Raw genomic sequence first — 72,089 nt, forward strand, 5'->3', positions numbered from 1 at the left:
GTTCTTCCTGGCTAGTGGGGACGGATGCTTGCGATGGTCCTGTGGGGGAGTAAAGGAAAGAGTCAGAGATGTAATCTAAGGATACATGCACATTGCATATTGCAGATGCTCATAAGTCCATCTGTTAGAGCTTCAAAATCATTATCAGCAACTCATGCAATGCCAATGAGAGAGATGGGAAACTTTTCTGTCACCAGCTTGCTGTGTTGCACCTATCTGTCCGTCCCCCACTTGCGCATCCTCCTCTACTCCCACGATTTCCAGGACTGCCTCCTCCCAGGGAGTCAGGTGGGCTAATGAAGCTGTCCCTCCTCCTGTCCTCGCTCGCTCTCTTTTATTGTGAGCTCTCTTTTCCTGCAATGAGGGAGACAAGTGGAGGTTGAGTGAGAATGAAGGTGTGAGTGTAGAGGTTCCATAGCATCGATACTTAGAAGGAAACAAAGATGGAGTGAGGTGGCAAGACCAAGGGCCCTCCCTGTGCGTTGTTAGTTGTTTGCATAGCATCACAGTGATAGGGAGTGTGAGGGCTGCATAGTCGAATAGTTATGTGAATGTGAGCATAGAGAGGGAATGGGTAAGGGTGCATGGATGTCAGTGTCAAGTGGGATGTGGAGGAAGAGATTGCTGAAGATGAGTGCTGGTGAGGAATGGCAATGGGGATCAGATTGAGGGTGATGGGAAAATCATACTCACTTTTCCAGTGCGGAGAAGGTCATGAAATCTCTTGCGGCACTGTATCCAGGTTCTGCGGGTGACTCCCAAGGAGTTGATCTCCTCAGCCACCTGCATCCACACTGCCTTGGTCTGCTTGGGAGGCCTCTTCCTCCCTGTAGAAGGGAAGAGCACCTCCCTGTTGGCTGCAGTCCCATCTACTAATGCCTGCAGGGCCACCTCGTCAAAACGAGGAGCTGATCTGGGTCTCCCGCTAGTCATCTTTCCTGCAGGTCTCTCACACTCCACAGGCAAAAAGCTTGGCAGTCTGCAGAAGAAGCAAGGCTAGCGGTTGACCTTAAATGCAGCAGCAATGATGACATCATCGGAGGCGACTTTCAGTCAGGAGAAACCCATTTGCCAAGGGTTCCCACACGTTGGAAATCAATTGGACAATTAAGTTAAAATTGCATCAATCTCCCGCATCCATTTAGATTCGGGTGGATAACACGAAATGCGGATAACACGACACCATCCCGCACCCGAGTTAAAATCCAGCCCATTATGTCCTTCTCACAACTTGCTAACCCACCTATCTTTGTATCATCAGCAAATTTGGCTACAGTACACTCGGTCCCTTCATCCAAGTCATTAATATAGATTGTAAATAGGAGATGGAGACCACTGGATCGACTTTTGTTACTTTTGGTCTGTCACTTACAAGAGCAGGAGCTAAGAGTGATTTTAGTCCCCAAAACAGCCTGAGTTCACAAAAATAAGAAGTGATGAGGGAGGCCATTCAGCCCTTCTAACACATCCTTCTGTAGAAATCTATAGAAATCCACCTTTCGAATGAGACGTTAAACCAAGGCCTCATCTGCTCTCTCAGGTGGACAGAAAAGATTCCATGGTGCAATTTCGAAGAAGTTGGGGAGTTCTCCCCGGTGTCCTGGCCAATATTTATCCCTCAATCAACATTGCTAAAACAGATTATCTGGTCATTATCACATTGCTGTTTGTTGGAGTTTGCTGTGTGCAAATTGGCTGCCATGTTTCCTACATTACAACAGTGACTACACTTCAAAAAGTACTTGATTGGCTGTAAAGCACTTTGGGACGTCCTGGGGTCATGAAAGGCGCTATAGAAATGCAAGTCTTTCTTTTTCTTTATGGTTCCCTACACCCCCCATTACAACATCGAAAGGTGCATTTACACTGCAAGCTTATTATCAGCATCTCTCTCTCTCTTAGGCAGTCCTTCAGAACTGAGGATGACTTGCTTCCACATTAAAAATGAGTCCTCAGGTGACTGATGAGTCCAATGCGGGACCTACAGTCTCTGTCACAGGTGGGGCAGATGGTGGTTGAGCAGTACAGCGTTCCGGTCTGTCGCTGTTGGGTTTTGTCCATGAGGGTCCTTACGTTCCAGGTCCCGAACTTCATTTTAAATGGTGGAAGATGCCTGTGCGTGAATTCTTTTAACGTGGGGTGGCCGTTGCACACCAGCTATCACACGGGCTTGACAGAGCAAGGTCTTGGTCCAATGGCAAGGGGATCCAAGATGGCATAGTGGTTAGCACTGTTGCCTCACAGCACCAGGGACCCGGGTTCGAATCCGGCCTCGGGTGACTGTCTGTGTGGAGTTTGCACATTCTCCCCGTGTTTGTGTGGGTTTCCTCCGGGTGCTCCGGTTTCCTCCCACAGTCCAAAGATGTGCGGGTTAGGTTGATTGGCTATGATAAATTGACCCTTAGTGTTAGGGGGATTAAATACGTGGGGTTACGGGGATAGGGTGGGATATGTGTTGGTGTAGGGGTTACGGGGATCGGGTGGGATATGTGTCGGTGCAGGCTCGATGGGCCGAAATGGCCTCTATCTGCACCGTGGGGTTTCTGTGATTCTGTGATTCTGTGATTGGAGACCAGGCTCTGCTACACCGGCCGAGCACACACACACAACCATAATGCTACTGTCCATGGGAAGGATGTGACTACCTCTGGTAAAGAACTCAGTTTGTCTTTCTCACTTGTGCCCATGTGCACGGATCTAAATGATCAGTGTGAAGAGTTGTTGGCTGTGTAGTGTAGCTCAAGTGGTAAGGCCCGAACTGACCTCCCCAGGAGGTCTCACCCCGCTTCGCTCCGATGTCAGGTCCTGACTTTTGAGCCTGGTTAAATTAGCACCATAGTTGTCGCATCAATGCAAAGCCAAACCAATTTGCACCAACACTGCAGTTAGAGTGTAAATGCACCCTGACTCCAGTGTTTTTCCATTTGTTACTCTATGTGGAAGGCCATTTCAGCTATTAATCACTCTTTATATGAAGGTATTAATCCTGAACTTACCTTTATCCACTTTTTGCTGATGTCTTCTTGTCCCAAAATCAAGGTTCAAATGAAAATAGCCGTTGGAATCAAATTTTTCTACTTTACTTGGCCCAGAAATTCGTGTCGGGGGCTTCCCGCGGGTGCAAGCCCCCGACCTGCACTTAACTTGCGCGCCGGCCGTTGAGCTGTGGGCCCCCGTGAAATTCTGATCCTGGGCCTGCTCCAGCTGCCGGCGCGCAGTGCTTGCGTATCCCAGGGGCGCAGTTCGTTCGATGCGTCCCCTGGGATCACGTGGGCCATGGAGAGCCAATCGGAGCAGGGAATGCTCCATTCATAAGATTGACAGGATGAGCTGTCAAAACTTATAAATACTATGGCTCCAAAACAGCACTAACTCTTCAAATAAATTTTAAAAAACATCCCATTTTTTAAATAAACTATAAATTACATGAAATAACTATTTTAAACAATAATGGGCCAGAAATTCCGGTCCAAATGCGTGAGTACGGTCTGGGTACTCACGCATCTGGCCGGTGGAAATGCCGGCGTTCAGCATGCACAGCGCATGCGGGGAACGCCGGCATTTCCAGTCCTCTGAACGAAGGGGTTCAGAGGCACAGCGCGTGCGACTGCACAGGCAGCGCTTGCGCAGTGAACTTCGTCGATTTCATTCATGGATTCAGTGAGGGTAAGTCCTTACAAGTTACACTTGAAAAAAGCATGTGTAAAGAAGCATGTGTAAAGTTGTTCCAAGGCTGCGGAGGAGGTATATTTTATCGTGGAGCTTCTGAAAGGCAATATTTTTGTTTGGGAAAGGGAGGGAAGTTATTTTAAGAAATTTTAAGTAAGTTTTAAAGTTAAAATTTTTTTTTTTAAACGGGTTTTCAGAACGGTAGGTAGAAGGAGCAATTGTGGCTGTGTGAATGGAATGTGAAAATGAGTGTTCTAAAATGAGTAATGTAACATTTCCAGCACTTTTAAGAAAGAAACATTTCATCAGTAATAAGTAATTATGCATGTATGTCCGCATATATTCCTTTACGTATATGTATGTATGTTTTATATTCCTTTACTTATGTGTATGAATGTACGTTTTTAATTATGATTTTCCAATAAGTTACTTTCTCTGAAAGTCATAATTAAATAATACAGTCATACACATAAGTAAAGGAATATATACATAACACGCAAAGGAATATATACAGACATACATACTTCAGAAGCTCCACGATAAGAAATATCTTCCTCCGCAGCCTCTGGAGCAACTGTACCCATGCTTTTTTCATGTGTAAGTTGTAAGGACTTGACCTCACTGAAAGCATGAATGAAAGCGACGAATTTTACTGCGCACGCGCTGCCTGTGCAGTCGCACGCGTTCTGCCTCTGAACCCCTTCGTTCAGAGGACAGGAAATGCCGGTTTTCCCCACATGCACTGTGCATGCTGAAAACCGGCATTTCATCCGGCCAGATGCGTAAGTACCCCGACCGTACTAGCGCATTTGGAAGGGAATTACTGGGCCAACATTTTACATGTCAATAAAATAAAAAATTTAACAATTGCACGACTTGCCCCCTCGCATCTGCGACTGAGGGTCCAAGGAGGTGCATTGCGCAAGAGGTCATCATCGTACGTATCCTCACACTGTTCCCTTTGGGGAACTGTATGAAGTGGTGGAAGGATTTATGGCCGTGATTAACGCTCATTCCGTGACCGTAACCATCTTTGAACCAGCCATTAGGGTGGTTAGTCCTATGGCGGGAGGGTTTTACGGGCTCCCACAACCCATCTGAGGGGGGGGGGCCACCAACACCCACGGACGCAAGTATCCCGCTGGATGTCCACCCAGAATTTAAAGTTGGAGCTCCGACTCCACTTGCCGGGACTGTCTGGAGTGGGGTTCAAAACCCTACTCCTTCTGGCCCAGCGGCGGGGATGCTTACTGCTACGCAAAAGGCCCACTCCGCACAAAAGGTGACACCCATACGTTTCCTGCGCCTTTTCCCTCCCCATGACTGGAGCCCTATGCTGCCACTTGAAAGACCAAGCTATCATCTGCCCTTTTTGCGGCGCCTTTGACTTCTCATTAACAATGATGAGCAGGCGCTGCGCCTCCACCTCCTTGAGGAGATTGCTGAGGTCATCATCAGTTCAATTGTGAGTTCTTTTAATGCCGTGAATTGTGCTCATTCCAGCCATTTCACTTTGCTAATCGGATTGGGCCTTTGGCATAGCGGTAGGATCCCCGCCGCTGGGCCAGATCAGAGTAGGGTTTCAAACCCCACTCCAGACAGTCCCGGCAAGTGGAGTCGGAGCTCCGGCTCTAAATTCTGGGTTGACATCCAGTGGGATATTTGCGTCCGTGGGTGTGGGTGGCCCCCCCTCCTTGTATAGCTTGTGGGAGCCCGTAAAACCCTCCCGCCATAGGACTAACCGCCCTAATGGCTGGTTCAAAGATGGTTACGGTCACGGAATGAGCGTTAATCATGGCCATAAATCCTTCCACCACTTCATACAGTTCCCCAAAGGGAACAGTGTGAAGACACGTATGACGACGACATTGCTAAATAAATAAATGGAATTAAAAAAATTCTTTTAGGGCTTTTAAAAGTCTTTAAATTGCTTTAATTCTGTTTAAAACTACTTCAGATTCTTCAAAATAATGTAAACGTTTTTAAAAGTTTATAAAAGTTACCAAAATCTTCAAAAAACTTCCAAAAACCTATTTAAACTGCTGCTTTGCATGTAAAAATGTTTAGCAGCTTGGCAGAAACATTGGGGGCGTGTCCTGTTAAACTGAGACCTCAAGGGGCTGCACTCCTGGGCGGCGTGACGTCATACGCTGCCTGGGATTCTTCTTTTTCAAAATCGAATTCCAGGCGTCCCTGGAGGTCAACGGCCAGCGCGTCGGGTAAGTGCATATCAGGGGCTTGCACGCGCGGCAAGCCCCCGATCTGAATTTCTGGCCCAATTTAAATTTTTGAAAAAAATAATTTTATTTTCTAATGGGGCTAAAAATAAACTTACCTTGCTTTAAAGTATTAAAAAATAATAAACCTGTGGAAAAAATGTTTTAATTTTAATTAATTCACCACTTAGCTTGTAAAAAGCAGGCCTTACGCCTGCTTTTTACATGTCTAACTTCTGCAGACTTACCCTCCCGGGAAAACCTGCAAAAAAAACCTAAGTTCGCTGCGCACGCGCAGCCTCTCCCGTGCACGCGTTCGACCTCTGAACCCCTTCGTTCAGGGGAACGGAAGTGCCGGTTTCCTGCGCATGCGCAGTGCATGCAGGAAACCGGCACTTCCATTGGGCCTACGGGTGAGTACCCCATGCGTACTCACCCGTGGAGACCCGAATTTCTGGGCCATTATCTCCTATACCTTGAGGAGGTCCCCTGTCCCTCACCTCCTTTCAAGGATGAAGCTTCCAAGTATTTCCTGCCTATCCTCCTCACTTCTTCGGCAGCACCTCCCAAACCTGCAATCTCTACCCCGTAGAAGGACAAGGGCAGCAGGCGCATGGGAGCACCACCACCTCCAAGTTCCCCTCCAAGTCATACGCCATCCTGACTTGGAAATATATCGGCCGTTTCTTCATCGTCGCTGGGTCAAAATCCTGGAACTCCCTCCCTAACAGCACTCTAGGAGTACCTTCACCGCACGGACTGCAGCGGTTCAAGAAGGCGGCTCACCACCATCTTTTCGCGGTCAATTAGGGATGGGAAATAAATGCTGGCCTTGCCAGTGACGCACACATAATAAAAAAACAACATATTTCTCTGACACTAGGCAGGCAGAGAACTTCAAGGCAAAATGTTTTTGAGAAAGTGTTCGAAGATGCAGGGGCATGGTGACTGAAGGATTGTCCTACCATAATGGGGCAGAGGGAGCACCAAACGGGTAATAATCCAGAGTTGGAGGAGTGGAGGATAGGGACTAGGAGGTGCAGCTGTTGAACATCACCCAGATAAAGCAGAACTAGACCATGGGGGGGAAACAAAAACAAGGGCAATGACCTTACAGTCGATACGCTAAGAGGCAAGATATAAGTGGAGCTTGGCACAGATGGCATGGCGGCTGTACCAAGTGGTAATTTGCTGTGGATTAACAGGAAGTATTAGTTATTAGGTAGCTTTATGCAAATAAAGGATATGTATAATGTGGATAAATGCGAGGTTATCCACTTTGGTGGCAAAAACAGGAAGGCAGATTATTATCTGAATGGCAATAGATTGGGAGAAGGGGAAGTGCAACGAGACCTGCGTGTCCTTGCGCACCAGTCGCTGAAGGTAAGCATGCAGGTGCAGCAGGCGGTTAAGAAGGCAAATGGTATGTTGGCCTTTGTAGCGAGAGGATTCGCGTACAGGAGCAAGGATGTCTTGCTGCAGTTTTACAGGGCCTTGGTGAGACCACACCTTGAGTATTGTGTGCGGTTTTGGTCGCCTTACCTGAGGAAGGACGTTTTTGCCATGGAGGGAGTGCAGCGAAGATTCACCAGACTGATACCTGGGATGGCAGGAATGACGTATGAGGAGAGATTGGGTCGATTGGGCTTATACTCGCTGGAGTTTAGAAGAATGAGAGGGGATCTCATTGAAACTTATAAAATTCTAACAGGACTAGACAGACTAGATGCAGGAAGGATGTTCCCGATGGCGGGGGAGTCCAGAACCAGGGGTCACAGTCTAAGGATAGGGGGTAAGCCATTTAGGACTGAGATGAGGAGGAATTTCTTCACCCAGAGAGTGGGGAACCTGTGGAATTCTCTACAACAGAAGGCAGTTGAGGCCAATTCATTGAATGTATTCAAGAGGGAGTTAGATATATATCTTAAGGCTAAAGGGATCAAGGGATATGGGGAGAAGGCAGGGACAGGTTATTGAATTTGGATGATCAGCCATGATCTCATTAAATGGCGGAACAGGCTCGAGGGGCTGAATGGCCTACTCCTGCTCCTATCTTCTATGTTTCTATGTACAGATAATGTAAAATATTGTACAATTAAAAAACATCCACGCTTCCTGGCTATTACAATGGCAAACCAATCAGATCAACGGAGAAAACTGCCTACACTGCAATGAAGAATCAAGTCTAGGGATTGGCTTGTCACGTTTTGGGACTTTTTAGCTCTTTTTCTACCGAAAGGAATGAGGAAAGTGTTATTTTTAAATATTGGGCTTTTAAAGTAAAGTGTATTCACACAAGGTTAGGGGGAAAAAACATTTAGACAAAAGGTGGTTATTATGCTAATGAAAATTATTTCCTCCACAGATTATAAATAATAAGCAATTTGTGAACCGGTCTCATTAATTGGTGAACGCCTCACACCCATTCTGTTGGGAAATCTCTGGTGCCGGGCACTCAACAGGGTTGTCTAGCAATCCTAACCTTGTGGCTGTGAACACAGTGGCCTAGAAATTCAGCTGTTTGCGCCAGCCGTTAGCGCCAGATTTCCGGCGCTATCCACTTAGCGCCCGGGCACCGCCGGATCTGCGCCTACGCCGAAATTCAGCTGGGCTTCAGCGCCGGCGCAAAGTGTTAGCGCCCGCTCAGCTGCGCGCGCATCTTATGACGTCATTCCGTCGTGCAACGCCGTTTGTGCGCCCCAAACCGGAAATTCAGTGGCGCCCGGCCGATGTGGGCATGGCGCTGCTAAGAACTGTGAAATGGAACTCAACAGAGGCCCTGTGGGATTCGGGGAGCGCTAATTAAAGGGCACATCCACTCACCCATAAAAGCCAGCCATTTCGCTGCAATGACTTGACTGCTTTGGATTTCTGCACAGAGAGCAAGGCACAGAGATTACTGATTTCGGACACCATAGGAGAGGTATTTTTGGCTTCTAGCCAGTGCTTTGACATTTGCATCCTTGTGATTTTGCTGTTTGGAACTTTGTAATGGGGGCTGCATGGGGGGCCAACCCTCAGTTGCTACATTTTGTGCGAAGGGCTCGCAGACGCTTTGAGAGAGGGCCAGGCATGCCTAGACGCAGAGGGGCCATTAGGTGTCGCCAACGTAGGCCTTACCCAGTCAGGCAATACCGGGAGCAGGTCTCATATCTCACCATGACTGCGGCGCATTGTGTTAAGAGGCTGCGCTTCAGAAGGGAGGTGGTTGGAGAGATCTGCCAGCTGCTTCACGCAGATTTGCAGCCACAGCTCATGTCCAGGGCATCTCTCTCAGTGGAAGTGAAGGTCACGGTGGCTCTCAGCTTTTATGCAAGCGGCTCCTTCCAAGCCGCTGCTGGGGACATTGCGAACATCCCCCAGTTCGCCGCGCATCGCTGCATCCGACAGGTCACCGAACCACTTTTCGCGAGGAGGCACCAATTCATCTCCTTCCCCATGACCCAACACAAGCAGGAGCAGCGTGCAGTCGGATTTGCCAGGATCGCGGGCTTCCCCATGGTGCAGGGCGCCATTGACTGCACGCATGTGGCTATGCGGGCACCTATCCACAATGCCGAGCAATACCGCAACCGGAAGGGCTACCATTCCCTAAATGTGCAGCTGGTGTGTGACCACAGGCAGCGCATCCTAGCTGTCAATGCCCGCTTCCCAGGAAGCAGCCACGATGCCTTTATCCTGCGCCAGACTACTGTGGCTGACATGTTCCAGGCACAGCCTCCACCAAGGGGATGGCTTATCGGGGACAAGGGCTACCCTTTGTGCACATGGCTCATGACCCCGCTCCGCGTGCCCAGGACCCCAGCGGAGCTGGCATACAACGAAAGCCATCAAGCCACAAGGAACCTAATAGAGCAAACGATAGGCGTCCTCAAGCAACGGTTCCGTTGCCTGGATCGTTCGGGCGGGTCTCTTCAGTATTCGCCGGATAGAGTCTCCCAGTTCGTCGTGGTGTGCTGCATGCTCCACAACCTGGCTATCCGCAGGACTCAGGCACTGCCACCTGACATTGCCCCACCACCTCAGGAGGACGAGCAGGAGGACCCTGAGGAGGAGGAGCACCAGGCCAGGAGGGAGCGACAAGGTCCAAGGGCCGTCCGCCGGGGGCTTATTGCTCGACACTTCTAGGCCCCCTGTCAGGGAATGGCCTGGGCCACTGAACGCAGCTGAAGGCAGCCGCTCCGCAAGCCCTCAGCCGGTTAACCCAACAACCACTTGAAACATGACACCTGCACATGGTGAATAAATAAACATCTTTATTTCAAAAACTCAGGGCCCTTCCCACATGGAAGAGCAAAACAGAGAAGACCCCCAAAAAACAGTCACAAACTTCTGTCACTCCCAAAACCTGGGGAGGACTAACAAAACATCACCATCCAAATGGCCTTCCTCACTGGCCTAACAAAAACAAGCCCCCCCCACAACACAAACACCCCCATAAAACCAAACAACATAATGCCCCCCAGAACAGAAGCCCCCGCATCACCCAAACCCTCGCTCAACACACTTTATTCGGTGTGGCGAGAGGGCGAGTCCGTCGACAGCTGTCTTTTGCCCCGGCCCGTCCTGCTGCTGCGCCTCAAGCTGGGCCGTGAGGCTGTGGCGAGGCTGGGGGAAGGATCTTCAGGGCGACAAGGCGTCTCGCCAGATGCCCTTGGGGGTCGGCCTACACGAGGGCGGGCCTGGGAGGGGCCGGCTGGTGGCTGCTGCAGCTGTGGGTGGCCCTCTTCACTGCCTGCAGCAGCTCCTTGCACCCTGGCTGGGGGAGTGGCAGGCTCGCCTGCACCAATGGAGACAAGGTGGGTGATGCCAGGCGCGCGCTGCTCGCCAGACACACGTGCACTCGGGCGGCCTGGCCGGGGAGCAAGCGCGCCAAACTGTTGGTCGCCAGACCGGTGTGCGGCAGCAGGGCGGCGGCTGGCCTGGCGACGCCTCCGCGCCAGTGCGAGGGTGGCAGAAGTCAGTGCCCCAACTGCGCCGGCATGTGCCCGCATCTGCAGTGCCATTGTCTGCCCAGCACCTCTCAGCTGGCGACTGGCGTGCTGCGCTGCCTCGAGTTGTTGCACCCCCCTCTCATGCGCTGCCACAAGGAGCTCCACATCCCTGGCGTGCGCTGCTGCGATTTGCTCCAGGCCCCTGGCCTGGGATTGGCCGAAAGCCACCACACTTTGTGCGAGGCTTTCGATGGCGTGAGGCATCTGTGCCACCACCTCCATGAATTCGACGTGCCGCCGCTCCGACGCCGCCGACATCTCATCCAGGAGGCGCACCTCCTGGGCGACGTCCGAGTCCGGACTGGAGGGCGCCTCCACCCTCTGGCCAGAAGGCTGGCGTGCCGCCGGAGCCTTGCCGCGTGCGGCCACGCCACTGGGACCAGGTTCTGCCCTCCCCTCCACCGCCTCCCCCCTCTGGGCAGAAGGCTGGCGTGCCGCCGGAGCCTTGCCGCGTGCGTCCATGCCACTGGGACCAGGTTCGGGGCTCCCCTCCCCCGCCTCCCCCTGGCTCTCCGGCACGCCTGACGTCTCCCCTTCATTGCCATCTCCTGGAGCGGAGGAGGGTTCCCCCGAGGTGGCGCCTTCCTGCTGCTCCTCGACGTCCTCCTCCTCCGAGGGCCTGGCTGTCTGGGCTTCAGGGAGCACCTCCTCCTCACCAGCTGAAAGCAGGAAGGCACAAGTGTAGCTTTAGAGTGAGGACAGGCCGACAGCGAGGGAGGCCGCACTGGTGCATTATGCGCATTTTTCGGCCAGTGGGGAAGGATGTAGATCTGATGCGCGAGGGCAAGGAGAGAGGTGCACCCGGTCCTGTCCTTACCAGTGGGTTCCAGTATAGGGTCGGCGTTGCCGAGCGCCACAGGCCCAATCACCGGGTGATGCAGGAGTCGGGCCACCCTCTCTTCCAGAACCGTTAGCTCCTGGTAATCGCGAGGGCCTCCACCAGTGACACGCAGGCTCCTGGCGTTCCTCGCCAGCTTGCCCTGCAAGAGAAAGGAGGGCGTCTAAGTACAGTGTGGTGCCCCGTTGTTGTGTGTGAGTCCTCCCATGGTGGAATAGCTTGGACAGTGTGGTGCCCTGTAGCTGTGTGTGAGGCCTCCCATGGTGGAATAGCTTGGACAGTGTGGTGCCCTGTAGCTGTGTGTGAGGCCTCCCATGGTGGAATAGCTTGGACAGTGTGGTGCCCTGTTGCTGTGTGTGAGGCCTCCCATGGTGGAATAGCTTGGACAGTGTGATAAGTGCAGAAAGAGCTATTGATTAACATGCAAGTGCCATTGCAGCGGCAGGAGGGCTGGGCATTAGACCTTTGATGTCCCTTTGGCCCTAATGGGAGGTGCACATGCAAGGATGAGGGGGACACTGGAAAGGGTACTCACCTTGACCAGCCGACATAGGTCATTGTATTTCTTGCGGCACTGGTCCGCACTCCTGGGAACATCGGAGTTGGAGGAGACCCTCCGGGCAATTTTGGTCCACGCCTCCCTGAACTGGCTCCTGGGAGCCTTCCTGCCACTAGCCGGGCACACGACCCGTCTTCTCTTGCGTACCCCATGAAGGAGCACACCCAGCGCATGCTCAGAGAACCGCTGGGCTCTTTCACGGGCCCTCTCCATTACCTCCAGGCGTTGATTTGGTACACAACCAGTCCTGAGGCCTAGTTGCAGGGCTACAGCATGCAGGGCGTGGCTGCAGTCAAAGTTGACCCTTCCCCCTTTAAGAGCTGGCCGGCGTCAGGGTGTCTGCTGACACTCACCACATGATCGCACCTGCGCTGCGCCCGGAATCGGCGTTATCAGGCCGCATCGCCGGATTAGCGCCTGAACACAGGGTTCCAACGCCTTTTGCAGCGCTCGGCCAAAAAGTTGGCCAAATCTACTGAATTTCGGCGAGCTCGCCTGCACTTTCCGGCGGCCACTAAATTTGCCGAGCGCCCGACTTTAGCGCCGCAATAGCGTCCGAACTGAATTTCTAGGCCAGTGAAATTAAAAATGGAGATCGCAGACAAAGGGAGAGACATGGCTGTGGTGTATTATAGTTATTGTTTTGAATAGTCATGAATATAGGCATAGGTAGTCCGTCAGGCCTTCAAACAGTGCAAGCCTTGGCCAGACTCATCAGCCCAGGATTTCTTTGGCGCTGCGCCTGTCTTACAGGCATTAAACCGATCCCGAAATGTCCGACCTGTATCGTTCCTGTTGGGCTCCTCTGTAGACGTCCAGTCCGCCTGGCTGGATTATTCACAGTGATAATTAAAATACGCCGCGGCCATGACTCTCCCCCTGTCCGTGATGGCCAGCTCGTGCTCTTCCACAGAGTGGAGGCCTCCGGGTGTAAGTTGTGCACGACCTTCTCCTGCAAGAAAGGAAGGAGTGTGTTATTGACATCCTTGTGAGGTGTTTAGAGAATGTGGCTGTCATGCTGGAATAATTGGTACGCAGTGTGTAAGATGTGAAACGTGGGGAAGTGAGGGTTTGGGAAAGTGATGAGTGTGTGAGTGTGAGGAGAAGGAGGCAGAGTTAGGTGCAGTGCGGTGGTTGTAGGAGAGTGCGGGGGGCGGGGAGAATTGTGAGTATTGAGGCTGAAGGTGGTGGAGGTGTGAGGAAGAGAGTAAGAGAGCAACATCCTTGGCAACTCTGGTGAGGTCACTGAACTTCTTTCAGCATTGCAGCCATGCCCTGGGAGCTTAGCTCCTGGCACTGACCTCCTCTGCGATGTCTTACCACTGGCGGTAGAGGTGTTGCCTGAAGGGGGATCAGGATCTCTCTCCTCCTGTCCACCACTTGGACCAGGGGGCTGCAACGGGGCATCGGAGAACCTGGAAGCCCTGTCTGGACCTATTGCAGCCAGTGTTCACGTTCCCCTGTTAACTGCAGCCAGTGTGCACCTCCCCTTTAAGAGGCGCTGGCTGGCTTTAAGTGGAGTCAGTAAAGCCCGATTCCCAGCCCCCACCTCAAACAGGCATGCAGCCAATGAATATTGAGTACACCTGCACACCTGAATTGTTTCAATGAGGTCCCAGCACCAATGAGAAAAATTGAAAGATGGGAAACGATGGCATAGAAATTTGACCATGCCCTCTACTAACTCACTTCCCTCTCCTGTCAGAAGTCCCACTTCATGTTTAACAATTCCCACTGATATATTTGTAGAATACTTTAGTGCTCTTTTTAATATTTTTGGAGAATTATTTCCTCATTCTCCCTTCTTGCTTTCCTTATCCCTCTCTTAAGATCTTTCCTTATTTTCTTGTATTCTCTCTTATTTTTATAGTTTTGTTTTATCATACGCATTATCCCTACACATCCTCTTCTACACAGTTTATCTGGTCATTATCACATTGCTGTTTGTGGGAGCTTGCTGTGCGCAAATTGGCTGCCGCGTTTCCCACATTACAACAGTGACTGCACTTCAAAAAGTACTTCATTGGCTGTAAACGCTTTGAGACGTCCGGTGGTCGTGGAAGGCGCTGTAGAAATCTAAGTCTTTTTTTTTCTTTTTCAATTTTAGTTTGTTTCAAACCTCTATGGGAATGGGACGGGAAAGTGGAGTTGAGGTCGAAGATCAGCCATGATCTTATAGAATGGCGGAGCAGGCTCGAGGGGCCGAGTGGCCCACTCCTGCTCCTATTTCTTGTGCTCTTCATTTATCCATGGCATTCTAAATCTTGAAGTTATCGTCATGGGCACACTGCAACCAGAGGAATTCTTGCTCCTGATTGGGTTGTCAATTAATGCCTGTTAGGTGTAGCTTTTAACGATGCGCCTGACATGAATCTTGTCATTCATGTGGAAATGACTTATGAAGTAATACTGGGCGGCCTGCTGGTGGCGCTGTCCAGGGAGAGTATAAATACTCGGGCACGGGCCCAGCTTGCTCAGGACATTCTTTAACAGGAACTAGTGAAGGACACAACTAGATCTCCATGTTGAAAAACAGTTGATTAAAGCTTTGTTTAATACTCAGGCCAAGTGCCTAGTAGTTTTCTTACATCAGCGTCCATTGCCAATGTGAGCTGGATTAAAATTGCCCTAGCTCCTGTAGGAGCCAGGAGATAAAGGAGACTTTGATCCCATCCATCTGGGATGGATTTGAACACAGAACTTGTAGATTATGTTGTTGTGACCTGGATGGCACTGCCTCAAAGGATGATGAAAGCAGCTTCAATAGTCACTTTCAAAAGGGAATTCAAAAGGAAGCTCTAACCAAAATATAACAAAATTGCAGGATATTTTATAATCCACTGATGAAAAAGCTAATTCTGCATTTAAACTAAGGAAATGCAAATCAAGAGTAAAATGATGTGAAATATTCAAGAAAGGAGGGAGAGAGAAAACAGTGAACTACAGACCAGTTAGCCTGACATCAGTACTGTAGTAGGGAAAATGTTAGGATCTACTATTAGGAAAGTCGTAACAGGGCACTTAGAAAATCATATTGGGCCATAATTTGCGGTCCCTACAGGTACGTACGAAGTGTGTACGCGCCCGCAAGGGCCTTGCAAGTTCCGGGTTCAGGCACGCACTGTGCGTGCGCGAAATGCCGGGACTTGTGATTTGTCAAGAATTTTCTTGGCAGATCCTCTGCATCCCCGGGAATAGGGCTATTTGCCCAACTTCTACCCAGCGAGTGCCCGTGAAATTCTTACGCCTGATCAAAGCAGGCTTACAACCTCTTTTTTTCCAGTGTAAGCATAACAGAAAAATAAAACTTGTTCAATAATTTATACATTTAAAAACCTGTGAGACAAGGTAAGTTTATTTTTAGCCCCTTTAAAACATGTAAATTTATTTTTCAAAAAATTAAATTTTTGTTTTAAATATTGAATTTAATGCCATTTTAATTAATTTTAAATATGTGATGGTTTTGTATTTATTTAAAGTTTAGAGGTATTTTTTGGGTATTCCCATTCATACTGGTGGGATTCCGTACATACGGAATTCCCATAAGCATGAATGAGGATCCCCCTTCTGTCATTCGTTGGGCCGGCCCACATGATCCCAGGGGCGCTCGCGAACCACCTGCGCCCCTGGGCTACGTGGGCCTCTACGCAGGCCTACGCGTACAGGCCCAGGAGTGCGAGAAACTATGTCCCCTGGTTATTGACCCCTCTACTAATGGGAAAAGTTCCTTTCTATCTACCCTATCTATGCCCCTCATAATTTTGTCCACCTCAATCAGGACCCCCTCAGCTGTCTCTGCTCTAAGGAAAACAACCCCAGCCTGTCCAGTCTCTCTTCATAGCTGAAGCTCTCTAGCCCAGGTAACATCCTGGTGAATCTCCTCTGCACCCTCTCCAATGCAATCACATCCTTCCTATAGTGTGGCGACCAGAACTGCACACAGTATTCCAGCTGTGGTCTAACTAGTGTTTTGTACAGCTCCATCACAACCTCCCTGCTCTTATATTCTATGCCTCGGCTAATGAAGGCAAGTATTCCATATGCCTTTTAACCACCTTATCTACCTGTCCTGCTGCCTTCAGGGATCTATGTTGTAGGGGGGCATCCTTTACCTGGTTTACGGTAATTTACCTGGTCAGGCAGCCTTTGCCACTGCACTGTGACCAACTCCAATCAGCGGTTTAGAACCGCTAAACTCCCCCCCTCCAGTTCTGACTGGAGGAACTTATAATTAATGATATATTAAAAACGGACAAGTGGTCTGGAAGCAAGAAAGTCAAATTTTATTAAAACTAAAGAAACTACACCACACGATCAAAGTAATCACGGTAAAATTGCTTAACAGGGGAAGGCAGATGGCAAAAATGAGGGATAAATGGCTACAATGTTAACCTTACAATCTTAGCAACATTTCCCTTAAATTACCACCCCTTTACTTCTCACTAGATTGTCTTGCTCGTGGGTCAGAAGCCTTGCTCACCTGCAGTCCAAAGAGTAAAAGAGACAAAAAAGCCCCAGAGGACTTCCTGGGCTTAATCTTTATACCCTGGGAGTCCCTGCTGTTTTCGCGCCAAAAAGGTCCGTGCGCAATTTCGCGCCAAAAAGTCCGAATACACAAGAGAAGGGCTTTTAACTTCCTCCATTCATACATGGAGACATCACGTAGTAGAGTCAATTTCAGTGAATGGATGTGTGTAAACAACCCATTGTGCTTGCTGGCCGATGATTGGCTGATTCAAACGGGCTACTCCCCAGTGTAAACAAGCAGCTTGTAGGTTACTGGACCCACCCAATACCACAGGGTGACTGACAGCTCGGGCTCCATTCAAACTTACTACAGGGCAGCACTGAGCTTTTCATACACTAACAGCCTGTCTGTCCTTTCTGCTGCCTTTTAAAATTCTGTTTCCATGAGGTCTGTTCAGCCATTTTTATGCCCTGGGCAATTTAAACAGTCCAAAACTCAAGAGTACATCTTTTAATAAAATGTACAATCTTAAAGTGTGCGATTTTCACAAAGTTCTTTGATTCCAGTGTCCAAGTGCTGCCTAGCTTACGAGATTTTTAACGCAGCCTTTTGCGGTTCTGGGTATGTTTTAAAACATTGTCCAACCCAGAGACAATTTAAATCACACAAGTCTTCATCCACGATGTGGATTAATATTTCCCGATCTTCGGGGGCTGAGGGGATTTTGCGACCCCTACAATGTACATGCACACCAAGATCCCTCTGATCCTCTGTCCTTCCTAGGGTCCTTCCATTCATTGTGTATTCCTTTGTCTTGTTAATCCTCCCAAAATGCATCGCCTCACACTTTTCAGGATTAAATTCCATTTGCCACTGTTTTACCCATCTGACCAACCCATCTATATCATCCTGTAGCCTGAGGCTTCCCTCCTCGCTATTTACCACTCCACCAATTTTTGTGTCATCTGCGAACTTACTGATCATACCTCCTACATTCATATCTAAATCATTAATGTACACTACAAACAGCAAAGGACCCAGCACCAATCCCTGCGGTACACCACTGGACACAGGCTTCCAGTCACAAAAACAACCTTCGACCATCACCCTCTGCCTCCTGCCACTAAGCCAATTTTGGATCCAATGTGCCAAATTGCCCAGGATCCCATGGGCTCTTACCTTCTTGACCATTCTCCCATGCGGGACTTTGTCAAATGCCTTACTGAAGTCCATGTAGACTACATCAACTGCACTACCCTCATCCACGCACCTAGTCACCCCCTCGAAAAATTCAATCAAATTGGTTAGACATGATCTCCCCCTGACAAAACCATGCTGACGATCCTTCATTAATCCTTGCCTCTCCAAGTGGAGACTAATTCTGTCCCTCAGAATTTTTTCCAATAATTTCCCTACCACTGATGTTAGGCTCACTGGCCTGTAATTCCCTGGTTTATCCCTACTACCCTTCTTGAATAATGATACTACATTAGCTGTCCTCCAGGCCACACCTGAAGTATTGTGTACAGTTTTGGTCTCCTTACCTAAGGAAGGATATATTGCCTTAGAGGGAGTGCAACAAAGGTTCACCAGACTGATTCCTGGGATGGGAGGGTGATTGTCCTATAAAGAGAGATTGAGTAGACTAGGCCTATATTCTCCAGAGTTTGGAAGAATGAGAGGTGATCTCATTGAAATGTACAAAATTGTTAGAGGGCTTGATAGGGTAGTTGTTGAGAGGCTGTTTCCCCTGGCTGGGAGTCTAGAACCAGGGGTCACAGTCTCAGAATAAGGGGTTGGCTATTTAAGACTGAGATGAGGAGAAATTTCTTCACTCAGAGGGTGGTGAATCTTTGGAATTCTCTACCCCAGAGGGCTGTGGAGGCTCAGTCGTTGAGTATATTCAAGTCAGAGATCGATAGATTTTTGGATACTAAGGGAACCAAGGGATATGGGGATAGTGCGGGAAGGTGGAGTTGAGGTAGAAAATCAGCCATGATCTTATTGAATGGTGGAGCAGGCTCGAGGGGCCGAATGGCCTACTCCTGCTCCTATTTCTTATGTTCTTATGAGATAATTGGTGAGAATGAAATCATATACCAGTGGTACTGGCAAGAATTCAGTTTTCCTTCATCATCTGATTTTCAATCTACTTTGAATCTTCAAAATTCACAGGTTTTTGCAAATTCCAGTTTGAGAATCAACCTTAATACCAGCAGCCAGTGTGAAAGTCTCCTTGGACCACCATGGAATATCCTCACCACTGCATTTCTCACCTGTACAGTTCCAGCGAAAGATTGAAAAAAGAAAGACTTGCATTTCTATAATGCCTTCCATGACCTCAGGACATCCCAAAGCGCTACACAGCCAAATAAGTACTTTTGAAGTGTTGTAATGTCGGAAACGCAGCAGCCAAGTTCCCACAAACAGCAATGTGATAATAACCAGATAATCTGTCTTAGTGATGTTGGTTGAGGGATAAATATTGGCCAGGACACCGGGGAGAACTCCCTTGCTCTTCTTCTAAATAGTGCCCATGGGATCTTTCACAACCGCCTGCGAGAGCAGACAAGGCCTTGGTTTAACTTTTCATCTGGACGATGGCACCTCTGACAGGGCAGCACTCCCTCAGTGCTGCACTGCAGCATCAGCCTAGATTATGCGCTCAAGTCTCTTGGAGTGGGACTTGAACCCACAACCTTCTGACTCGGAGGCGAGAGTGCTACCCAGAGAGCCACGGCTGACACCTGCGGCCAACCTATCCCCTATCTCAAGCACCGCTGAGTGCCATGAATGCAAATCCTGCCACTAGATCCACTTGGATCACAAGCTTCCCTCCCATTGGACTCAATGCATAATAGGTTACTGGGGCTTTCTCACCAGAATACCAGGTATCCGATCTCCCCGCTTGATCAGGTATTTCAAAAAAAGGCCATGATTAAAAAAAGGCAATTATCTTTAATTGATGTGACCTCCGTTAGAAATATCAACGGTTTCCTCAAAATCCACCAGGACAACAGGAAAATTGGGATTGGATAAATGGTGGTGCGTGTAGGTGGAGATTTTGCAGTTTTGATTCACTGGCTATGTTCCTGTATTTAAAATGATAAACCTCTTGATTCGAAAATGTGAAAAGTTTGGGTCGTTACAATCGTATTTTCTTCAAAGGAAATAAAATAAATTAAACAAGTGAGCAAGACTGGTAGAAAGTGCTAATGGACTTCTCTTCTGTTTTCCCCACCAATCTGAGTCTATTGGATAAGGATGCCTGGCCGGGTAAGTTGGTGGCACCCTTGTCTTCAAGACAGAAGATTGGGTGTTCGAGCCCCACTTTAGGTCAATACTGATTCCCAAGGAACTATTTGAAGATCAGACAGATATCCTGGGCAACAGTGTTCTTAACTGAAGCAATCCGAAAGGAAAATGCCGCCTTGGTGATCGCGATCTCCGCCACGCACACCGCGGGAGGCCTCGATCAGGTGAGTTTTGGTCTCCTTACCTAAGAAAGGATATACTTGCCATGGAGGGAGTGCAGCAAAGGTTCACCAGACTGATTCCTGGGATGGCAGGACTGTCGTATGAGGAGAGATTGGGTCGACTAGGCCTGTATTCACTAGAGTTTAGAAAAATGAGAGGGGAATCTTATTGAAACGTATAAAATTCTGACAGGGCTAGACAGACTGGATGCAGGGAGGATGTTTCCCCTGGCTGGGGGGTCTAGAACGAGGGGCCACAGTCTCAGGATACGGGGTAGGACATTTAGGACTGAGATGAGGAGAAGTTTCTTCACTCAGAGGGTGGTGAACCTGTGGAATTCTCTACCACAGAAGGCTGTGGAGGCCAAGTCACTGAATATATTTAAGAAGGAGATAGATAGATTTCTAAACGCAAATCAGGGTGTATGGGGAGAGAGCGGGAATATGGTATTGAGATAGAGGATCAGCCATGATCATATTGAATGGCGGAGCAGGTTCGAAGAGCCGAATGGCCTACTCCTGCTCCTATTTTTCTATGTTTCTATGTTTATATGAGTTGCACGGGGACGCTCGTTTGATGGTCCGCAGCTCACCAGCCCGATGTTAACGAGGCCGCCAGCTGTAAATCGCAGACGGCTTTTTGCCGCGGGTACGGGCGATCAGCCGGGGCGCTCCACAGTCGCTGGCACAAAAGTCAAAACCGTGCCGATGGAAATCGGTCAATTTCTCTGCTGGGCAGCAGATCCGCATCAGCAGCTTCATGCCCAGGCAGCAAGTTGAAAATCTACTCCGGGATTTAGACCTGCAGATTGAGATGTTAAACCGAGGCCCCGTCTGGAGAGTCTACAACTAGGGGGCATAGTCTCAGGGTAAGGGGTCGGCCATTTAAGACCGTGATGAGGAGGAATTTCTTCACTCAGAGGCTTGTAAATCTTTGGAATTCTCTGCCCCAAAGGATTGTGGATGCTGAGTCGTTGAGTATATTCAAGGCCGAGATAGATAGATTTTTGGACTCGAGGGGAATCAAGGGATATGGGGGATCGGGAAGGTGGAGTTGAGGTCGATGATCAGCCATGATCTTATTGAATGGCGGAGCAGGCTCGAGGGGCTGTATGGCCCACTCCTGCTCCTAATTTTTATGTTCTTATCTCTATCCTCTCAGGTGGCATTATTTCGAAGAAGAGCAGGTGAGTTCTCTTTGGGGCATCCTGACGTCTTGAGCGGCGATGCATGAAAGCAAATTCTTTCTTTCTTTCATTCTTCTATACAACACCTGAGCATTGGTTCCTTGTTCTTTGTTCAAAAGCAAAGGTTGCCACCCTGCATTTATGTGAATCATTTATCGAACTATGCTAACAATCAAGGAAACAAATGTCTGGGAAGTGGTAAATACATGACACGCCTTTGTCAATACAAAAGAGAAGTCTTGGTCTGCTTTAGGGCCACCAGCCACAGCACAATGTGTTTCATTTAGGCAGAATAATTATGGTAATAAGGCTGGCTATGAATCAGCACCACAATAAACAGGAAATGGCAATTCATTCAAAACCTGCACAGCTACAGGTAGGCATCAACAACCTCAAAAGCTTCCAAATACAAATATATATCTTAAAGGGTAAGTGCCTGCCTCTCATTTGGATAAAATCATTAATTACAATAAGTCAAGTCAAAACATCCTTAAGCTAGCTAGCAATATGTTTTAAACTGTGGCTTATTTTTCAATATGTAACACAGACAGTATGGGGGTACGTTTGCAATGCAAGGCTTGTGGAGGGTCGTGACCAACAGAAAATCGGGGTTTCTAAATGTTGTCGTGCCATCTCCGTCACCACCCTCACCGCTAGCGAGAACGGCAGTGGGACTAGCGTCTCACAAAATTACTTGTTATGGCTTCAATGTTGTGAGATGCTGGTCCCCCGGGGCAGAGTCCTTTACGGTGGGATTGTAGATTGGCAAATCGGGATCAGGGGTCAGCGCGCCAGATTTATGGCACTCCCGCTATTCTGGCTGGAAATTACACCTCAAAATTTACGGGCTTATATTCTGTTTCCTTTGCCTTGGATAAATTCCTGCAGACTGTTAACCCAGAAATATGCAGACAGGACTTTATGTAACTCGTTAACTGGTGTACTACAATTTCAGCCAGAGGGAATTATACCCCAGGCGTTTGCTCAATTTGTATTTTATAATTTAATTGAAACAACCAATGAAATACAGTTGAAAGATATTGTAGATTCATTACTATATTTGTGAGGGAGTTAGAAAGCAAATTTTTCAGAATGCTAGCCAGTTAATGCACTGGGGTCAATTTTCCTGAGTCCAGTACCCAGGAACACTTCCACCCTCCCTAAACCTCTCTGCCTCTCTACCTCTCTCTCCTCCTTCAAGACGCTCCTTTAAACCTGCCTCTTTGACCAAGCTTTTGGTTCCCCTGTCCTAATTTCTCCTGATGTGGCCAAGTGTCAAATTTTCTCTAATAACGCTCCCGTGACCTGCCTCGGGGACATTTCACTACGTTGAAGGCGCTATATGAATGCCAGTTGTTGTTGTGTACCAGGCCGCTAAGCAGAGGAAATGAGATGCCTGTTTCTTGCGGAGCTCAACAAACAACTGATGAGAGAGTGGAAATGTGAGTTGACACCAATTCCGGAGAATGGGATTTTGTTAGAGGTAACGAAAAAAATAGCAGACCGTTACTGCACACCTTTAACGCTTCTCAAGCAGTTACCGAGCAGCTTCACTGTAAGCACAGTCATGCTTTCCTTGCTGGGAAATGCGTTCAAGGATGCCACAGATAACCGTGTATGCTTGAATGCTTTCTACATACAAGAAGCGCACACTAGTTTGACGAATGATGTTATTTTTTAATTTTTCAAAATTTTAAGTTGCATAATTTATATGCCAGCTAAATAAAAGTGCTGTATCAATCCTCCACGCGCATTTTATAGATTCAATGACAGTAACCTTAGGACATTAGTACAGTTGCAGATTGAATGAAAAATTATTGGTAAAACTCGTGGCACTGCTACCGTATGCTTACAAAGTTTCTCTCCTGCTGTTATCCTACTTGTTGCGTGAGTGTACTTTACTGTTGATTTTGCCTGGTCTGCAATAAGCTTCCTCTCTTGTACAATGCCACAATGTGGAGACGAGAGCATAGGTTTACACTGGCATTTTACTTGATTTTGGGTGAATCTGAGAATCATAGAGAATCATAGCATCGTAGGATCTTACAGCACAGAAGGCGGCCATTCGGCCCATCGTGCTTGTGCCGGCTCTTTCAAAGAGCTCTCCCATTAGTCCCACTCCCTTGCTTTTACCCCATAGCCCTGCAATTTTTTTCCCCTTCAAGTATTTATCTAATTCTCTTTTGAAAGTTACTATTGAATCTGCTTCCAGCACCCATTCAGGCAGGGCATTCCAGATCACAACAACTCACTGTGTAACATTCCTTTTCCTCATGTCCGGCTCTTTTGCCAATCACTTTAAATCTGTGTCCTCTGGTTACCGACTCTTCTGCCATTGAAAACCGTTTCTCCTTATTTACTCTATCAAAACTGTTCAAGATTTTGAACCCGTCCATCAAATCTCCTCAAAGACTTGTGTGCACACAGCCCCAGATCTCTCTGTTCTTGTGCCCCCTTTAAAATTGTAGCATGTAGTTGATATTGCCTCTCCTCATTCTTCCTACCAAAACGAATCACTTCACACTTCCCTGCGTTAAATTTCACCTGATGTGTGTCTGCCCATTTCACCAGTCTGTCTATGTTCTCCTGAAGTCTGTTACTATCCTCCTCATTGTTTACTACATTTCTGAGTTTCATATCTTTGAAATTATGTCCTCTTTACCCAAGTCCAGGTCATTAATATATCATCAGAAAAAGCAGTGGTCCCAACATTGACCCCTGGGGGACACCACCCCACACTTCCCTCCAGTCTGAAAAATCAACCGTTCACCGCCACTCTCTGCTCTCTGTCCCGTAGCCACGCAGCCACTGCCCATTTAATCCCACGGGCTTCAATTTATATAAAACATCAACCGCACTACCCACTTTGCGTTACTTCACCAAAGAACTCAATCAAGTTAGTCAGATACGATTTGCCTTTATCAAATTTATGCTGGCTTTAATTTATTAACCCACATTTTTCCAAGTGCCAATTAATTTTGTCCCGGATTAATGTCTGAAAAAGTTTCCCCACTACCGACGTTAGGCTGACTGGCCTTTAATTGCCGGGTTTATCCCTCTCTCTTTTTTTGAACAGTGGTGTAACATATGCAATCTTCCGGTCCTCTGGGGCACCACCCCCATACATAAGGGGTATTGGAAGATTGTGGCCAGAGCCTCCTCAATTTCCACCTGCACTTCCCTCCGCAACCTAAGTGCCCCCCATCCGGACTGGGTGACTTTTCTACTTTGAGTACTGCCAACCTTTTAAACACATCGGGGTAGATTTTGGAGAACCTGTCGGGAAGAAGGCGGGACTTCCCCTTTCGGGTTTTTGACCCGCCTACTTCGACGTCCGGCCAATCCGCTCGATTTTCCCTTGATTGACCTTGTTGAGCCCGCCCAGCGGGCTCAGCAGACCAATTAAGGGCCACCCGGCAACAGGTGATGTCACAGACTGCAATTTCATCTGTCAAGAGAACTTGACAGATGAAATATCAGTGTTTTACAGCTGTTTGAAGCTTTCAAACACTTACACTCTGATTTCTAACATGAGTCGTTCTGCACAGACTCAGTTAGAACTGTCACCGGCACTCAAAGCTGAAGGCTGTCACTTTTGACAGATCGCAGCCGTTCAGCTTTAAGTTCCGGCTGAGTGATGGGCTCCCGACGGCTACAGGAAGAAAGGCTGTTAAGGTAAGTACAGGTAAGTAAAAGTTCTTTACACACTTTAGATACACTAAACACACTTACCTTTGCACTCATGCACCCATCACTCACCCGAGTGCCGACATCGCGACCCCTCCAACTCCTTCAACCCGACGGCCCGCCGCTCCAACCTGGCGTGGTTTGCAGCCGTCGGGAAACCCACACGAAACCCCTCAAAATAGGGATTAGGCTAAAAACTGCCTGTTAACTACCTGTTAACAGGCAGTTAATTGGCACTAATCCCTTCCCGCCTGGGGTCGGCGGGTCCCAGTGCGGGGTGGGTACCCACCGCCCCTGAAACTTACGTGGGGCGGGGTTTTGGGCGGGATGGTGTCGGGACCCCCGAATTCAGGATTCCCCCCCCCCACATGCCTGAAACCCCGCCTGACGGCTCCCCGAAAATCTAGCCCATCCTCTTTATCTATTATTATCCTAGAGTGGAAGAGGAAAATCGGCCAGAGAGCATTCACTTCAAGGATTTTCAGTGGGCAAATACAAAAGGCAATGGATATCTGGAACTCTCGCCCCATCACAAAGGCTGTGGATGCCGGGTCAATTTAAATTTTCAAGACTGAAATCGATAGATTTTGGTTAGGTAAGATTATCAAATAATATGGAGCAAAAACGGTTAAATGGAGCTGAGGTACCGATCAGCCATGATCTAGCTGAATAGGGAAATAGGCTCGAGGGGCCGAATGGCCTAGTCCTGTTCCTATGTAAGTGATGATGAGCAACCCATAATAACCATCATGAAACTGGAAATCACAACAGAAAATGCTGGAAAAACTCAGCAGGCCAGGCAACATCCGTGGAGAGAAAATAGAGTCAACGTTTCGGGTCAAACCCTTTGTCAAGACTGGAAAGGCACAGGAAATCAAATAGGTTGAAAGGCCAGGCTGGGAGAGAACAAAAGAGAAGTGAAGAGACATTGGCCTAGAAATTCAGTTGCGTTTGCGCCCACTTAGGGGCGGAACAGTGGGTTGCGCCGGAAGTTTTTTAGTGCCCGAAATTAAGTTGGACCCTAACATTGGCGTTAGCCGGTAGCGCTGCTCCGGCACCGATGACGTCATCGGTGTGCGCAGCGCCCCGGTTCCAACGCGATTCCGTTCCGAAGGCCAAATTCAGTTGCGGCCGCCTCGCCCGCAGCGGCCGCAAACAACGTTTGGAAAACGGGGCCTTGCAGCTCCGAGAGGCCGGCGCATAAAGGTGGAGGGGCGGCCGGCCGCTTTCCCGGCGGCCGCATGGCCGCACCTCCTTCCCCGGACTCCTGCACCACCCCCCCGCGGCATTGCTGTCTGACTCCCGCGAGCCCGGCACTTCTCCGTGGTGCCGGGCTCATTTGCCGGGGGAATCCAGCGGCGATCTCATGGCTGCAGGCAGCTCCTCTTTAAGAGAAGGAGGAGGCCTGCAGTACCCCAGCCTGCCGCACCGCATCGGGTGGTGCAGTGGCAGCTGGACGCCTGAAATAGACTTTCATCGCCCCAAGCGAGGCGGCCAAACCCTGCAGTAGCGCCCGCCTCCGTCTTGGCCCGTCGCAACTGAATTTCAGGCGGGCGCTGCGGGAATCCGGGCGAGCGCTAAATTTCAGGCGCTGAAGACCTGGCGGGGCCTTACTGAATTTCTAGGCCCTTAAGAGGTATTCAAAATGAGACGAGATGGTGATAGGACTAGTGGAGACAAAAGACAGCTCTAGATTAGGTGTGAAATGTGCTGGCAGAATGGGAGACAGCTGCCAGGTGGGAGAGAGAAAAAAAAGAAAGGGGGGAGGGGGAAAACCAAAACAAAGGGGTAGATAAAAAATAAGTAAAAATGTAATGGGGGCCGAGGTTATGATCTGAAATTGTTGAACTCGATATTGAGTCCAGAAGGCTGTAAAGTGCCTAATCATTCTGCCAGCCCTCTAGATGGGTTCCCCTGACAGAGGCAGAAATCCTGTCCAACCTAGATTTGCAACTTGCCTCCCCGGGCATTATAAATTGGGCGATCCAAATCGACTGGCGGTTATATAAACCACCTTTTCATCTCCCTTTGAAGTCAACGGTAATAGAAAACGGACGGTTTCAATAACGGGCGGCCGATCGACAACGCCCAATTTCACGCCCCGCGGTTTTCAAGTTGAAAACCAACGCTCAATGTCGTCAACACCAAAGTTGAAAGGAAAAAGCCGATCCTGTGTTGACAGAGTTTGCCTGGATTGTACATAAGAACCGTGTAGATGATCCATATATCAGATCTTTGTCATCCCTAAATCTGTCACTGGGCTCCTGGATATGGAAAGTGTATCTACACAGAAGAAAGGAATAACGGTTCACTGGATTGATTCCTGGGATGAGAAGTTTGTGCTATGAGGAGAGATTGAGTAAAATGGGCATTATATTCTCTGGAGTTTTGAAGAATGAGAAGCAATCTCATTGAAACACATAAGATTCTTAGAGGGATTGACAGGTTAGATGCTGAGAGGCTGTTTTCCCTGGTTGGGGAGTTTAGAACTAGGGGGCATAGTCTCAGGATAATGGGTCGGCCATTTAAGACTGGGATCAGGAGGCATTTCTTCACTCAGAGGGTTGTGAATCTTTGGAATTCTCTACCCCAGAGGGCTGTGGAAGCTCAGTCATTGGGTATATTCAAGGCTGAGATCGATAGATTTTTGGGCACTAAGGGAATCAAGGGATATGGGAATCGGGAGTTAAGAACATTAGAATAAGAACATAAGAAATAGGAGCAGGAGTCGGCCATTTGGTCCCTCGAGCCTGCTCCGCCATTCAATGAGATCATGGCTGATCTTCTGCCTCAACTCCATTCACCGGCCCCATCACCATATCCCTTGATGCCCTTACTAGTCAGAAATCTATCGACTTCTGTTTTGAATATACCCAATGACTGAGCCTCCACAGCGCTCTGGGGTAGAGAATTACAAAGATTCACCACCCTCTGTGTGAAGAAATGTCTTCTCATCTCAGTGCTGAATGTCCTACCCTTTATCTTGAGGCTGTGGCCCCTGGTTCTAGACTCCCCAGCCAAGGGAAACATTCTCCCAACATCCATCCTATTAAGTCCTGTAATAATTTTGTATGCTTCAATGAGATCCCCTCTCATTCTTCTGAATTCAAGAGAATACAGGCCTAGTTTACTCAATCTCTTCTCATACGACAGTCCCGCCATCCCAGGAATCAATCTCGTGAATCTTCGTTGCACTCCCTCTATGGCAAGTATATCCTTCATTAGGTAAGACCAAAATTATACACAGTAATCCAAGTGTGGTCTCACCAAGGCCCTATATAATTGGAGTAAGACTTCTTTACTCCTGTGCTCAAATCCTCTTGTAATGAAGGCCAGCATAACATTTGCCTTCCTAATGGCTAGCTACACCTGCACATTCACTTTCAGTGACTCATGTATAAGGACACCCAGGTCCCTTTGAGCATCTGCATTCCCCAATCTTTCACCATTTAGGAAATACTCTGCCTTTCTGTTTTTTCTACCAAAGTGGATAACTTCACATTTATCCACTTTTTATTCCATCTGCCATGTTCTCGCCCACTCACTGAGCCTGACGAGATCCCCTTGAAGCCTCTTCACATCCTCTTCGCAACTGACACTGCCACCTAGCTTTGTATCATCAGCAAATTTGGAAATGTTACATTTAGTCCCCTCATCCAAATCATTGATATAGATTGTGAATAGCTGGGGCCCAAGCACCGATCCTTGCGGTACCCCACTAGTCACAGCCTGCCATCCTGAAAAAGACCCGTTTATCCCTATTTTTTGTTTTCTGTCGGTTAACCAATTCTCAATCCATGCTAGTATATTACCCCCAATTGCATATGCCTTAATTTTGTTCACCAACCTCTTGTGTGGGACCTTAGCGAAGGCCTTCTGAAAATCAAGATACACCATATCTACCGGTTCCCCTTTGTCTACTCCACTAGTTACATTCTCAAAGAACTCCAATAGGTTTGTCAAACAGGATTTCCCTTTCATAAATCCATGTTGACTCTGCCCAATCTTACTGTTAGTTTCTAAGTGCCCAATTATTGCATCCTTTATAATCGATCCCAGCATTTTCCCAACTACTGAAGTGAGGCTAACAGATCTGTAGTTCCCCGTTTTCTCTCTCCCTCCTTTCTTAAATAGCGGGGTTACATTTGCTATACTCCAATCTGCAGGAACCATTCCAGAATCTATAGAATTTTGGAAGATGACAACCAGTGCGTCCACTATTCCAATGGCCACCGCTTTCAAAATCCTAGGATGTAGGTCATCTGCTCCTTGGGATATATCGACTTTTAGTCCCATTAATTTTGCTAGTACTGTTTTTTTACTAATAATAATTTTTTTATGTTCCTCATTCTCTTCACACCCTTGGTTTTCTTGTATTTCTGGGAGATTTTTTGTGTCTTCCTCCGTGAAGATTGAAACAAAGTATTTATTTAATTTCTCTGCCATTTCCTCATTCCCCATTATAAATTCTCCTGTCTCTGACTGTAAAGGTCCTACATTTACCTTTGCCAGTCTTTTCCTTTTCACATACCTATAGAAGCTTTTACAATCCGTTTTTATATTTTTCGCTAGTTTGTGCTCATATTCCATTTTCCCTTTCTTTATCAATTTCTTGGTCCCCCTTTGCTGATTTCTAAAAAGATCCCAATCCTCAGGCTGACTGCTTTTTCTGGCAACTTTATAAGCTTCCTTCTTTGACTTAATACTAGCTTTCATTTCTTTTGTTAGCCATGGTTGGATCACTTTCCCTTTTGGGTTTTTATGTCCTAGAGGAATATATGTTTGTTGCAAATTATGCATTATTTCCTTGAATGTTAGCCATTCTATGTCCACCTTCATACCTTTTAGTGTAGTCTCCCAATCTACCGTGGCCAACTTGTCCCTCATACCCTTGTAGTTTCCTCTGTTTAGATCGAAGACCTTAGTTTCAGATTGGACAACATCACTCTCAAACTTAATGTAAAATTCAATCATATTATGGTCACTTGTCCCTAAAGGCCCCTTTACCTCAAGATTATTGATTAGCCTTTTCTCATCACATAGTACCAGATCCAGAATAGCCTGTTCCCTGGTTGGTTCCTCCACATACTGATCCAGGAAACCATCTCGCATGCATTCCAAGAATTTGTCCTCCACACCATTAGTGGTAATTTGATTTGCTCAGTCAATATGTAGATTAAAGTCCCCCATGATTACTGTATTGCCCTTATTACATGCACTTCTAATCTCTTGATTGATACTGTGCCCTACATTACCATTACTGTTTGGTGGCCTATACACAACTCCCACCAATGTTTTCCACCCTTTGCTGTTTCTTAGCTCCACCCAAATTGATTCCAGTTCTACATCACGATCTGCCAAGCCAAGATCTTTTATCTCTACCGTACCGATCTCATCCCTTATTAACAGCGCTATGCCACCTCCTTTTCCTTTTTGTCTGTCCTTCCTAAATGCTGAGTACCCTGGAACATTCAGTTGCCAGCTTTGGTTACCCTGCAACCATGTCTCTGTAATGGAAATTACATCATACCCATTTACTTCTATTAGTGCCATTAATTCATCCACCTTGTTGCGAATGCTACATGTATTTAGATAAAGTGCCTTCAACTTTGTCTGTTTAATATTTTTCTGCACTTTGACCCTCTTTACTGTTGGCCTTTGTTTCTGCACCCTACTAGTTTTGCTGACTACTTTTCTAACTTGCACTTCCAGCTTTGGTTCTCTCCGTTCTGGGCCCACACTTAGGTTCCCAGCCCCCTGACAAACTAGTTTAAATCCTTCCCAACAGCACTAGCAAACCCCCCTGCGAGGATGTTGGTCCCGTTTCTGCCGAGGTGTAACCCGTCCAGGTCCCACCTTCCCCAGAATTGGTCCCAATGCCTCAGGAATTTAAATCCCTCCCTCCTACACCATCTCTCCAGCCACGTATTCATCTGGTCTATTCTCCTATTTCTGCTCTCGCTAGCACGTGGCACTGGGAGTGATCCTGAGATTACTACCTTTGATGTCCTGCTTTTTCATTGATTTCCTAGATCCCTATATTCTGCTTGCAGGACCTCATCCCTCTTTCTACCTATGTCGTTGGTACCGATATGAACCACGACCTCTGGCTGTTCACCCTCCCCCTTCAGAATGTCCTGCAGCCACTCAGTGACATCCTTGACCCCGGCACCACGGAGGCAACATACCATCCTGGAGTCACGTCTGCGGCCACAGGAACGTCTATCTGTTCCCCTTACGATAGAATCCCCTATCACTATTGCTCTCCCACTCTTTTTCCTCCCCTCCTGTGCATCTGAGCCACTCGTACTGCCACAGACTTGGATCTTGCTGCATTCCCCTGAGAAACCATCTCCCCCAGCAGTATCCAAAACGGAAAATCTGTTGGAACATAAGAACATAAGAAATAGGAGCAGGAGTAGGCCAATCGACCCCTCGAGCCTGCTCCACCATTCAATAAGATCATGGCTGATCTGATCCTTACCTCAAATCTTCTATCACTTCCCATCCCACCCGAACCCATGTGATCTCCCGGGAGAGGCGAAAAACCAGATAAAAAACCCAATGGCCAATTTGGGAGAAAAAATCTGGGAAATTCCCCTCCGACCCATCTAGGGATCGAAACTCTTCCAGGAGATCACTCTGTCCCTATATTTTCTACAGTACTTACCTCCTGTAAGGCGATCTCCACCCCAGCCAGGAACAGGAATAAAACCATCTCCTGAAATCTAACACAGAATTAGAACACAAGAAGTAGGAACAGAACCAGGCTACACGGCCCCTGGGCCCGCTCCACTACCCACAGGGCCATGAACATTCCGAACCTAGACTCATGTCCAATTTCCTGCCCGCTCCCTGTAACCCTTAATTCCCTTTACTTCTAGGAAACTATCTATTTCTGTTTTAAATTTATTTAATGATGCAGCTTCCACAGCTTTCTGGGGCAGCAAATTCCACAAACCTACCACCCTCTGAGTGAAGAAGTTTCTCCTCATCTCAGTTTTGAAAGAGCAGCCCCTTATTTTAAGATTATGCCCCCTAGTTCTAGTTTCACCCATCATTGGGAACATCCTCACCGCATCCACCCGATCAAGCCCCTTCACAATCTTATATGTTTCAATAAGATCGCCTCTCATTCTTCTGAACTCCAACGAGTAGAGTCCCAATCTACTCAACCTCTCCCCATATGACCACCCCCTCATTCCCGGGATTAACCGAGTGAACCTTCTTTGTACTGACTCGAGAGCAAGTATGTCTTTTCTTAAGTATGGACACCAAAACTGTATGCAGTATTCCAGGTGCGGTCTCACCAATACCTTGTATAACTGCAGCAATACCTCCCTGTTTTTATATTCTATCCCCCTAGCAATAAAAGCCAACATTCCATTGGCCTTCTTGATCACTTGCTGCACCTGCATACTAACTTTTTGAGTTTCGTGCACCAGGACCCCCAGATCCCTTTGTACTACAGTACTTTCCAGTTTCTTGCCATTAAGATAATAACTTGCTCTGTGATTTTTCCTGCCAAAGTGCATAACCTCACACTTTCCAGTATTGTATTCCATCTGCCAAATCTCTGCCCACTTACTTAGCCTGTCTATGTCACTTTGCAGGTTTTTTATGTCCTCCTCACTCACTACTTTCCCTCCCATCTTTGTATCATCTGCAAACTTTGATATGTGATGGACCCAGGGAACTCCTGCTCTACATTCCTAGTTCTTTTACTCTGTCTGGCGGTCACCCATTCCCTTTCTGCCTGTGCACTCTTTACCTGCGGTGTGACCACCTTGTTAAATGTGCTATCCACGAAGATCTCAGCCTCGCGGATGCTCCACAGTGACTCCAGCCACAGCTCCAGCAGATTTCGAGTAGCTGCGGCTGGAGACACTTCCTGCACACATGTTCGCCCTGGACACCGAAAGTGTCCCTGACTTCCCACATAGCACGGGAGGAGCACTCCACGCTGCCGAGCTGCCCTGCCATGTCCTACCCTTAATTTACTCCCTTTACTTCCTTTAAATAAAAGAATATTAAATACACTAGGGACCTTACTTCACTTTAAGCACTACTTACTCTAAACTAGAGACCTTACTTTCACTTTAATGACTGGACTGTAGAAATGCTCATCAGGTCCTACTTACCAATCAGCTCCTTCCCTTGTGCCAATGTCACTTTTAATCTCTGACGTCACTTTCGAATGTTGCCTTTTGAGGTCCGCTCTCACTGCTGCTCAGTCTGGGCCTCGAGCCTCGGGCTTTATTTCCTCGCTCCTCCTTCGCCTGTTCCCTCACAGGTCAGTCCGCTCTCGCTGCTGCTCCCAATAGCACTGAGGTAGAAGATCAACCATGATCTTTTTGAATGGCGGAAGAGGATCCAGGGGCCATATGGCCCACTCCTGCTCCTATTTCTTAAGTTCTTATGTTCTTAACTTGCATTTATATATAGCATTTTTCACAGCCTCAGGATGCCCCTAAGCGCTTTGCAGCCAATGATGTACTTATGAAATGTAGTCACTGTTGCACACAGCAAGGTCCCACAACAGCAACATGATAGTGACCAGACAATCTGGGTTTTTTTGGGTGATGTTGATTGAGGAATAAATGTTGGCCAGTTTCACGCCAGGGAGGCCCATTGAAAATCTAATCCTATTACGTGGAAGGAAAGTCCCTAGCTTCAGTACGTGGATCACAAGTCGCTATTGACACCAACAAACTACACTTCCAGAGCAGGAAGATTTATTTTGTGGTCATCAGTACATCCAATCGCCTCTGCACAAGCAGAAATCCCCCATCTCCCTGACCTAAAGATGCTCTGATCAGATTTTAGGGCATTCAATTAAAAGCTGTTTTTCATTGAATTGTAATGTCCAATTGTTTTGAAACCAGGCCATTGAATTCGTTCTGAAATGCGAATACTGGAAATAGAAAGAATGAATTTGCTGCCAGAATTGGCACTAATCACTTATTATGGAAATTAGTTTAATCCTTTTACAATATGAAAACTAATATCGTGTCACAGAGCTAATCCTTCAAGTGCATTAAGAGGAAGCATTTCGTTCTGCTCGTAAAGTGTAACAAAAAGGTAGATGAGGTTTGTGAATGAGAAGAGCACAGAAAAGATTTCCTTAAAAAGGCATTGCTGCTGTCACTTTGCACCTCGTTTCATTCATGAAGAGGGCAGGAAAGCAAATAATGTAAAGAAAGAAAATAAATGCCTCGATCAGGACTTTTTCAAAGACACTGCAGAGAGATTCTGGCCAAAGGGTGTGTGAGGGGCAGAAAATGAGCCCTGGACTCGCACACAAGCCTGCAGTTAGTTGTATGAATGGATGGTTCCATTACAACACAGCCAGAAACAAGGGTGCATTTAGAATCATAGAATCATAGAATGGTTACAGCACGGAAGAAGGCCAAAAGGTGACCAAAAGCTTGGTCAAAGAGGTAGGTTTTAAGGAGTGTCTTAAAGGAGGAAAGAGAGGTAGCGGGGCGGAGAGGTTCAGGGAGGGAATTCCAGAGCTTAGGGCCTCGGCAACAGAAGGCACGGCCACCAAAGGTTGAGCGATTATAATCAGGGATGCTCAAGAGAGTGCCTTAAAGAAGGAGAGAAAGGTGGAGAGGCAAATAGATTTAGGGAGGGAATTCCAGAGCTTAGGGCCCAGGCTGATGAAGGCACGGCAGCCAATGGTGGTGCGATGGAAATTGGGGATGTACAAGAGGCCAGAGTTGGAGGAGCATGTAGTGTATGTACCTTTAAGAGAGAACTACTTTTACAGCTCCTGTATACTGTAGTACCGGCAGTGACCATACCTGTATATAAGCCTTGAGCATGCCTCTGTACCCCCAGTCTTGAGACTACCCTACTCCAGTAAATACCTGTTGATTGTTAAGTTACAGCATCCGTGTGGTTATTGAAAAACATCATACTCTCAGAATCACGGATCTAACAGTGGCGACGAGTGTCGATTCAAATCTACCTGCAATTCTGCATTTCCCTTCGAGGGCGGTGAAAGAAAGTCGAGGCCAGAAACACAGGCGTCAACCATGAGCAAACGCCCAGTCATCCGGCAGAGAGTGAACATCACAGGGGAGGCTGTGGAGAGCCGGGCTTGGTTTCCCAGCCATGACGATCAGCAACAGACTGACAACAGGTACCAGGTACAGCGCATACCCTTCCCGGACAGAGGCGGCTGGAGCCAACCGACGGCAGAGAAAAAGCCAAGCAGCGTCAACGGGGTAAGATAGAGGGTGAAGCGCACAGGGCACAGCCGGGGGTTGAAAACCGAACGGCGTCGAGGAAAAACAAAACGGAGAGAGAGAAGGTAAAGCAGCAGCCGGGTTCAGGACCGAGCGGCGGAAACGGGAAAGGCGCACAGAAAAAAAAAAAAAAACGCGCAGAGCATAGCCAGGGCTCAAGGGCTGAACAGTGTCCGCGGGGAGAAGAAGGGAGAGCGCGGGAGATGCCATTGAGCCGCGGAGAAGAAGGAAGAGCGCGGGAGACGCCATTTTTAGAAGCTGCACAGAGAAGAAGGGCGAGCGCGGGAACAAAGGAAAGCACGGGAGACGCCATTTTGTGCCAGCAGAGAAGAAGGGAAAGCGCGGGAGACGCCATTTTTGACAGTTAAATCACACCCAGGGATGCCGAAGAGTGGCAGTATCTCTATGTTCGACAATGAAGTTGAAGATTGGGCGATATATGTGGAACATATTGAGGTGTACTGCAGGACGAATGAAGTGCCAGATGCTAGGAAAGCACTGGTTTTGTTAAATTCCATGGGTGCAAAAACTTATGGGTTACTGCGAAACCTAATAACCCCAGAGAAGCCTGTGAATAAGAATTTCGAAAGCATAGTAGAAATCCTACAGGACCACTTAAACCCCACACCGCTGCTGATAGCAGAACGATTTATGTTCCATAAAAGGAACCAACACAAAGACGAAAGCAACGCTGAGTACTTAACGGAACTGCGCAAGCTATCGAAACACTGCCAGTTTGGAGTGGAACTAGCAGATACGTTAAGGGACAAGTTTGTGTGTGGGCTTCAAAGTGAAGGAACCCAGAAATGGCTTCTATCAGAAAAGGATCTTACGCTGGACAAGGCTTTCAGTATGGCAGTATCATATGAAGCAGCCGCAAGGGGCGCTGCAGAGATACAATGGAGACCGCAAGAATATGGCACCAATGAAATGACCTATGGAACAGGGAAGTGTTATCGCTGCGGCAGAACAACACACGACCAGAAGGATTGTTGGTTCAAGGACCAAGTGTGCAGACAGTGTGGAAAAGCAGGACACATAGCAAGAGTCTGCAGGTCTGGGAAGAAAACCAACAGCAAGAAATCTCCACAGGAGAAGTACAAAAAGGTACACAAGGTGATGGACAGTAGTTCAGACGAACAGAAAAGTGACACAGACTCCGGAAGCAAGGAGCTGGGTTGTCTGAAACTACATAAGGTAACCAAAATGGAGGATCACCAGACTATCTGGGTTACACTCAAGATAGATGGAGTCCAAGTGAAAATGGAATTGGACACAGGATCAGCCCTAACAGTCATAAACCAAAGGGACTATAAGCGGCTATTTTCACATATACCCTTGAAAGCTACAGAGATTGTCTTGAAGACATACACAGGGCAAAAAGTCTACCCCAAAGGAAAGATAAGGGTGAAAGTGATATACAAAGGCCAGGAAATACCGAAAATGGACTTATATGTATTGCCAAATGGAGGACCACCACTGCTAGGACGTGAATGGATCCGGAAGATACAATTAGATTGGCATTCCATACAGGCACTGAAGGTTGAGGCCAAAAAGGATGACGACGTCACACCTGGACGACTGTCAAAAATGCTAACTGACGTAAAAGAAGTGTTCCAGGAGGGACTCGGAACACTAAAAGGCATAACAGCAATGATTAAAATAGAGGAAAATGCAAGCCCAAAGTTTCTTAAGGCCAGACCTGTGCCTTATGCGATCAGACCAGCCGTCGAAGCAGAGCTGGAAGGGTTGGAACATTCAGGAGTACTGTCCAAAGTAGACTGGAGCAAGTGGGCTACACCCATCGTTCCTGTAATGAAGAGGTCGTTGAGTAATACGCCTGGGGAACCAAAGAAGGTCCGCATCTGTGGGGATTTTAAGGTGACAGTGAACCCAGTCCTTCACACGGTACAATATCTGCTTCCACGAATTGAGGATATTTTCGCCTCGCTATCTGGAGGTAAATGCTTCACCAAAATTGATCTAGCCCAGGCATACTTGCAAATGGAGGTAGAAGAAGCCTCGAAACAATACCTCACGATCAACACTCATAAAGGTCTCTGTCAATACAACCGGCTGGTGTTCGGGGTAGCATCGGCTCCGGCTATTTGGCAAAGGGCGATGGATCAAGTCCTGCAAGGGACTCCAGGGACCCAGTGTTATTTGGACGACATCCTGGCCACGGGCGAAAATGACAGTGATCACCTCGCCAACTTGGAGAAGGTGCTCACCAGATTAAAGGAATATGGGCTACGAGCTAATCGCCACAAGTGCGAGTTTTTCCAGAAGCAGATCTCGTATTGTGGCCACGTCATCGCTGAAGAGGGGTTACATAAGTCCCCTGAAAAGATTGAGGCAGTAGTCAAGGCTCCAGCACCGGAAAATGTGTCACAACTGAGGTCGTTCCTCGGGCTGGTAAACTACGACCATAAGTTCTTACCAAATTTGTCCACGGTATTACACCGACTGAACACCCTACTGCAAACAGGGGTACCATGGAAGTGGAATGACGAACGTAGACGAGCTTTCCAGAAGTGTAAAGAATTGATCACATCAAAAGAGGTGTTGACCCATTTCAACCCAGCACTACCAATTCGTTTGGCATGTGATACATCACCCTATGGCATTGGAGCGGTGCTGTCGCACAAATTCCCAGTTGGGTTGGAGAGGCCAGTAGCCTTTGCGTCTCGGTCACTAACCTCAGCTGAGCGCAACTACGCCCAGATTGACAGGGAGGCCCTCAGCCTAGTGTGGGGAGTAAAAAAATTCAACCACTATCTGCATGGGCAGAAGTTCACCTTGCTGACTGACCACCAACCACTTGTCTCCATCTTTAATCCTAAGAAGGGCGTTGCAGTGATGACTGCACAACGGTTACAAAGATGGTCCCTGTTTCTAGGGGCGAATCAATATGAAATAGAATATAAAGGCACGAAACAGCATGGAAACGCTGATGGGCTATCACGCCTGCCAGTGCCTACTGTGGAGGAAGCACCAGCAGTGGACCCTATCGAGATATTTTATTCATCAATAATTGAACGATTGCCAGTAACTAACGCGGATATAGAGAAGGAGACCCGCAATGATCCGACACTGTCTCGGGTATATGATTTGACGGTGAGGGGGTGGCCAACACATGGCAACTCACTGTTGCCAGCATTCTCATCCAGAAGAGAACAGCTGTCAGTATGCCAGGGGACAGTGATGTGTGGATCCCGAGTGGTGATTCCACCCAAGTTAAGGGAGAGAGTGCTAAATGAGCTTCATGAAGGTCATCTGGGAGGGGTGAAAATGAAAAGCCTTGCTAGGGCTTATGTGTGGTGGCCGGGGATCGATCAACAAATCGAGGACCTAACCAAGAGCTGCTCAGGATGCCAGAAGGTCCAAAATGCACCACCACATGCCCCTCTACACCCATGGGAGTGGCCCTCCTCTCCATGGCAACGGGTGCACATTGATTTAGCTGGTCCATTCATGGACTCAATGTTCTTAATAGCAGTGGATGCTCACTCGAAATGGCCTGAGGTGATAAAAATGTCCTCAACCACTACAGAGAAAATGATTGCAGTCCTACGGACCATATTTGCCAGGAACGGCTTGTCAGAACAGATTTGCTCTGATAATGGACCACAGTTTGTGTCCGAAGAGTTTCGGAAATTTATGAGAAGGAATGGGGTCAGGCATTACACATCCGCCCCGTATCATCCAGCCACAAATGGATTGGCTGAGAGGTTCATACAAACCTTTAAAAAGGCGATAAAGGCCATGTGCAACGATGAAATTCCACTACAGCATAAGGTGGACAATTTCCTATTAGCCTACAGAAATGCGACACATGCAGTCACCAACCAGACCCCGGCCATGATGTTCTTTAACCGAAGGTTGAGATCTCGTCTGGATTTGCTCAGACCAAATTTGCGAAGAAATGTTGAGGATAAACAATTCCAGCACATCAATGAGAAGCCGACAAGGAGCTTCAATGTAGGACAACCAGTCTTGGCCCATGACTACCGAACAGAGAAATGGCAACCCGGAACGATATGCACAAGGCAGGGGCCATTAATGTACACAGTGGATGTCGGGGAGAACATTGTGAGACGCCACGTCGATCAGATCTTAGCGTCACAGGAACGAGTCAACCCCATGTCTTGCGTACCTGGGGATGAACCCGACATACCGGTAGCATCTACCTCAGAACCAGTAGCAGTGGAAACCAATGAACTAACCGACGAAAAGGGGCCAGAATCGCCTCCGCACCAAGAACAAGAACCTCAGGAAAGGCGCTATCCCGAAAGGATCAGGAAGCTGCCCCAAAGACTGAATCTATAAATGGACTTTTGTTGTTTAATGTACATGTTAAAGTGTTAATTGTTATTTGAATATTATGGGTACTGCTAATCTAAAAGGGGAGGAATTGTAGTGTATGTACCTTTAAGAGAGAACTACTTTTACAGCTCCTGTATACTGTAGTACCGGCAGTGACCACACCTGTATATAAGCCTTGAGCATGCCTCTGTACCCCCAGTCTTGAGACTACCCTACTCCAGTAAATACCTGTTGATTGTTAAGTTACAGCATCGGTGTGGTTATTGAAAAACATCATACTCTCAGAATCACGGATCTAACAGAGCACAGAAATCTCGGAGGGGTGAAGGGCTGCAGCAGGTTACAGAGATAGGGAGGGGGCGAGGGCCATGGAGGGATTTGAAATCAAGGAGTTGCCAGACCGGGAGCCAATGTAGGTCAACAAGCACAGGGGTGATGGGTGAACGGGACTTGTATTGTCCCGTGTTTTAATTGTGGACATTTGATGGGTTTAATTTAAATATACCGAGCGATGCTCATGGACAACCATGGTCTCTTTGATTGCTTTCGGCTTTTCCTAAAATTGGCAATTACATTTTTGCCTCCCTCAGGAGTTAGCATTACTAGTGATTGGTGATGGTAATGCACAAGGTGACATGGGCCTCAGACGTTAGGGGCTGGAGTCTCCAAGCCCTGAGGAGGCGGGCATGGAGGCGGGACAGCCGGTAAACTCGGAGAAAGTGAGGGCGGATGGCAAAGCCGCCAACATCCCGCCTCCGTGTCCTTATTGCCAGGAGGTGGGAAGATGTGCAGCTTCGGGTCCCAACTCCTGGAAGCGGGAAAGGCATTTAATCCTTTTAACTGCCTGTTAGCAGGTAGTTAACAGGCAGAAAAAAGGATTAGTGCCATTTTACCTTCACAGGTGAAGGCTTCCCAACCTCAGAGAACCCGGCCGGGTTGGAGGAGACGTGGAGGAGGTCTGCGGCGGTCGGAGGCACCTGGAAGTAAGATGTAGAGGTGAGTGATGGGTGCAAGTGTGGAGTGGTAAGTATGCAAGGTGAGTGATAAGTTTAAAAAAGTGTTCACTTACCATGTTTTCTTTTTACAGCCTTCAGCCAGTTGGATCAGGAGAGCCGACACCCTGCTTGTCAATTTCACAGAATGGCTGTTGGAATCTCCTTTCCAACAGCCATGTGAAATTTACAAATTTGAAAGGTTTGATGAGCTCTGAAGACAAGGACTCATCAAACTAAAGAGAATGTCAGTGATTGACAGCTTCACCGAGCTGTCAAATGCTGACATTTTTTCTTTCAAGAAGTCTTGACAGATAGCACGTCTGACGTTGACGTGATCTGTCAGTGACTTCCCCCCTAATTGGCCTGCTGAGCCTGCAGGGCGGGCTTAACAAGCTTAATCAGGGGAAAATCCCTTTGGCTGGTCAGGCAAGGATGGAGTCGGGACATCGGCACGACAAGCAGCAGTCCCGCCTCCAACTCACCTCCATTCACAAAATCCAGCCCTAGGGTGCTGAAGTCAATGGAAATGAAGATCAGGAGAGGTGTATAAGGGACAGCTGAAATTATCGTGCCCATTTTGCACTGTCGCATAAAATCAAAATTACCTCCACTGCATCACGTATGGCATCCTTTCTGATTTATTACATTTACTGGCATTTCTCTGACATTTCCCATCTTTCGGATGAGACATTAAACCGAGGCCCCGTCTGCTCTGAAGTGGACGTAAAAGATCCCATGGCATTAGTCGCAGAAGAGCAGGGGAGTTATCCCTGGTGTTCTGGCCAATACTTATCCCTCATCTCAATCATCATCACTAAAAACAGATTATCTGGTCATTTATCTCATTTGCTGTTTATGGGACCTTGCTGTGCGCAAATTAGCTGCCGTGTTTCCTACATTACAACAGTGACTACACTTCAAAAGTACTTCATTGGCTGTAACTGCTTTGAGACGTCCTGAAGTTGTGAAAGGCGCTATATAAATACAAGTCTTTCTTTTCTTTTTATGTACTGATTCTGTGCTCCCGTCTCCCGGTTAAGCAGATAATTGGGACTTGGCTAGTTTCTGTTCCTCATTTGTATTTGTTTCTTCTTTTGGAAGTTCCTCAAAGAAATTAAAGGCAAACAACAGCCACGTAAGTTGAATAAACAAAACTGGGGATCAACCAACATGTTCCGTGTAGGACACATTGGTTCTCACTTGGGATCATCCACGTACCAAACTCTTGATAATGTTCCATGAGGAGGCACCAAGCAGAAGACAGTTATCCTTTCCCATCCTGCCTGTAGCTTCAGCTGCTGGCTTGGCCAGCTAAAGCAATAGCTGGAGTATGTTAGATCAGGGGGTGAAAGGGCAGTTCAATCCCTGGTCCTGCCCTAAGATAGTTGAACACAGCCAGGATAGTAATAAAACTGAAGCAAGGGAAAATGGGCGGGGGAGTCACTCCACCAGTTGACTGAAAAGCATCACAAGTGAAGAAGAGCATCCTGACGAACTGTATCACAGTATGGTATGGCAGCTGTAGCTACTATGACCGGAAAGCCCTGCAGCGGGTAGTCAAAACTGCCCAACGCATTACCGGCACCCGGCTACCGACCATAGAGCACATATACCAGAAACGCTGTTTACGGAGGTCACAGTCCATCATCAAAGACCCTACCCACCCCAGCCACAGTCTGTTCGCCCTCCTGCCATCTGGGAGACGCTACAGATGCATTCGCACCCGTACGACCAGATTTAGGAACAGCTTCTTTCCCAGGGCTGTCATCCTACTGAACTCCACAAATAAACTCTAAAGCCTGCGCATCTGCCAATGCACTTTATTATGGTTATGTTTATGTTAATGTATTACAAGCCAAATGTATGTTGAATGTTTAAATGTCTTAATCTAAATGTACACTCTCGGGAGCCACAAGCCTACATTTCGTTGTACTGCACTTGTGCACGAACAATGACAATAAAGTTGATTATTATTATTATTATATTATTATTATCATTATTAAGTGCAGACCAGGAATAGGGTTAGTCACAGGGATGGAAAGAAGAGGAAATTCTTTTAAAATAACATCATCAAGTTTCACCATCAGAACTCTTAAGGGAGCAAATCTTTGAAGTTTGCTTTAAACCCTTTAAAGGTGCAATTTGATTATAATTCTTTCTCTGAACATCCACTTGCTGTCTGTAAAATAAAACAGTTTAAATACTTATACGCTGCAATTGTTTAATGTTAATACTTCTAGATTGTGATATTTTTCATTACCTTACAACATTCCTATTCACCTGTTTTTGCTTGCAATTCTAGGAAATGAATGAGACTTGCTCAAACATTAATCATGTCCTGGAAACCTACTACCTCCCAACAATGTACGGCATTGAGTTCATCTTAGGCTTGATAGGGAACATCATTGTGATATGTGGCTACATATTCTGCCTGAAGGAGTGGAAGTGCAGCAATATTTACCTCTTCAATCTTTCCATTTCGGATCTGATCTTTATCTGTACGCTTCCAATGTTTGTGGACTATTACGCCAATAATAAAAGATGGGTATTTGGCCATCTTCTCTGCAAGCTGAACAGATACATTCTCTACACCAACATGTACTTAAGCATGCTGTTTCTGGCCTGCATTAGCATCGATCGATACTTGTTGGTGAGCAACCCATTGAGGGTCCACCTTTTTCAAAGGAAGAGGACTGCCATCTTCGTCTGTATCGGCCTGTGGATTTTTGTTACCTTGGAAGTAGTCCCCTTGTTGACTTTCATTGGTGCCAACGGTGTCACAGCTGATGATAACAGTACCATCATTATGTGCGTCGATTATGCGAGCTCCGGGAATCCTACACATAATCTGATTTACAACGTGTGTCTCACCATTTTCGGGTTCCTGCTCCCAATGTGCATCATGGGAGTCTTCTGTGTGCAAACCGCACGCCAGTTAAATCAATTAAATCAAGAGCGAATGCGGAGTGTCACTCTTGAAAAACCTCTCACGCTAGTTATATTGGCAATTGTTATTTTCTCCGTATTTTTCACTCCTTATCATATCTTGCGAAATGCCCGAATGGTGTCCAGATTGGAAGTTATCAGCCTTTCACATTGCACCATTGAGGGCATAAAGGCTGCTTATGCTATTTCAAGGCCTATAGCGTTTCTTAGCATTATTACAAACCCAATTTTTTACTTCCTTTCTGGAGACAAATTCAGGGAAACAATTACGAGCAGCATAAAGTCTCTTTTTTTCAGAAATGCCACACAGCGTGCAAGATAGGGCTGCACTAATAACAGAGGCCTGTCACATTGGGAGTTCGTAACCTCAAGAAAGCTCAAAGTTGAATTATTCAGCCACATATGTCCTGGCAATAACTGAGGAGATCTGAATTGTTCTGCAGATTCACTGAGGTAGGTTTTCAAACTCGCCGTACCCGTGTCTGAAACTTGTAGTCGCGGGTTGGCCGGCCACCATGGAAACCGGTCGAGCCAAGAGAAAAAAAGGGGCCTCAACTCTGGACCGTACTTTGGAAGCTGCTTCCTAGCTAGTGTCAGTAGCTTGAGTTATAAGGAAAGACCGGGGAAACTAAGACGATGAATTTCCCTGGAGCTGGTCCTTCTCCACCACCATAGTTCAACCGGAATTGTGACGGAAATCATGGAGGCTTGCCCACTGATTGAGCGTATCAGGAAATCACCAGTAGATGGAAAATCATCTTACTAAGGAGGAGGTCCAACGTTATTTATGGTTGGTGTGATGGATCCTGAGATTTATTTTGCTTGACATTAGAACTGTTTTATTTTGACATTCATTGCATATATTTTTTCTATAGTTTGATAAGGTGTTGTCAAAGGTTATTTCAATATTTAAAGGGAGAATCTGACTGCGTTTGTTAGTTCAAACCATGACACTTTGAAAGGCTTACATGGAGCATGTTTCCAATATCAAGCTCATAGCATTTGCTATTTCAATCATTGTATTATTTAAATCTTTCCTTTTGTGCACTACCTATATTAATAGAAAATAAATGTTTTTTCCCTGAATTTCGCTGTCTGGAAGTGTATTTTGTCCTTTGTTTTGTCTGTAATTTTGCCCCCTTCTTTGTTTAACTGGTCTGAGTGGGTAGGCACAGGTACTGTTCACAGGCTACTCTCTCCCGCCACCCCACTACCACCTGCAGACAACAAGGACCGCCCAAGGGTGACTCCTCCTCATTGCAGAACATCTTTCTGATTCCAGGTCCTGAAGCCTACCCTAGAGTTTGATGCGCTCCATCACGTGACATTGCACTCCTGCAGCGGGTTAATTCACCAATCTCTAAAGTGCAAAGAATAGTGTAGATCCAGAAGACTGGGAGAGATATAAAGAACAGCAAAGGAAGATACAAAGGATAGTAAGAGCAGCAAAAAGGTAATGTGAAAAGAAGCTTGCCGGGGAAATCAAGATCAACACAAACATTTTCACAATTATTTTAGAAGAGGGTAATAATGGGTAAGGTGGGCCCTTTAAAACTGATACATAAGAACAGATGTAGGAGCAGGAGTCGGTCATTTTGCCCCTCAAGCCTGCTCCGCCATTCACCGGCGACAGCAGCGAGAGCGGCCCTGGGTGGAGACTGAGCGCAGAGACCGAGGATTTAAGGAGTGGGGAGAGAGAGAGCGGCCCAGACTCACCGGCGACAGCAGCGAGAGCGGCCCTGGGTGGAGACTGAGCGCAGAGACCGAGGATTTAAGGAGTGGGGAGAGAGAGAGCGGCCCAGACTCACCGGCGACAGCAGCGAGAGCGGCCCTGGGTGGAGACTGAGCGCAGAGACCGAGGATTTAAGGAGTGGGGAGAGAGAGAGCAGCCCAGACTCACCGGCGACAGCAACGAGAGCGGCCCTGGGTGGAGACTGAGCGCAGAGACCGAGGATGTAAGGAGTGGGGAGAGAGAGAGCGGCCCAGACTCACCGGCGACAGCAGCGAGAGTGGCCCTGGGTGGAGACTGAGCGCAGAGACCGAGGATTTAAGGAGCGGGGAGAGAGAGAGCGGCCCAGACTCACCGGCGACAGCAGCGAGAGCGGCCCTGGGTGGAGACTGAGCGCAGAGACCGAGGATTTAAGGAGCGGGGAGAGAGAGAGCGGCCCAGACTCACCGGCGACAGCAGCGAGAGCGGCCCTGGGTGGAGACTGAGCGCAGAGACCGAGGATTTAAGGAGTGGGGAGAGAGAGAGCGGCCCAGACTCACCGGCGACAGCAGCGAGAGCGGCCCTGGGTGGAGACTGAGCGCAGAGACCGAGGATTTAAGGAGCGGGGAGAGAGAGAGCGGCCCAGACTCACCGGCGACAGCAGCGAGAGCGGCCCTGGGTGGAGACTGAGCGCAGAGACCGAGGATTTAAGGAGTGGGGAGAGAGAGAGCGGCCCAGACTCACCGGCGACAGCAGCGAGAGCGGCCCTGGGTGGAGACTGAGCGCAGAGACCGAGGATTTAAGGAGTGGGGAGAGAGAGAGCGGCCCAAACTCACCGGCGACAGCAGCGAGAGCGGCCCTGGGTGGAGACTGAGCGCAGAGACTGAGGATTTAAGGAGCGGGGAGAGAGAGAGCGGCCCAGACTCACCGGCGACAGCAGCGAGAGCGGCCCTGGGTGGAGACTGAGCGCAGAGACCGAGGATTTAAGGAGTGGGGAGAGAGAGAGCAGCCCAGACTCACCGGCGACAGCAGCGAGAGCGGCCCTGGGTGGAGACTGAGCGCAGAGACCGAGGATTTAAGGAGCGGGGAGAGAGAGAGCGGCCCAGACTCACCGGCGACAGCAGCGAGAGCGGCCCTGGGTGGAGACTGAGCGCAGAGACCGAGGATTTAAGGAGTGGGGAGAGAGAGAAGTGATGCGCTATCAATTCCTCATAAAAGACAGAGAGTTAATTAATAGGCTTTTATTAGCAAAGAACAGAGCATGCCTCTCGTGGTTGCCTGGTATCCAAAAGGGCAGGGGGCTGCAGAGCAGTCACCTTTATACCCGGGCATGTGGGTGGAGCCAGGGGCGGAGTCAGCTGAGGCATGCATAGGCACAACAGTGTGCAACAACAACAACAACAACAATAACAAACAGTGGCCTACCACATTCACCCCTTGTTTAAAATTGAGTCCGGCGGGGTGAAGTGTACTAAAAGTTCATGTAAACTAAAAGTTCGTGTAATTAAGTCTATCAGGTGGCCTTGTATGCCATCCTGATCGTCGTAGCAGCGGCGGTGATGGTGCAGCATCCAACGCCGAACCTGGCGTCTCGTTGAGAGGTTATGTAGTCAATGGCGGGTCCTGGGGCTGCGGCATGCCGTCTACAGGGGTCGGGGTGTGGGTAGTGGTGGGTGGCGATGGTGGTGTCTCAGGGGCACCCGAAGGTGCGAGGTCTCGTGTGGAGACTGTGTCCTCCCGCCCGTCCGGGTACGCTACGTAAGCATACTGGGGGTAGGCGTGGGTAGTGGTGGGTGGCGAAGGGAGTGTTTCGGGAGCACCCGAAGGTGCGAGGTCTCGTATGGAGACTGTGTCCTCCCGCCCGTCCGGGTACACCACGTAAGCATACTGAGGGTTGGCGTGGAGGAGGCTCACCCTCTCGACCAGGGAGTCCGTCTTATGGGACCTCACGTGCTTCCGCAGTAGGACGGGTCCTGGAGAAGTCAGCCATGTCGGTAACGAGATTCCCGATGTGGACTTCCTGGGGAAGGAGAACATTCTCTCATGAGGGGTGGCATTGGTGGCTGTACAGAGCAGTGACCGAATGGAATGGAGCGCCGCAGGGAGGACCTCCTGCCAGCGAGAGGTCGGAAGGCCCTTAGATTTCAAGTTTAAAAGGACTGCCTTCCAGACCGTCGCATTCTCTCTTTCCAGCTGGTGGTCCTGCTTGTAGCAATACCTCTCGCGAGCAGGTACTGACGAAGTTCGTCACTCATAAAGGATGAGCCCCTGTCGCTATGAATATAGCTAGGGAAACCGAACAAGGCGAAGAGGTCATTCAGACATTTAATGACCGTGGTACTGGTCATGTCTGAGCAAGGGATGGCAAACGGGAAACGGGAGTACTCGTCAATTATATTGAGGAAGTACACATTGCGGTCAGAGGAGGGGAGGGGCCCTTTAAAATCGCCGCTCAGCCACTCGAAGGGGCGCGTGGCTTTGATCAGGCTCGCTCTGTCTGGCCTATAAAAATGCGGTTTGCACTCGGCACAGATTTGGCAGTTCCTGGTCATGGTCCTGACCTCCTCGATGGAGTAGGGCAGGTTACGGGATTTGATGAAATGGAAGAACCTGGTGACCCCCGGGTGGCAGAGGTCATTGTGGAGGGTTTTCAGTCTATCAACCTGCGCGTTGGCGCATGTACCACGTGATAGGGCATCTGGGGGCTCATTGAGTTTCCCGGGCCGGTACAAGTTATCGTAATTGTAGGTGGAGAGTTCGATTCTCCACCTCAAGATCTTATCATTCTTGATTTTGCCCCTCTGCTTATTATTAAACATAAAAGCTACTGAACGCTGGTCAGTGAGCAGGGTAAATCGTTTTCCGGCCAGGTAATGCCTCCAATGTCGCACAGCTTCCACAATGGCCTGGGCCTCCTTTTCGACAGAGGAGTGTCGAATCTCGGGGCCCTGGAGGGTCCTTGAGAAAAAGGCCACGGGTCTCCCCGCCTGGTTAAGGGTTGCAGCTAGGGCAAAGTCGGATGCGTCGCTCTCCACTTGGAAAGGGATGGACTCATCCACTGCGTGCATTGTGGCCTTCGCAATATCTCTTTTTATGAGAGTGAAGGCTGCACATGCCTCTGCTGTCAGGGGGAAGGAGGCGGACTTGATGAGGGGTCTGGCTTTGTCCGCATAGTTGGGCACCCACTGAGCATAGTAAGAGAAAAACCCTAGGCATCTCTTCAGTGCTTTTTGGCAGTGGGGGAGGGGGAGCTCCATAAGGGGGCGCATTCTGTCGGGGTCGGGGCCGATGACTCCGTTCTCCACTACGCAGCCAAGAATGGCAAGGCGCGTGGTACGAAACATACATTTGTCCTTGTTGTATGTTAGATTCAGCCGCTGGGCCGTACGGAGGAATTTCTCTAGGTTAACATCATGGTCCTGCTGGTCGTGGTCGCAGATGGTGACGTTGTCTAGATAGGGGAAAGTGGCCTGGAGCGCATTCTGGTCAACCATCCGGTCCATCTCCCGTTGGAAGACTGAAACCCCGTTGGTGACGCCGAAGGGAACTCTGAGGAAGTGGTAGAGACGACCGTCAGCTTCAAAAGCTGTGTACTGGCGGTCCTCAGCCCTGATGGGGAGCTGGTGGTATGCCAACTTCAGATCAATCGTCGAGAACACCCGGTATTGTGCTATCTGATTGACCATGTCAGATATGCGGGGGAGTGGGTATGCATCCAACTGGGTGTAGCGATTGATCGCCTGGCTGTAGTCAATAACTAGGCGCTGTTTTCCGCCAGTCTTCACCACCACCACTTGTGCTCGCCATGGGCTGGTGCTACTCTCAATAATCCCTTCCTTCAGGAGTCTCGCTACCTCGGATTTACTGAAGCTCCTATCCCCGGCACTGTAACGCCTGCTTTTGGTAGCGATGGGCTTACAGTCGCGGGTGAGGTTAGTGAACAAGGAGGGGGGGGAGATTTTAAGGGTGGAGAGGCTGCAAGTGTTGCACGGCGGGCGATTTAAAAGCTGCTGGCTGCAGACTGTGAGTGGGGGGAGGGGTCCGTCGTACGCTAATGTGACACTTTTAAGGTGGCACTGAAAATCCAACCCCAGTAGAACGGCAGCGCAGAGATGGGGCAGGACCAGAAGTTTAAAATTTTTGTATTCTGTGCCCTGTACTGAAAGGGTCACTACACAGTAGCCACCGACGTCCGCTGACTGGGCTTTGGAAGCCATAGAGATCCGATGGCACGTCGGCAGGACCGGGAGAGAGTAACTGCGCACCGTGTCGGGGTGGATAAAGCTCTCCGTGCTCCCACTGTCAAAAAGGCAGGTAGTGGCGCGGCCGTTTACCGTAATGTCCATCATGGACCTGGACAGTTGATGAGGGAGAGATTGGTCCAGCGTCACGGAGGCCAGCGTATGGTCAAGCGAGTCGATGTGGTCGTCAGATGAGGCGGTGGTTGAGTCCGGGTCCCCCGTGATTGAAGTTGGAGGCGTCCAAGATGGCGGACAAAATGGCGGCGCCCATGATCCCGATCCCCACGCGGCTGGGGTAGCCCAAGATGGCGGACAAGATGGCTGCCCCCACGGTTCGCACGCGGCGCTGCTGGCGTTAGCAGTTTTACCTTTGCAGGCGCTGACATAGTGTCCTTTCTTCCCGCAGCCGGAGCAGGTAGCGTTTTTCGCCGGGCAGCGTGCTCTGGGGTGTTTTGCCTGGCCACAAAAATAACATTTCTGTGCCTTGGACATCGCTGCAGCAGTTGGAGGTGGCAGTCCCATGACCCAAGGTTGCGGCGTCCACGGTGCGGAGCGGTTAGGGGAGAAAGCGTCCATATTCCTGTGGGCCGCGTCGAGCGAGAGCGCAAGGGGCACTGCCTTTTTCAGGTCTATTTCTCCCTTCTCCAACAGTCTCTGCCGGGAGTAGTCGGACCTTTGACCCGCAACGAAAGCATCTCGGATCAGTCCCTCCGTGTGTGCTGCGGCTGATACTTCTTTGCAATCGCAGCCTTGGCCGAGTATCCGTAGTGCCCGTAGGAAAGCCTCCACCGATTCCCCGGGCTGCTGTCTGCGGGATCTTAAGACGTGCCTGGCATAGACCGTATTTACCGGGCGTGCGGAACTGCCCTTTAAGCAGATCGATAGCCGTCACGTAGGTCGTCGCGTCCTGGATTAGTGTATAAACTTGGTGGCTCACCTTTCAGGCCAGGATTTTCAGCTTGTTTTCGTCTAGGGTCACAGTTGAGGCTTCCAGGTAAGCCTCGAAGCAACGCAGCCATTGTGCGAATTTGGTAGCCGAACCCGCTTCTTGGGGGTCTAGGTCCAGGCATGTTGGTCTGAGGGCTCGCAGCAGTGCCTGCTGCTCAGCGTTTGGCGCCGTCGGTTGATGCAGCTCCTGCTGTTCAGCATTTGGACCCGACATTTTGTTTTGCTAATAAAATTGATGCGCTATCAATTCCTCATAAAAGACAGAGAGTTAATTAATAGGCTTTTATTAGCAAAGAACAGAGCATGCCTCTCGTGGTTGCCTGGTATCCAAAAGGGCAGGGGGCTGCAGAGCAGTCACCTTTATACCCGGACATGTGGGTGGAGCCAGGGGCGGAGTCAGCTGAGGCATGCATAGGCACAACAGTGTGCAACAACAACAACAACAACAACAATAACAAACAGTGGCCTACCACAAGAAGTAAAAAGTAATCGTAGTGTGACGTCACCAGAAAGCAGGTAAATGATTGGTTGGTGAGTATTTCTCTCTTTCTCGCTTTTTTCCAAACTTAATTTTTGTGGTTTATAGTTTCTAGGTTCTCTGTTGTGTTGCAGAGTGTGCTAGTAAAGAAGGGTCCTTGACTATAGCATGTAATTGTAGTGTAATTAATGGTATGGATTTGATTTAATTTAATTTGAATTAATTAAAGGGTAAGTCATGGCAGCACAGCTCGGCCCCGTGGCATGCTCCTCCTGCACTATGTGGGAAATCAGGGACACTTCCTGTGTCCCTGACGACCATGTGTGCGGGAAGTGTATCCAGCTGAAGCTACTGGCAGACCGCATTGCGGCACTGGAGCTGCAAATGGATACATATTGGAGCATTCGTGATGCTGAGGACATCGTGGATAGCACGTTTAGGGAGTTGGTCACACCGCAGGTAAAGGCTGCACAGGCAGGAAGGGAATGGGTGACTGCCAGGCAGAGTAGTAGGCGCAGGCAGGTAGTGCAGGGGTCCCCTGTGGCCATCCCCCTCTCAAACAGATATACCACTTTGGATATTGTTGAGGGAGATGGCTTATCAGGGGAAGGCAGCAGTAGCCAACTTCCTGGCACCATGGGTGATTCTGCTGCACAGGACAGGAGGAAAAAGAGTGGGAGAGCTGTAGTGATAGGGGATTCTAGTGTAAGCGGAATAGATAGGCGTTTCTGCGGCCATAAATGAGAATCCAGGGTGGTATGTTGCCTCCCGGGTGCAAGGGTCAAGGATGTCTCGGGGCGGCTGCAGGGCATTCTGGAGGGGGAGGATGAACAGCCAGCTGTCGTGGTGCATATAGGTACCAACGATATAGGTAAAAAATGGGATGAGGTCCTAAAAGCTGAATATAGGGAGTTAGATAGTAAATTAAAAAATAGGACCTCAAAGATAGTAATCTCAGGATTGCTACCAGTGCCACGTGCTAGTCAGAGTACAAATAGAAGGATATTTCAGATGAATACGTGGATAGAGGAATGGTGCAAGGGGGAGGGATTCAAATTCCAGGGACATTGGAACCGGTTCTGGGGGAGGTGGGACCAATACAAACTGGACAGTTTGCACCTGGGCGGGACCAGGACCGATGTCCTAAGGAAAGTGTTTGCTAGTGCTCTTGGGGAGTGTTTAAACTAAAATAGCAGGGGTTTGGGAACCTGTGCAGGGAGACAGAGGAAAGGGAAGCAAGGATAGAAGAAAAAGACAGGAAGGAGAAAAGCAAAAGTGGAAGGCAGAGAAATCAAGTGTGTAAATCAAACAGGGCCACAGTAAATAATAATTCTAAAAGGACTAAGAGTGTTAAAAAAACAAGCCTGAAGGCTTTGTGTCTTAATGCGAGGAGCATTCGTAACAAGGTGGCTGAATTAGCTACACAAATAGATGTAAACGGATATGATATAATAGGGATTACGGATACATGGCTCCAGGGTGACCAAGGCTGGGAATTCAACATCCAGGGGTATTCAATATTCAGGAAGGACAGGCAAAAAGGAAAAGGAGGTGGGGTAGCATTGCTGGTTAAAGAGGAGCTTAACACAATAGTAAGGAAGGATATTAGCTCTGATGATGTGGAATCTGCATGGGTAGAGCTGAGAAATACCAAGGGGAAAAAACGATAGAGGGAGTTGTATACAAACTCCCAAACAGTAATGCTGAGGTTGGGGATGGCATTAAACAGGAAATTAGACATGCGTGCAATAAGGGCACAGTAGTTATCATGGGTGACTAAATATCGATTGGGCTAACCAAATTAGTAACAATACTGTGGAGGAGGAATTCCTAGAGTGTATACCGGATGGTTTCCTGGATCAATATGTCGAGGAACCAACTAGATATCAGGCCATCTTAGACTGGGTATTATGTAATGAGAAAGGATCGATAAGCAATGTTGTTGTGCGAGGCCCCTTGGGGAGGAGCGATCATAATATGATAGAATTGTTCATTAAGATGGAGAGTGAAGTAGTTGACTCAGAGACTAGGGTCCTGAATTTAAATAAAGGAAACTACAATGGTATGAGGCGCGAGTTGGCTAGGATGGATTGGGGAACGTTACTTAAAGGGATGATGATGGATAGGCAATGGCAAACATTTAAAGATCGCATGGATGAACTACAGAATTTGTTCATCCCTGTCTGGCATAAAACTAAAACAAAAAAGTTGGCACAACCGTGGCTAACAAGGGAAATTAGGGATAGCATAAGATCCAAGGAGAGGACATATAAATTGGCCAGAAAAAGCAGCAAACCTGAGGATTGGGAGCAGTTTAGGATTCAGCAAAGGAGGACAAAAGGATGAATTAAGAGGGGGAAAATAGAGTGTAAGAGTAAGCCAGCAGGGAACATAAAAACTGACTGTAAAAGCTTCTATAGATATGTGAAGAGAAAAAGATTGGTGAAGTCAAGCGTAGGTCCCTTGCAGTCAGAATCAGGGGAATTTATAATGGGGAACAATGGCTGACCATACTTTGGTTCTGTCTTCACAAAGGAGGACACAAATAACCTCCCAGAGATGTCGGGGGACATAGGGTGAAAAATTCAGTATCGCCCCGTTTGGAGCGCTATTATCAGCCATGCACAAAGTTTAGCGCCTGGCGCTAATTATCGCCTCCGACGGCAAAATTGGCTTTTATCGCCGCTGGAGGTGATTGGAGCACTAAATCAGGCACTACACACCTCTTTTAAGGCGCAAAGGCCGAGGAGCGAGGTGCTACCTCAGAGCGCTGGTGAAGCAAGGAAGTGCATATCAAAATGAACCTGCAAAGTGCTGCTCAGTACCCAAAACTCCTTCACACAGCGTTGAATCTCTCCAGAATTCTCTCTCTCTCTCTCTCTCAGAATGTGTGGTGCACAAATGTCACCAACAAAAAAAGGCTGGAAGCGGCCGCCTTTAAATAGTGCTCCCCCAGTCCCTTTCTGACTGCAAAACGCTCCCCTCAACTTGTCGTTGCTAGTGGCAGGCGGTAAGGCAGGGGGCGCCACTCAATATCCGGTCCGGGGCGCTAACGGGGCGTTGCGCACTCGACTGACGTCACGATCTGCCGGCGCAGGAGATCGTGGCGGTAGTATTTACCGCCGCCGCAAAATGTCCAGTTAATTTCGCAAGCAGCGCAGACATCGCCGTGCCCGGGCGCTAGTTGCTTTGCGCCCCATTAGTGCCCTCTTAAGGTGCTAACGGGGGGTGCAAACCAACTGAATTGTTCCCCCATAGGGTCTAAAGAGAGGGAGGAACTGAATGAAATCAGTAATGGTAGGGAAATGGTGTTAGGGAAATTGACAGGATTGAAGGCCGATAAATCCCCAGGGCCTGATAATCTACATCCTAGGGTACTTAAGGAAGTGGCCCTAGAAATAGTAGATACATTCCAAAATTCTATAGACTCTGGCACAGTTCCCATGGATTGGAGGGTAGCTAATGTAACCCTGTAGGAATTGTCTCTAATTCCTATCTAAGAACCGAGTTTGACTCAGCCGTTCAAACAAATGAGTTTTAATGCAGAACTAACGAGTTTAAACAGTTTGTACAGGAGAACCACGAAAACAGGTCTTTGCTGGTCGGAGGCGCCACGAGGACTGCCAGGGCGGTCCCGTGAATGGTGTCATGATGTCATCATGTTTCTCCCGCGCTTGGGTGGTCACGTGATTAGCGGCATGACGTCATCGCGTTTACCCGCGCTTTGTCGCAGTCTTAAAGGGACCGCGCCCCGTGCATGCAAACAGTATGTGCAAGCACAGAAATCACTAACAGACTGGTACAGGCTTAGGTTGGAGTAAAACCTCATTAAAGGGAATTATGTACAGTTGCTCAAAGTCCCTCAGTGGCTCTGCCACATGCGCCCCCCCAGAATTCTCTTTAACAGAAAAAGTCAAACGGTGAGGGGGTCTAACAAGCCTGTCAGAACGACTCCTGTACTCCCGAAGCGGAGGCTGCTGGACGGCTGGCGGTCGAGCGGGCGATTGCACTTGATCCGGTGTGACGACGATGGGTGGCCGACCTCGTCTTGGCAGCTGTGCTGTCCCGACGGGGCGGTCAAGGTCCAAGTGTGCCGGCTTTAAATGGTCGACTGAAATGTGGTCCGGTTTACCACTGACATCGAGCTTGAAGGTTTTGTCTCCTGCTTCTAATACCTGGAAAGGACCAGTATACGGGGCCTTGAGCGGATCCCGGTGTGCATCGTGGCGGATGAAAACGTATTTAGCCCTTTTTAGCTCGGTGGGCACGTGCGATCTCTGAAGCCCGTGGTGCGATGTGGGGACTGGCGCGAAACATCTGGCCGCCTCCTGATGACTGTGAAGCTGACCTGACGCGGAGCATAGCTCCATTGGCGTTGGCAGGAAATCTCCTGGGACTCGCAGTGGCTGACCGTAAACCAACTCTGCAGAGGAAGAGTGAAGGTCTTCTTTGGGGGCCGTGCGAAGGCCCAACAGAACCCATGGTAGCTTGTCCGCCCATCCAGCATCCTGGAGGCTGGCCCTCAGGGAGGCTTTCAGCGATCTGTGAAAACGTTCACAGAGGCCATTCGCTTGAGGGTGGTAGGCTGTAGTGCAATGCAATTTGACGCCGAGTCCCTGAGCCACTGCATTCCAGAGTTTGGAGGAAAACTGCGATCCTCGATCCGAAGAAATGTCAGTGGGCACTCCAAAACGGGCGACCCAGGAAGAAATTAACGCCCTGACCACATCCGCTGAAGTACTGGATGACAGGGGCACCGCGTCAGGCCATCTGGTGGTGCGGTCTACCATGGTCAGAAGGTGAGAAAAACCATGGGAAGGTGGAAGTTGTAGTGTATGTACCTTTAAGGGGTGAACTACTTTTTACCGCGCCTGTATACTGTAGTACCGGCAGTGACCACACCTGTATATAACCTTGAGTAGGGATCTGTATAGTTAGTTTTAGAGTAACCCTCATCCAGTAAACACCTGTTGATTGTTCCCTGCAGTCTCTTGTCTAATTATTGAAGGACACACATCAAGATACACGGATCTAACTTTGGCGACGAGAAGATTCAAACCTACCTGCAACTCTGCATCACCTCCCAGGGATTTGCTCCTGGAGAACAGTGAAAGAAGAAGGCCGAGTCCAGAAGCATGGGCGTCGACCATCCAGCGGAGACTTGAGCATCGCAGGCGAGGCTGTTGAGAGCTGGGCTTGGTTCTCCAGTCACGGTGGTCCAGCAAAACGGGCTGGCAACAGGTACGGCACAGACCCTTCCCGGACAGCGGCGGCTAGAGCCGACCGACGGCACAGAAAAAGGCCGAGCAGCGTCGACGGGAGAAGAGAGAGGGTAGAGCACACAGGTCACAGCCGGTATTCAGGACCGAGCGGCATCGACGGGAGAAGAGAGAGGGTAGAGCGCACAGGGAGCAGCCGGTGTTCAGGACCGAGCGGCGTCAACGAGAGAGAGCAGAGCATAGCCGGTGTTCAAGGGCCAAGCAGCGTCAGCGGGGAAGAAAGGAAAGCGCGGGAGACGCCATTTTGAGGCGCAGCAGAGAAGAAGGGAGAGCGCGGGAGATGCCATTTTGAGCCAGTCTAACCACACCCAGGGAAGCTGAAGAGTGGCAGTGTCACAGCGTTCGACAATGAAGTCGAAGATTGGACGACATATGTCGAACGCATAGAAGTATACTGCAAGGCGAATGAAGTGCCAGATGACAGGAAAGCGGTGGTATTGTTGAATTCAATGGGTGCAAAAACGTATGGCTTACTGCGAAACCTAGGAACCCCAGAGAAGCCAGTGGAAAAGGATTTTGAAAACATAGTGTCAATCCTACAGGACCACTTAGACCCCACACCGCTGCTGATAGCGGAAAGATTTAAGTTTCACAAAAGGAACCAGCATAAAGATGAAAGTAATGCTGAGTTTTTAATGGAACTGCGCAAGCTATCGAAACACTGCCAGTTTGGAACGGGACTAGTAGATACTTTAAGGGACAAGTTTGTGTGTGGGCTTCAATGTGAAGGAACCCAGAAACGGCTTCTATCAGAAAACGATCTTACGCTGGACAAGGCTTTCAGCATGGCAGTATCACACAAAGCAGCAGCACAGGGCACGGCAGAGATACAACGGAGACCGCAAGAATATGGCACAAATGAAATGTCATACAGAACAGTGAAGTGCTATCGCTGCGGCAGAACAACACACGACCATAAGGATTGCTGGTTCAAGGACCAAGTGTGCAGACAGTGTGGAAAAGTAGGACACATCGCAAGAGTCTGCAGGTCAGAAAAGAAAACCAACAGCAAGAAATCCCCACAGGAGAAGTACAAGAAGGTACATAAGGTGACGGAGAGTAGTGCAGACGAACAGAAAAGTGATACAGACTCTGGAAGCAAGGAGCTGGGTTGTCTGAAACTACATAATGGATCAAAATGGAGGATCACCAAACTATCTGGGTCACGATCAAGATAGCTGGAGTCCAAGTGAAAATGGAATTGGACACAGGATCAGCCCTAACAGTCATAAACCGAAGGGACTACAAGCGGCTATTCTCACATATACCCTTGAGAGATACAGAGATTGTCTTGAAGACGTACACGGGGCAAAAAGTCTATCCCAAAGGAAAAATAAGGGTGAACGTTATATATAACGGCAAGGAAACACCAAAAATGGACCTATATGTATTGTCAGATGGAAGACCACCACTACTAGGACGTGAATGAATCCGGAAGATACAGCCAGATTGGCATTCCATACAAGCACTGACTGTAGATGCCAAAAAGGATGACGACGTCACACCTGGACGACTGTCAAAAATGCTAACTGACGCACAAGAAGTGTTCCAGGAGGGACTCGGAACACTAAAAGGCATAACAGCGACGATCAAAATAGAGGAAAATGCAAGCCCAAAGTTTTTTAAGGCCAGACCGGTACCTTATGCGGTTCACCCAGCCGTCGAAGCAGAGCTGGAAGGTTTGGAACGTTCAGGAGTACTGTCCAAAGTGGACTGGAGCGAGTGGGCTACACCCATCGTTCCTGTAATGAAGAGGTCGTTGAGTAATACGCCTGGGGAACCAAAGAAGGTTCGCATCTGTGGGGACTTTAAGGTGACAGTGAACCCAGTCCTTCACACTGTACAATATCCGCTTCCGTGGATTGAAGATCTTTTCGCCTCGCTATCTGGAGGGAAATGCTTCACTACGATTGATCTGGCCCAGGCGTACCTGCAAATGGAGGTAGAAGAAGCCTCGAAACAGTACCTTACGATCAACACTCATAAAGGTCTCTACCAATACAGCCGGCTGGTGTCCGGGGTAGCATCAGCTCCGGCTATTTGGCAAAGGGCAATGGATCAAGTCCTGCAAGGGATTCCAGGGACCCAGTGTTATTTGAACGACATCCTGGTCACGGGCGAAAATGACAGTGATCACCTCGCCAACCTGGAGCAGGTGCTCACTAGATTAAAGGAATATGGGCTCCGAGCTAATCGCCACAAATGCAAGTTTTTCCAGAAGCAGATCTCGTATTGTGGCCACGTTATTGATGAAGAGGGGTTACATAAGTCCCCTGAAAAGATTGAGGCAGTAGTCAAGGCTCCAGCACCGGAAAATGTGTCACAACTGAGGTCGTTCCTCGGGCTGGTGAACTACTACCATAAGTTCTTGCCGAATTTGTCTACAGTACTTCACCCACTGAACACCCTACTGCAAACGAGGGTACCATGGGAGTGGAATGACGAATGTAAACGAGCTTTCCAGAAGTGCAAAGCATTGATGACATCAAAAGAGGTGTTGGCTCATTTCAACGCAGCACAACCAATTCGGTTGGCGTGTGATGCATCACCCTATGGCATTGGAGCGGTGCTATCGCACAAATTTCCGCACGGCTCGGAGAGGCCAGTAGCCTTTGCGTCTCGGTCACTAACCTCAGCCGAGTGTAACTACGCCCAGATTGACAGGGAGGCCCTCAGCCTAGTGTGGGGAGTGAAAAAGTTCAACCACTATCTGCACGGGCAGAAGTTCACCTTGTTGACTGACCACCAACCACTTGTCTCCATCTTTAATCCAAAGAAGGGCGTTCCGGTGATGACTGCGCAATGGCTACAAAGATGGTCCCTTTTTCTAGGGGCGAACCAATATGAAATCGAGTATAAGGGCACGAAACAGCATGGAAACGCTGATGGGCTGTCACGCCTGCCACTGCCTACTGCGGAGGAAGCACCAGCAGTGGACCCTGTCGAAATATTTTATTCGACTATAATTGAACGCTTGCCAGTAACTAACGCTGATATAGAGAAGGAGACCCGAAATGACCCGACACTGTCTCGGGTATATGACTTGACGGTGAAGGGATGGCCAACACATGGCGACTCACTGTTGCCAGCATTCTCATCCAGAAGAGAACAGCTGTCAGTATGCCAGGGGACCTTGATGTGTGGATCCCGAGTGGTAATTCCACCCAAGTTAAGGGAGAGAGTGCTAAATGAGCTTCACGAAGGCCATCTGGGAGGGGTAAAAATGAAAAGCCTTGCTGGGGCTTATGTGTGGTGGCCGGGGATCGATCAGCAAATCGAGGACCTGACAAAGAGCTGCTCAGGATGCCAGAAGGTCCAAAACGCACCACCGCATGCCCATCTACACCCATGGGAGTGGCCCTCATCTCCATGGCAATGGGTGCATATTGGTTTTGCTGGTCCATTCATGGACTCAATGTTTTTAATAGCCGTGGATGCGCACTCGAAATGGCCTGAGGTGATCAAAATGTCCTCCACCACCACGGAGAAAACTATTGCAGTCCTACAGACCATATTTGCCAGGAACGGCTTGCCAGAGCAGATTTGCTCTGATAACAGACCACAGTTTGTGTCCGAAGAGTTTCGAAGGTTTATGAAAAGGAATGGGGTAAGGCATTACACATCCGCCCCGTATCATCCAGCCACAAATGGATTGGCTGAGAGGTTCGTACAAACCTTTAAAAAAGCAGTAAGGGCCATGTGCGATGACGACATTCCACTGCAGCATAAGGTGGACAATTTCCTGTTAGCCTACAGAAATGCGACACATGCAGTCACCAACCAGACCCCGGCCATGATGTTCTTTAACCAAAGGTTGAGATCTCGTCTGGATTTGCTCAGACCAAATGTACGAAGAGATGTTGAGAATAAGCAATTCCAGCAGATCAATGAGAAGCCAACAAGGAGCTTCAATGTAGGGCAACCAGTCTTGGCCCGCGACTACCGAACAGAGAAATGGCAACCAGGAACGATATGCACACGGCCGAGGCCACTAATGTACACAGTGGATGTTGGGGAGAACATTGTGAAACGCCATGTTGACCAGATCCTAGAGTCACAGGAATGAGTCAACCCCATGTCTCGCGTACCTGGTGATGAACCCGACATACAGGTAGCATCTACCCCAGAAACAGTAGCATCGGAAGCTGATGAACCAACCAACGACAGGGGGCCAGAATCGTCTCCGCACCAAGAGCAAGACACTCAGGAAAGGTACTATCCAGAAAGGATCAGGAAGCCTCCCCAAAGACTGAATTTATAAATGGACTATTTTCAGTTAATGTTGCATGTTAAAAGTGTTAATTGTAATTAGTTGATATTTAATTGTTAAATGAATGTTATAGTACTGTTAATCTAAAAGGGGAGGAATTGTAGTGTATGTACCTTTAAGGGGAGAACTACTTTTTACAGCTCCTGTATACTGTAGTACCGGCAGTGACCACACCTGTATATAACCCTGAGTAGGAATCTGTACAGTTAGTTTTAGAGTAACCCTCATCCAGTAAACACCTGTTGATTGTTCCCTGCAGTCTCTTGTCTAATTATTGAAGGACACACAACATCAAGATACACGGATCTAACAGAAGTGGTCCTACCAGGTCCACATTGATGTGGTCGAAACGCCGCTCCGGAACCGTGAAGGTGGCCAATGGGGCCTTGATGTGGCGCTACACCTTGGCCCTTTGACAGACGACGCAGGTGTTGGCCCAGTCACGGACATCCTTACGCATGCCGTGCCAAACGAATTTAGCTGACATGAGCTTCTGAGATGCCTTCATTCCTGGGTGCAACAACCCATGAATGGCGTCGAAAACCTTGCGGCGCCAGGCAGCCGGCACGACCGGGCAAGGGTCCCGTACGGAGACGTCGCACAGCAGCGTGGTACCTGCCGAATGGAACACAACGTTGGCCAACTGGAGACTAGTGATGTTGGTTCGGTAAGCATGCACCTCTGGGTCTGAGACTTGGTCCGCTGCCATGAGGGCGTAGTCGATACCCAAATGGACCGCATTGGCAGTCGCGCGGGAGAGGCAGTCTGCCACCAGGTTGTCCTTACCGGCCACGTGCTGGATATCCGTAGTAAATTCGGATATGTAAGTCAGCTGACGTTGCTGTCAGGCTGACCACAGTTCGGCAGTCTTGGCCATGGCAAAGGTGAGTGGCTTATGGTCCACAAAAGCAGTGAAAGGATGTCCTTCCAGCAGGAACCGGAAATTGCGGACAGTCAGAAAAAGAGCTAGCAACTCCCAGTCGAAAGTGCTATAGGATCTTTCGCTCCGTCTAAGTTGTCGGCTGAAGAACGCCAACGGCTGCCACATCCCGTTCACCCACTGCTGCTGAATGGCACCGATTGCGTAGTCTGACGCATCGGTGGTGAGGGCGATGGTGGCTCCTGGTAATGGGTGTGTCAGCATGGTCGCGTTGGTGAGGGCGGTTTTGGTGTCGGAGAACGCTCGGTCCATGCCATCCGTCCAGTCCACCGGGTCCTTGCCAGTCCTGCCCTTGAGGGCCTCGAACAGGGGCTGCATTAGCATTGCTGCCTTAGGCACGAAACGGTGGTAGAAGTTTACCATTCCTAGGAACTCTTGCAGAGCCTTGATGTTCTGCGGGCGTGGAAAGGACGACACCGCCTCTACCTTCGCTTGCAAAGGAACCACTCCCTCTGCGGTGATGCGATGCCCCAGGAAATCAATCTGTTGCAGGCCAAACTGGCACTTAGCCGGGTTGATAATCAGGCCATGTTGGCTGAGGCATCAATAAAGGGTGCGTAGATGACAAAGATGTTCCTCTTTGGTGGGGCTGGTGATCAAAATGTCGTCCAGGTAGATGAAGATGAACTTGAGATCCCGCAGCACGGAATCCATCAGGCGTTGGAAAGCCTGGGCGGCGTTCTTTAAGCCAAAAGGCATGCTCAGAAATTCGAAGAGGCCGAAGGGGGTGATGACTGCGGTCTTCTGGACGTCCTGTGGGTGCACCGGAACCTGGTGATAGCCCCGGACGAGGTCGACTTTGGAGAAGAAGTTGTTTCCTGCCAAATGGGCAGAGAAATCCTGGATGTGGGGGATCGGGTACCGATCCGGAGTGGTGCCGTCGTTCAGGCGTCGATAGTCGATGCATGGTCGCCATCCGCCGCCAGGCTTCGGAACAATGTGAAGGGGTGAAGGCCAGGGACTATTCGACCGGCGAATAATCCCTAGATGTTCCATGGTGGCGAACTCCGCCTTTGCAACCGCCAACTTGCCAGGATCCAGGTGCCGGGCGCACGCGTAGGCTGGGGGGCCATTGGTGGTGATGTGATGTTCCACACCGTGTTTCGTGGCTGTGGAGGAGAACGTGGGTCTTGTCAGGTCGGGAAATTCCGCGAGCAGACGGGCGAACTCGTCAGGAGTTGGGAAAGCACAGGCCACGGTGCGAGACGTAGTGTTACTGCAGTAGCAAGGAATGGAATGGAAGGTTGCCGCGTTGGTGAACCGCCGGTTTTTCACGTCGACCAGGAGGCTGTTGGCGCACAGGAAATCCGCACCGAGAATGGGTTGAGAAACCTTGGCCGTAACAAAGTCCCAGTGAAACCGTTGCCCCCCGAAGCAAACCTCCGCCCGCCGTCTGCCGAAAGTCCGAATCGCGCCGCCATTAGCCGCTTCAAGGGCGAGGCCGTGCCTTCCCGCCTGAACGTTGAGGGGGGACGCTGGCAATATGCTGCACTGCGCTCCGGTGTCGCACAGAAAACGACGGCCGGAGAGCGAGTCGGTAATGAAAAGCAACTTGCCTGCGTTGCCGATCGCCATGGCGGCCGCGGGACGCCCGTTAGACCCGTTCTTCATTATTCGCAGCTGTTTATTTTTGGGGGGAAAGCTGCAGGGAGGGGGGCACCATCGTGCCTTCGCGCCGAACTGTGCATGATAGAAACACAGCCCTGTTGACTGACGAGCTGCGGTGGCGTCTGTGAGGGAGGGGCGCCTCGTGGCTGCTTCCGTGGGGGATGGGCGCCTCATGGCGGTGCAGTACTGCTGTGTAACCGCGAATATTTTGTCCGCCTCTGCCGCGAGTGCCACGCAGTCTTCCACCTCGGATCTGGCCAGGGCAGGCTGTACCTGTTCAGGTAGCTGGCTGAGGAATAATTCCCTGAAAAGGAAGCATTCCGGTTCGGAGCCCAGGAGTGTGAGCATTTGGCTCATCAATTCCGAAGGCTTGGAGTCCCCCAGGCCGGGCATGGCGAGCAATCGACGTGCGCGCTCTGATTTAGTGAGCCCGAAGACCTGCTGCAACCACGCCTTGATGGTGTCATACTTGCCCTCCGTTGGAGGGTGCTCGAGGAGGCTGATGATCCACGAGGCAGTGGAGCTTTCGAGTGTCGAGGCCACGTAGAGGCATCTAGTTTGATCTGCCACGATGCCTCTCAGGGCGAACTGTGCTTCGACCTGGATGAACCACGAGGACGCCTGCTGCTCCCAGAACTGTGGCAGCTTCAAAGAAACGGCGTTGGTCTCCATGTCGTGTTCGTTTTGCGAAACCGTTCGCAAAAGACGGGGTCACCAATGTAGGAATTGTCTCTAATTCCTATCTAAGAACTGAGTTCGACTCAGGCGTTCAAACAAACGAGTTTTAATGCAGAACTAATGAGTTTAAACAGTTTGTACAAGAGAACCACGAAAACAGGTCTTTGCTGGTCGGAGGCTCCACGAGGACTGCCAGGGCGGTCCCGTGGATGGCGTCATGACATCATCACGTTTCTCCCATGCTTGGGTGGTCACGTGACTAGCGGCATGACGTCATCGCGTTTACCCGCGCTTTGCCGCAGTCTTAAAGGGACCGCGCCCCGTGAGTTTAAACAGTATGTACAAACACAGAAATCACTAACAGACTGGTGCAGGCTTAGGTTGGAGTCAAACCTCGTTAAAGGGAATTATGTACAGTTGCTCGAAGTCCCTCAGTGGCTCTGCCACAACCCCCCTATTTAAAAAAGCTGGTAGAGAGAAAATGGGGAATTATAGACCAGTAAGCCTGACCTCGGTAGTGGGGAAAATGCTAGAGTCCATTATAAAAGATGTAATAGCAGAGCACTTGGAAAACAGTGACAGGATTAGACAAAGTCAACATGGATTTACAAAAGGTAAATCGTGCTTGACTAATCTACAAGACTTTTTTGAGGCTGTAACTGGTAGAATAGATAAGGGAGAACCAATGGATGTGGTGTATTTGGACCTTCAGAAGGCTTTCGATAAGGTCCCGCATAGAGATTAGCATGTAAAGTTAAAGCACATGAGACTGGGGGCAAGGTACTGACTTGGATAGAGAACTGGTTGGCAGATAGGAAGTAAAGAGTTGGAATAAACGGGTCTTTTTCCGAGTGGCAGGCAGTGACAACTGGGGTACCGCAGGAATCCGTGCTAGGACCCCAGCTATTCACAATATATATAAATGATCTAGACAAGGGAACTAGATGTAATATCTCCAAGTTTGCAGATGACACAAAGCTGCGTGGGCGTGTGTGCTGTGAGGAGGATGCCGAGAAACTCCAGTATGATTTGGACAGGTTGGGTGATTGGGCAGAAGCATGGCAGATGCAGTATAATGTGAATAAATGTGAGGTTATCCACTTTGGTGGCAAAAACAGGAAGGCAGATTATCATCTGAACAGCAATAGATTGGGAGAAGGGGAAGTGCAACGAGACCTGGGTGTCCTTGTGCACCAGTCGCTGAAGGTAAGCATACAGGTGCAGCAGGCGGTTAAGAAGGCAAAGGTATGTTGGCCTTCATAGCGAGAGGATTCGAGTACAGGAGCAAGGATGTCTTGCTGCAGTTGTACAGGGCCTTGGTGAGACCACACCTTGAGTATTGTGTGCAGTTTTGGTCGCCTTATCTGAGGAAGGATATTCTTGCCATGGAGCGAGTGCAGCGAAGATTCACCAGACTAATACCTGGGATGGCAGGAATGACGTATGAGGAGAGATTGGGTCGATTGGGCTTATATTCGCTGGAGTTTAGAAGAATGAGAGGGGATCTCATTGAAACTTATAAAATTCTAACAGGACTAGACAGACTAGATGCAGGAAGGATGTTCCCGATGGCGGGGGAGTCCAGAACCAGGGATCACAGTCTAAAGATAAGGGGTAAGCCATTTAGGACAGAGATGAGGAGGAATTTCTTCACCCAGATCGTGGTGAACCTGTGGAATTCTCTACCACAAAAGGCAGTTGAGGCCAATTCATTAAATATATTCAAGAAGGAGTTAGATATATTTCTTAAGGCTAAAGGGATCAATGGATATGGGGAGAAAGCAGGGACAGGTTACTGAAGTTGGATGATCATCCATTTTCTCCTTAAATGGCGGAGCAGGCTCGAGGGGCCGAATGGCCTACTCCTGCTCCTATCTTCTATGTTTCTATGTTTCAATAAGATTATGGGTGATCTGATCTTGGCCTCAACTCCACTTCCCTGCCCGCTCCCCGTAACCCTTGACTCCCTTACCATTCAAAAATCTGTCTATCTCCACTTTAAATATATTCAATGACCCAGCCTCCACAGCTCTCTGGGGAAGAGAATTTCAAAGATTCACGACACTCTGAGAGAAGAAATTCCTCCTCATTTCCGTTTTAAATGGGTGCCCGCTTATTCTGAAATTATGCCCCCTAGTTCTAGATTCCCCCACGAAGGGAAACATCCTCTCTGCATCTACCCTGTCAAGCCCCTTCAGAATCTTATATCTGGGTAATATTGCAAAGGAAAATAAGGAAATGGCAGAATTGTTGAATAATTACTTTGTGTCAGTCTTCACAGTAGAGGAAGAGGATAATACACCTGGCATTCCAGGGAAACTAATGATGAATCAAGGACAGAAACTCACTGAAGTTAGCGTAAGCAAGAAAACTGTATTAGAAAAAGTATTGGCACTAAAGACTGACATGCCCCCAGGACCTGATGGTTTCCACCCCAGGGATTTAAAAGAGGAAGGTGGGGAAATTTCAGATGCTTTGGCCATAATCTTCCAAAGCTCTCTCGATTCAGGAATTGCCCTTTCAAATTTGAAAATTGCAAATATAACTCCATTATTTAAGGAAGGTGAGAGAGAGAAACCAGGAAATTATAAACCTATTAGTCTAGCATCTGTTGTGGGGAAGTTATTGGAATCTATAATTAAGGACAGAGTGACTGAGCACTTAGAGAAATTTGAGCTGATTAGGGAGAGCTGATATGAATTTGTAAAGTGTAGGTCATGTCTAACGAACCTCATTGAATTTTTTGAGGAAGTAACTAAAGTACGAAACCAGTGGATAACCTCGCATTTATCCACGTTATATTGCATCTGCCATGCTTCTGCCCAATCACCTAGGAAACTTTGTGCTATCTGGAGGTGAGCTATCTGGCAATCTGGAGCCACCGGCAAAAATCAGCAGCCGTTTTTTATTCTTTTTGTTTGTTGTTTTTGCTTTGTTTGATCAGTCAAGCTGTGCAAGGTCTGTAGCTATAGCAACAGCTTCAGCTACAGAGCTTTAGGGCCACACCCGAGTGTTTAGAAGCTGTTGCTAAGCAACAGTGTTTGTTGTCAAATACGGAGATAAGAATCTCCGTATCTCTCAACATTAACTCTGGAGAGTACGGCACTTTTTAGGCAATGGCAGCAGCTCGGTCCCGTGGGTGCCGGATAGCACAAAGTTTCCTGTAGTAGACAGGAGAATGTCTACGTATGTAGTTTATATTGACTTCCAGAAGGTTTTTGAGAAGAAACTGTTAGCTAAAATTAAAGCTCATGGAATTGAAGGCAAATTATTGGCCTAGTTAGGAGATTGGTCAGGCGGTAGAAGACAGAGAGTAGGGATAATGGGTATGCATTTGAATTGGAAGGAAGTGACTAGTGGTGTCCAGCAGGATCTGTGCTGGGGCCTCAACTATTCACTATATTTGTTAATGACTTAGATAACACAATAGAGAGCCGTATATCCAAGTTTGCCGATGACACAAAGATTGGTAGCACAGTAAGCAGTGTGGACAGGAGCATAAAATTAGAGACATTGGGCTCGGGATTGGAGGCGTGTGGGGGGTTAAATTTCCGAAATTGGGGGTCCCGACCCCATCCCACCCCCAACCCGCCTCCATGCCAGTTTCAAAGGAGGCGGGTACCCGCCCCGCACTGGGACCTGCCTACCTGAGGCGGGAAGGGATTAGTGCCAATTAACTGCCTGTTAACAGACAGTTTTTAGCCTAATCCCTATTTTTAAGTTTGAAGTGTGGGATTCCCGACGGCTCCAAACCACGCCAAGTTGGAGGAGTCGGGCTGTCAGGTTGAAGGGCTTGGAGGGTTCGAGCTGTCGGTGTTCAGGTGAGTGATGTGTGCATGAGTGCAAAGGTAAGTGTGTTTGGTGTGTCTAAAGTGATTAAATAAGTTTTACATACCTTTTCTTACCTTTTCAGCCTTCCTTCCTTTCGGTTTGGGGAGTACTTCATCTCACCGGCACAGTAAGCAGAGTGGCTGCGAACTGTCAAAAGTGACAACCTGCAGATTTCTGTGCCGGTGAGATTTCTAACTGAGTCTGTGGAGAAGGACTCATGTTAGAAGTAAGACTGTCAGTGTTTGACAGCTTCAAACAGCTGTGAAACGCTGATATTTCATCTGTCAAAACGTCTTGACAGATGAAATTTCAGTCTGTGACGTCACCTGATGCCGGGTGGCCCTTAATTGGCCTGCTGAGCCCGCTGGGCGGGCTCAACAAGGTCAATCAAGTCAAAATTGCGTGGATTGGCCGCATCTCGATGGAGGCGGGACTACAACCCCGAAAGTTGTATTCCCGCCTCCTACCCGACTCCTGAATGAAAATCACCCCCGTTAAGTGAATGGGCAAAGCTGTGGCAGATGGATTTCAACACAGGTCAGTGTGAGGTCATCCATTTCATTTTGGACCAAAAAAGGAGAGATCCGAGTATTATTAAAATGGTGAAAATTTAGGATCAGTGGTGGGCCAAAGAGATTTAGGGGTCCGTGTACACAGATCACTAAAATATAACAGTCAGGCACAAAAAAAATCAATAAAGCTAATGGAATGTTAGTATTTATAATGAAAGGGTTAGAATATATAGGGGAGGAAGTTTTGCTACAGCTATACAAAGCCCTGGTTAGACCACATCTAGAGAACTATGCACAGTTCTGGGCACCAGACCTTAAAAGGATATACTGGCCTTATGGAGTGCAGCACAGTTTCACCAGAATGCTACCAGGGTTCCAAGGGTTAGATTATGGGGAGACATTGCATAAACTAGACTTGTATTCCCTGGAATATAGAAGGTTAAGGGGTGATTTGATTGAGGGTTTTAGGATTATGAAGGAATTGTTAGGGTAGATACAGAGAAAATGTTTCTGCTGGTGAGGGAGTCTTAGAAAAGAGGACATAACTTTAAAATCAGAGCAGGGGACAGGTTAGGAGACATTTCTTCAAACAAAGGGTGGCACGAGTGTAGAACTCTCTGCCACAAAAACTAGTAAATGCCAGCTCAATTAATCATTTTAAATCTGAGTTGGAGAGATTTTTGCTAGCCAAGGTGATTATGGCTATGGAGCCAAGGCAGGTGGATGGAGTTAGGACATAGATCAGCATGATCTCATTGAATGGGCTCAAGTGGCTGAAGTGGCTTGAGTACTCCTGTTCCTATGTTCCTAACAAATGATTGCATCTGAGAAGGTAGCAGTGGGGGAATTAAAAACCAGAGCATGTCAGGAAGGGACAGAATGTATATAATGATAAAGGTAAAGTAGTAAAAGGGGTAAAAGCAGGAATAAATTGTCAGAAAACATATTTGAAAGTTCTTTATCTGAATGCACGCAGCATTTGTAATAAAATAGACGAGTTGACGGTACAAATAACTGCACATGGGTATGATCTGGTGGCCATTACGGAAACATGGCTGCAAGATGATCATGACTGGGAACTAAACATACAAGGGTATTTGACAATTAGGAAGGACAGACAGGAAGGAAAGGGAGGTGGGGTTGCTATGTTAATCAAGGATGGAATCACTGCAATAGTCAGAAATGATATTGGGTCAAAGGATTAGGATGGTGAAACAGTTTGGGTGGAGATAAGGAATAATAAGGGGAAAAAGTCACTAGTGGGCGTAGTCTATAGGCCTCCTAACAGTTGCAACTCTGTTGGCCGGAGTATAAATCAGGAAATAGTTGGGGCTTGTAATAAGGGAACAGCTATAATCATGGGGGATTTTAACTTTCATATTGACTGGACTAATCAAATTGGGCATGGCAGCCTTGAGGAAGAGTTCATAGAGTGTATTAGGGACGGGTTCCTTGAGCAGTATGTAACTGAACCAACCAGGGGGCAGGCAATCTTAGATCTGGTCCTGTGTAATGAGACAGGATTAATAAAAAATGTCCTAGTAAAGGATCCCCTTGGAATGAGTGACCATAATATGGTTGAATTCCAAATTCAATTTGAGGGTGAGAGAGTTGGATCTCAAACCAGCGTACTGAGCTTAAATAAAGGAGACTATGAAGGTATGAGAGTAGAATTGACTAAAGTGGACTAGGAAAACAGATGAAAGTGTAAGACGGTACAAGAGCAGTGGTCTACATACAAGGAGATATTTCACATCTTTCAAGATAAATATATTCCACTGAGGAAAAAGGGGGGTAAAAGAAAAGACAGCCATCCGTGGCTAAGTAAAGTAATAAAGGATAGTATCCGACTGAAAACAAGGGCATATAAAGTAGCCAAATCTAGTGGGAGGATAGAAGATTGGGAAGCATTTAAAAGCTAGCAAACAATAACTAAAAGATTAATTAAGAAAGGGAAGATAGATTATGAAAGTAAACTAGCAAAAAATATAAAAACAGATAGCAAGAGTTTCTACAGCTATATAAAAAGAAAAAGGGTGGCTAAAGTGAACATTGGTCCCTTAGAGGATGAGACCGGGAAACTAGTGGTGGGGAACATGGAGATGGCAAAGACGCTGAACAAATATTTTGTATCAGTCTTTGCAGTAGAGGACACTAAAAATATCCCAACACTGGACAAACAGGGGGCAATGGGGAGGGGGAGGAGCTAAACACGATTAAAATCACTAAGGAAATGGTTCTCGGTAAAATAATGGGACTTAAGGCAGATAAATCCCCCGGACCTGATGGCCTACATCCTAGGGTCTTGAGAGTAGTGGCGGTAGGGATTGTGGATGCATTGGTGATTATTTTCCAAAACTCCCTGGACTCAGGAAAGGTCCCAGCAGATTGGAAAACTGCTAATGTAACACCCTTATTTAAGAAGGGAAGTAGACAAAAAGCTGGAAACTATAGACCAGTTAGCCTAACATCTGTGGTTGGCAAAATGTTGGAGTCCATTATTAAGGAAACAGTAACAGAGCATTTGGATAAACATAATTTAATAGGACAGAGTCAGCATGGTTTTATGAAGGGGAAGTCATGTTTGACAAATTTGCTTGAATTCTTTGAGGACGAAACATACAGGGTGGATAAAGGGGAACCAGTGGATGTAGTGTATTTGGACTTCCAAAAGGCATTTGACAAGGTTCCACACAAAAGATTACTGATCAAGATAAAAAATCACGGGATTGGGGGTAATATACTGGCATGGGTGAATGATTGGCTATCTAACAGAAAACAGAGAGTTGGGATAAATGGTTCGTTCTTGGGCTGGCAATCAGTAACTAGTGGTGTTCCACAGGGGTCAGTGCTGGGACCCCAACTCTTTACAATCTATATTAACGATTTGGAGGAAGGGACTGAGTGCAACATATCCAAGTTTGCCGACAATACAAAGATGGGAGGGAAAGCAGTGAGTGAGGAGGACATAAAAAACCTGCAAAAGGACATAGACAGGCTAAGTGAGTGGGCAGAGATTTGGCAGATGGAATATAATATTGGAAAGTGTGAGGTTATGCACTTTGGCAGAAAAAATCAAAGAGCAAGTTATTATCTAAATGGAGAGAAACTACAAAGTGCTACAGTACAAAGGGATCTGGGGGTCCTGGTGCATGAAACACAAAAAGTTAGTATGCAGGTGCAGCAGGTGATCAGGAAGGCCAATGGAATCTTGGCCTTTATTGCAAGGGGGATGGAGTATAAAAACAGGGAAGTCTTGCTGCAGTTATACAGGGTATTGGTGAGGCCACACCTGGAATACTGCGTGCAGTTTTGGTTTCCATATTTAAGAAAAGATATACTTGCTCTCGAGGCAGTTCAGAGAAGGTTCACTCGGTTGATTCCGGAGATGAGGGGGTTGACATATGAGGAAAGGTTGAGTAGGTTGGGCCTCTACTCATTGGCGTTCAGAAGAATGAGAGGCGATCTTATCGAAACATATAAGATTGTGAGGGGGCTTGATCGGGTGGATGCGGTGAGGATGTTTCCACTGATGGGTGAGACTAGAACTAGGGGGCATAATCTTAGAATAAGGGGCTGCCCTTTCAAAACTGAGATGAGGAGAAACTTCTTCACTCAGAGGGTAGTAAATCTATGGAATTTGCTACCCCAGAGAGCTGTGGAAGCTGCAACATTAAATAAATTTAAAATGGAGATAGACAGTTTCCTAGCAGATAAGGGAATTAGGGGTTACAGGGAGCGGGCAGGGAAATGGACGTGAGTCTAGATTCGGATCAGCCATGATCCTATTGAATGGCGGAGCAGGCCCGAGGGGCCGTATGGCCTACTTCTGCTCCTACTTCTTATGCTCTTATGTTCTTAAAAAAATCACCAAGCACACCAAAGTACTAAAAGCAACTACTGTGTATCCCCGAAATAAGCAGCGAAATAATCTAATCGGGATAGCCTAGCCCAGACATGGACCCCGATTTTAACTCCAGGT

General features: G+C 48.3%; 1 protein-coding gene across 1 annotated transcript; it reads left to right on the plus strand.

The window, feature by feature from the left end:
- Positions 1 to 21,712: 21,712 nt before the first annotated feature.
- On the plus strand, positions 21,713 to 44,700 carry LOC147115498 (succinate receptor 1-like). Its single transcript, XM_085989431.1, has 2 exons — positions 21,713 to 21,835; positions 42,971 to 44,700. Exon 2 carries the CDS (start codon positions 42,974 to 42,976, stop codon positions 43,934 to 43,936), a length of 963 nt encoding a protein of 320 aa, XP_085845557.1. The 5' UTR covers positions 21,713 to 21,835; positions 42,971 to 42,973; the 3' UTR covers positions 43,937 to 44,700.
- The last annotated feature ends 27,389 nt before the right edge of the window (positions 44,701 to 72,089 follow it).

Source organism: Somniosus microcephalus, chromosome 6, assembly GCF_052327205.1.
Source record: "Somniosus microcephalus isolate GS21.2 chromosome 6, FLI_Smic_1.0, whole genome shotgun sequence".
Classification (NCBI taxonomy): Eukaryota; Metazoa; Chordata; class Chondrichthyes; order Squaliformes; family Somniosidae; genus Somniosus; species Somniosus microcephalus.

Bases quoted from the DNA above. Each gene is read 5' to 3' on its own strand.
- LOC147115498 (XM_085989431.1), top strand. From the start codon at position 42,974: ATGAATGAGACTTGCTCAAACATTAATCATGTCCTGGAAACCTACTAC.